The 71,136-nt window shown below is 43.4% G+C and overlaps 3 protein-coding genes across 6 annotated transcripts; all 3 read left to right on the top strand.

The window, feature by feature from the left end:
* The first annotated feature begins 39,689 nt into the window (after positions 1–39,689).
* Positions 39,690–43,281, top strand: LOC124508205 (granzyme B(G,H)-like). Its single transcript, XM_047074623.1, has 5 exons — positions 39,690–39,827; positions 41,404–41,551; positions 42,006–42,141; positions 42,345–42,602; positions 43,085–43,281. Exons 1-5 carry the CDS (start codon positions 39,773–39,775, stop codon positions 43,253–43,255), a joined length of 768 nt encoding a protein of 255 aa, XP_046930579.1. The 5' UTR covers positions 39,690–39,772; the 3' UTR covers positions 43,256–43,281.
* Positions 43,282–51,922: 8,641 nt separating this feature from the next.
* LOC124508204 (mast cell protease 1A-like) lies at positions 51,923–54,743 on the top strand. Its single transcript, XM_047074621.1, has 5 exons — positions 51,923–52,004; positions 53,140–53,290; positions 53,520–53,655; positions 53,850–54,113; positions 54,471–54,743. The coding sequence occupies exons 1-5, from the start codon at positions 51,950–51,952 to the stop codon at positions 54,741–54,743; spliced, it is 879 nt and encodes a 292-aa protein (XP_046930577.1). The 5' UTR covers positions 51,923–51,949.
* A 1,626-nt stretch (positions 54,744–56,369) lies between these two features.
* Positions 56,370–59,664, top strand: LOC124508875 (granzyme H-like). Of its 4 annotated transcripts, none has more exons than XM_047075558.1 (5): positions 56,370–56,627; positions 57,700–57,860; positions 58,367–58,502; positions 58,706–58,963; positions 59,392–59,664. In XM_047075558.1, exons 2-5 carry the CDS (start codon positions 57,760–57,762, stop codon positions 59,545–59,547), a joined length of 651 nt encoding a protein of 216 aa, XP_046931514.1. In that variant the 5' UTR covers positions 56,370–56,627; positions 57,700–57,759; the 3' UTR covers positions 59,548–59,664. The 4 variants fall into 4 exon arrangements, with proteins under 4 accessions (XP_046931514.1, XP_046931515.1, XP_046931512.1 ...); XM_047075556.1 differs by having other exon boundaries at positions 56,371–56,627; positions 57,674–57,860; XM_047075557.1 differs by having other exon boundaries at positions 56,373–56,627; positions 57,713–57,860.
* Positions 59,665–71,136: the final 11,472 nt, after the last annotated feature.

Raw genomic sequence — 71,136 nt, 5'->3', positions numbered from 1 at the left:
TCTCAGGACCTTATCTTGGAAGCAACCATTGCTATAGTTCCTTCCAGAGACTCAGTATGAATTTCCATAGTGCTAAAAGTTTCTCTGCACTTAGCATGAATCAATAGTCCGAGGGAGACACACCTCTTCTCAGATGGATAATTTGTCCTCAAACACAATATGCGTATTTGCAAACATGTAAACACACAGGTCAGTCAAAAGTCTCTAACGGATTGGAAGAAAAACAAGAATGATGGATTTGTCCCTATCTCTAAATAGAAAAAAAAAAAAATCTCAAAGTTTATGGGACTTGAAACACTTACACAAATTATACTTGAATATTAATGACGGAAGAGATCTTTCTGGCTGCATTCTATTTTTTAAAAAGTAGAGTTGTCCTAGGGAAATAAATGCACTAATCCACCAACTTGGGCTCCGCATTCTGTGCGCTTGTATAAAAATACAAAATAGCTACACCTTGTAAACCATTTTTCTCCTGGTCCATTGCTCTGCAGGGGTAATTTGAGTAGGCATTGATGATGATAAACACCACAGTTTAGAAGATGTTAAACCAAGCTTATCAGAGCTCACATAGAGAAACAAATTAGGCAAACTGAAGTAATTTGAGCTAATGAAGTTTGATTCCAAACATCCAGATCAATTAAGCTTCCAGTACTTGCTTGGGTTCCTGCTCTGTAAGGCGGGGAGAGCTGCTGCCTGGAGGGCTGGGCCAAGAGAACTAACTGCAAAGGTATGGAAATAAAGGCGACAGAGCCATTCAGTGCTTCAGGGACCTATTTCGCAGGCCTCATCGTTTGAGGATCACATCACACTGAAATGAAGGGAAAGTGGGCAATGCACCCGGGGGACCCTGCTTATTGACGGTCCCAAGAGTTCCAATATTGCAAAGACCCAGTATTGCGAGAATGGGACCAGCCTTCTGGGTAAAAGCTACCCAATAAGAAAATGGCCATAAGCGAGGCTTCCATGGAAGGATAGGAAGCCCGGGAGCCAGAAGTCAGGAGATCAGGAGGACCTAGTCCTGGTCCTGCCACAAACGAGCTGTGTTTCCCATCTCTAATCTACAGAATGAAAATATTGAGCTAGATAATTTCTTTAATCTCTCACATTCTGGAAGTGTGGGAGTGTGTATCTGTACTCTGTGTGCGCATGCGAGTGAAAGGTTAAGGGTAGGAGGGAAGAACTAGGAAGTAGTTGCCAGCCTGGCCTCCTCCAGAATTTGGAGAAGCACTTCCTTAAAGGCTTTAGCCTCCATTGGTTATGTGTCCAGTACTGTTCAGAAACTAATTCAGTCCCCTATTGGCTGTGGGGATGGCGAGTGGGCGTGCCTCCCTGGCACCTGGGGCACCTGGGAAAACGGAAGCTACGTGTTAACCCCACCCACAAACTCAAGCTGAAGGTGTCAGCGGTTAACATCCGTCCACCTCCATGGATTCCATGTTCCTCACCACTGTGGGCACACGGTGCCCCCATCTTGCTCAGAACTTATGAGAAACGCACAGTAGTCTACTTAAGTGGCCTCCAAACATTTTTGGAGCATACATGCCATATCTGTAAATATTTATTTAGCAATAAAATATGAACTAGTGGTACATGATATAACTGAATACATTATAAAACCTACATAAAATCGAAATTAAAATCACATACGTTTGTAAAAGAGCAGAAATTGACATTTTAATTTTCCTGCCATACTCCCCCTCCCAAGTTTCCCTCCTCTGGGATACAAATACCCCCATTTCAGAAACCACTGCTTTAGCGTATCAGAAGCAGCATGGAGAGTCTTAAATGTGTGGCTTTGGCACACAAACTTTCTAGGCCTCAGTTTTGTTGTCTGTAAAATAATACGTTTCTTCATGTTGTTACCATAATTATCTTCACCAAAGACACTCTCCTTATCACTCCCCTAGCTTATTTATTGTGTGTCTGATTCATTCACTCATGCATTAAGTGATTCATTCTGCAAATATTTATTGAACCCTGTCTATGCTGTTCCCCACCTATGCTGTTGTGTTAATGGGAATACAGCAGGGACAAATGCAGTCAAAGTGTTTGCCCTCATGAAGTTTGTATCCTGGCAGGACAGACAGGATTAAAGATTAAACAAATAAATATATGACATAAAGGCAAGAAGTGTTCAGTATTATGAAGATATTAAAAGAGGCACGTGGCTGGCTCAGTAGGAATATCATGAGACTCTTGATCTCGGGGTCATGGGTTCAAGCCCCACATTGGATGTAGACAGTACTCAAATAAATGAACTTGTTTTTAAAAAATATTAAAAGGCAATATAAAGTGATGTGAATTGGAGCAGAGGCTATTTTAGATTGGATGGAGTGAGGGGGATTTGGATAGGTACCCAATGAAATTATAGTTATCAGAGGAATTAGAAACAGAGCATGCAGTCAGACGAATGATACAAGAAAGGACATGTTCTCAGACAGAAATGAGCTTGGGATGTCCTAGGACAAGTAAGAAGTCAGTGTGACCAGCAGGAGAGACAAGTTCATCAGAGGCCAGACCATCTTGCATCTTGAAGCCATTTTCAGGACTTTGAGTTTTATTTGGAGCATGATGGAGGACAGCAGGAGAGGACTTAGAGCCATGTTGAAGGCCAATTAGCATAACTCCCAGGGGCTCCTGGGTAAACAGATCCTAGTTATACACCATCAAGTTCAGGGGTCACTTGTATCAGGCTGTGTTAGCTGGGGCGGGGGGGGGGGGTTCTACATGAGGGCTGTATTTATGCCTGAATGTATGGTACTTACTGCTCTCTGTGGTGATCTTGTATATTAAATGACCTTGAATGTACCTGGTTCAGATAAGGTTGAGCTTGCCCACAGTCTAGACCATCAGATACTCTGCCAGCCTTGTAGGGTAGATCTGGAAGGAGAGGAGTTTCCAAAAGCTCTGATGTGACCTCCACTCACCCAGACCTTGCTTTCTGCAACTGCTGGCCAGTTGATGAGGCATTTTGGGGTCTAAAAGCTTGCAATTGCCACCTGTCCAGGAAAATGTTGCTAATACATTTGCCATGTGGCCAGAGTGTAAGGACGTCCTTCCTGTAATTTTTTTAGATAAGAAATGTAGTTTGGTTTACACGTGTCTGAGTATCTGAGACTGATTTTCCTGTCCATCTGAGACTAAAATTGACACTTGGCCATGCAGAAACCTAGTGGCTGTGTAGAAACTAGGGTGCTGGAGGGTTTGGAGTATGGCAGTAACAAGTTATAATTTGTATTCTTCAAAGATCCCTCTGGGGCGCCTGGGTGGCTCAGTCAGTTAAGCGTCCAACTTCAGCTCAGGTCATGATCTCATGGTTCATGAGTTCAAGCCCCACATCAGGCTCTGTGCTGACAGCTCAGAGCCTGGAGCCTGCTTCAGATTCTGTGTCTCCCTCTCTCTCTGCCCCGACCCCACTCACGCTCTGTCTCTCTCTCAAAAATAAATTAGCGTTAAAAAAATTTTTTTAAAAAAAAAGATCCCTCTGCCTGCTGTGTGAAGAATTTATTGTAGGCGGGCAAGAAGAAGTAGGGAAACCAGGTAGGGGACTTTTGGGATGATAGTGCTGGTGGCAGTTAGAAGGTGGGATATATATTGAAGGCAGAAGCAGCAGAATCTGCTCTTACATGGCCTATGAGTCAATGACAACTTGTAGGTGAGGGCCTGATCATCTGGGCAGCGATGGTGTTTACTGAGAAGGCAACACATCCAGGTTGGGATGGAGGAGTCAGGAGTCTTGTTTGAGACATAATAAATCTGAGATGCTTACTGGACATCTCTATAGCCATATTGAGCAGACAGTTCACTAATTTTCTGTCACGTGAGTTATCTGTGCATGGTTTGGAGGGAAAATATATCTCCACTTCATATATTTACATTAGGATATGATTTGGTTAGTGACATGGGCAGGCCCACGGCTGAGCAAAAGCTTGCAATGTGATTTCATGGCTTGTGTTGCACTCTCCGGCTCTGCCCTCCACCATAAGCACAACATAATGCAGAAATTGGCTACTAGGTCTAGAATTTGAAGTCATGCTAGTCCAGCCAAGTTAGGCAGAGCCACAGCTGACCCATAACATTTATGTACCATTAACAAGAAACACGTGCTTATTGTAAGGCATTGAGATATTGGAGTGATTTGCTACTGCACCAAGAATTGATAATATAATACCCAAGGGTCATCAGTGTATAGGCAGTGTATTCGAGGCCATAGCACCTAATGTCATCGCTTAGGGAATAAGCATAGATAAAGAAAAATACTGAGTCCTGGGAAAAGGAAACTCCAGGAAAACAGACTGAAAATCCACGGACAAAGATATCCCAAGTTTTTTTAAAAAGTGCTGTATGAAGGGGCACCTGGGTGGCTCAGTCGGTTAAGGATCTGACTTCAGCTCAGGTCTTGATCTCACGGTTCATGAGTTTGAGCCCCACATTGAGCCCTGTGCGGAAAGCTCAGGGCCTGGAGCCTGCTTTGGATTCTGTATCTCCCTCTCTCTCTCTGCTCCTCCCCTGCTCATGCTGTCTCTCAAAAAAATGAATAAACATTTTAAACAATTTTTAAGTGATTTATGAAAAAGAACAAAGTCCGTGATGCCAAAAACAGCTGAGGATACGAGAGAGAAAAAGACACAGAAATTACATTAAATTTAGCAAGAGAGAGAACATTGATGACTTTGACAAAAATGAGCTCAGTGAATCGGTGGGGTGAAAACTGACAAAAATTGGGTAGAATATGAGGTGAGAATGTGGAAGCAAAAAGTACAAATGACATGTTTTAGAAATCTTCCCTAAAGGGGAACAAAGGCATGGAGCAAGCAAGAGGTTTAGGAAATTCTGTTTTGTTTTCCAGATGAGAGATAATACAGAATGTTTACATGTTGATGAGAAAAATCCAGTAGAGAGATATCATTTCGAAGTAATACGATAAACTGATGCCCAGATGAGTGATGAATATTGCCAGATTTTATACTGGAGTTTTTATACTGATAACGTTTAACTATACCATCACCAGGAATCCAAAGAAAAATATTAAAATCTTATGATGCCAATTATTCTCTTCGCCCCCAATTCCCCGAGGATCATAAAGGAGCCACAGACAAGGAATAACAAAATTTTTTTTTTTAATTTTTTTTTCAACGTTTATTTATTTTTGGGACAGAGAGAGACAGAGCATGAACGGGGGAGGGGCAGAGAGAGAGGGAGACACAGAATCGGAAACAGGCTCCAGGCTCCGAGCCATCAGCCCAGAGCCTGACGCGGGGCTCGAACTCACGGACCGCGAGATCGTGACCTGGCTGAAGTCGGACGCTTAACCGACTGCGCCACCCAGGCGCCCCAGGAATAACAAAATATTAAATGCCACTCTACCAATGGTTGTTACAGTGCCTAATACTCCACCTCAAAGTCTTCACAATGGTTGACTAAGACTCCACAGCTCAGGCTTCTCCTTCAAGACTTGGATCCAATTCTTAAGATCTTAACCTCTCTAGCAAACTTCAGGAAGAAAGTCATTTGAGGATAGTGGTCTTGAATCCACTTACACATCCCCATAGAAATGAAGAGAGAGCAAAGGTGAAGGGCCTCTGTTTGTGCTACTTATGTCACAATGTCTTATCCATTACCTATTAAGTCCCAGGTAATGTCTTGAGTTCTAATAATTCACGTTAGTGACCGTTCCTCCCTTCAAGGGACAGCTAGTAAGGACATGGGCAGGTTAGTCATAGAAGGACAAGTTCTCCCCCACTGCATAGGTGGATGATTGTGTTTTCTCCATGGGCAACTCATTCATATTTAACTTGGAAACTCTGAAGACGATGTCCTAATCAAAGGCATGGTCTTCAGAGTAGAAATTTCAGACACTGAGGTACAGGACTGGCAGAAAGACTTGGGGTAATGCTTCTTTCATGGTGATGCTGGCTCGTGCCAAGTTCAGTCTCCTTTGGGACTCTTATACACACAACATGTACAGGTTCTTCACTATAAAACCTCTAGAAAGCTCTCTTCGATTTGCTCTCTCCCTCCCAGGATGCTCAAATGAACATTCTCTTTTCAAATAGCCCATAATTATCAAATCACTTGATTTGTATTGCAGAGAAAGAATAATTTCACCAGAATCCAGTGACCATGAGTTTTGGGAAACTCAAAGGGAATTTCATAATTCAGAATTAATTAGGCAATGAGAGAGAACAGGAGGCATATTTTAGTATATTAATTCATGCCAAGTTCAAACTCATTCCATCTCACTTGCCCAGTGTGAATAATTATGCCATTAATCCATAGCTGGAGGAGAGCTATGGTGACTGCAATATATTTCTAAGCAAATAAAGAAAAATGTCACTTTTCCCCTTCAACTAATTCTCTGAATAGAGCTACATAATAATAATACCTTTATTTGTTTATAGGGCATAATTCTCCAGAGTTCAATAAACCATAGGATAAGCAAAATGCTGAAGAGGAAAAACAAAAAACAAAAAACAGAAGTTTTCCAGCTAATTCTGAAACAAAACATTAGAGGGGGAAAATGACTAAGGAGAGAAGCTGAAATTTTTACAAGAGCTTGGGAAAGGGCTAAAGGGAAGAGGTGATGATGTGGCTTTTTCATCTCCCTCCCCTTCTATGGAACATTCTCCCGGTGGTGACTCTCGGGAGGCTAGCAGTGGGAGTGGGGGGGGGGGGGGGGAAGCGGTGGAGTTTCATAGACGTTTTATCAGCTCTGAACAGGACCCCTGGCTCCAATCATCCTTTGCTGTCAAGATGATGCAGGTCAGCCTGCCCCCTTCCAGATGCCCTTACAGTTCATGTACGGTTTATTGAGAGTACTAGTATTGCGGGGATCAGATCCCAGGATTCTGATTTATGAATTAGGGGAGAGAGAAAAGGCAAGGAAATCTGGGACCTCTCAATCGCCACCTTTCTGGTTTCCTGCCGGCACTGACTGCATGGCGCCCTCTGGTGCCCAGACTGGTTTTCTTACAGTCTCGGCAAGGCAGTCCAGTGCAATTTTTTTTTCCCCCACATGAGGGAGCAACACAGGGAAAATAAAACTATTAGTGGAAGACATAATTTTATTTTATTTTTTTTTTTAATTTTTTTTTCAACGTTTATTTATTTTTGGGACAGAGAGAGACAGAGCATGAACGGGGGAGGGGCAGAGACAGAGGGAGACACAGAATCAGAAACAGGCTCCAGGCTCTGAGCCATCAGCCCAGAGCCTGACGCGGGGCTCGAACTCCCGGACCGCGAGATCGTGACCTGGCTGAAGTCGGACGCTTAACCGACTGCGCCACCCAGGCGCCCCCATAATTTTATTTTAAAATAATAGTTTTACTGAGTTCCAAGAGAAATGTACATTCTTAAAACCTGCATTATGCCATTTATTGAACAGAAGATCAATTGGAATATGAGAAGAGAGTTTTAGTTACTAAAATCGTAACAAGCACACTTGATCCTGCAACCAAGAGGAAGTATCTAGTCATTTATCCCTTGTGCACACACACCGCCCATAAGAGGGCCCTAAGTCTGTCCGTGTGCTTTATCTCATTTCAGCCCCAAATGGCTGGAGATGGCCATCTTGAACCCTGACCTTTCCCCAGTGCTCCAACTGGTCCACCCAGACTCCATATATATGTGCAATAGACATAACACACGCAACTGTGTGCAAAACAGAGCTTTTGATTTGTCTTCTCCCTCCCTTACCTGTTCCTCCCTCCACTCTCCCCTGTTGGCACCACCATCTCTTAGCTACTCAGGCCCAAAGCCCAGGAATCACTTTTGACCCCTCTCTTCCGAACGTTGTAATTCCAAATCACTGGTAATTCCTGTTAGGTCCAGCCTCACGATAATGTTTATAGGCAAGAACTATCCCAACTAGTGGGTGAACATTTGAGGAGTAACAGAATATCATGTACTTTCAAAGGGTCTCCCCACAAATACTTATTAATTACAAAAGGTGAAATAGTAACCTTACTCGTACCACTAATGGGACTGATTGACAGCAAGTGCCTCCTGGTGTCATGCAGGAGTAGGACTCAGCATCGCTTCTGTGATCTCCCTGCCAAAAGTCCATAACATGGATCCAGTCATGAGGAATTATCAAACCCAAATTGAAGGCCATTTTACATAATAATTAGCCTGTACTCTTAAGAATGTCAATGTCGTGAAATATAAAGAATGACTCAGAAGCTGTTCCAGATTAAAGGAAATTAAAGAATGATGGGACAAAATGCTCCATGTGACTTGGATTTTCTGTCATTATACTGAATAGAATTGAAGCAGTTGGAGAAATAGAAGTTCTGTGGATTATATAATAGCACTATAGCAATATTAACTTTATTTATTTATTTTTGAGAGAGAGAAGGAGAGACCGTGAGTGGGGTAGGTGCAGACAGTGAGGGAGACACAGAGTCCGAAGCAGGCTCCAGGCTCTGAGCTGTCAACACAGAGTCTGAGGCGGGGCTCCAACCCACTAAGCTGCAAGATCATGACCTGAGCCCAAAGTCAGACACTTAATCGACCGAGCCAGCCAGGCACCCCTAGCAATATTAACTTCTGATTTTAATAATGGTACTGTGTCTTTAGACAAATTTCTTGCTTTTGGGGGCACCTGGGTGGCTCAGACAGTTGGGTGTCTGACTCTTGATTTTGGCTCCAGTCATGATCCCAGGGTCGTGAGATTGAGCCAGTCGGGCTCTGCACTGACAATGTGGAGCCTGCTTGGGATTCTCTCTTCCCCCCACCTCTCTCTCCGTCCCCCCATGCCCCTCCTCTGCTTGCACTCATATGTGTGCGCTCTCTCTCTCACACACAAAATAAATAAGCATTTTTTAATAAAAATCAATTAAAATGGCCATTCTCCCCCAACTAATTTATAAATTAATTGATTGCAGGCAATTGTGGCAATCTTAACCCGGCTCGTAAACACTGCTGCTCTCCGCGGAGCTGTGTGAGATGTCAAACAGGAAGCCACCACATCCGGTTCTGGACCCTCTTGGGCTTTTTCTGGTACCAACCCAGATGCTTCGAGGCTGTTTGCTTTCCTCACTGCATATGTCCCCCTCCTCCCACCCCGGTCACTCCATAAGCTCCCTTTACATTTCTCTATACTACAGGGACACCCGTCCTCAGCGGTGCCCTCAGGCCTGGATTCCCCTCTGCCTCCCCTCCCCTCACCTACATTCACTCTCTGACCTATAGCAAGACTTTGAGTGGGCTTCACTAGAGCTGATTCAAAAGCAGCGGCAAGAACCCACCCTCAGTGTGCCCAGTGTGGGGAGCAGTGGGAACGGGGGTGGAGGGGAACATTAGCTTCTCTCACCTCAAAATGAGATGAGTTTCTTAGAACTAACCTCCATATTCTGGTCACTCATGAGGGGGCTTCTGATAAGTGATTTGGCAGATGTCCTCTCTACCACCCACTTCTGTGGTCACGCACACCGCACAGAGATGAGCAATCCTTTCCAGGCACACTCTCTGCTCCACAGCCTTGTGATTGGGCCCCACACATGTAGTTCTGGTCCGTGATTTCCTGTATTTTGCTGGCTTCTAATATAGAACTTTCAGGCTCCAAGTACCTCACCCATGTCCTCATCTTTCCCCTCCTGCTACATATTTCCCCAGAAGCCCCTAAAAGGAAGTGCATCACAAGTGCTCACAAACAAGGTCTTTGCCAATCCACAGAGCTGCAATTGCCCTCTTCCTTGGCACTGACGTCCTCTTCCCTGTCGAGCAGGACACAGCCTGCAAAGCTACACCAACACACCGCAGCACTGTCTGTAGTGTCACCTCTGAGCCATCGCCTCTTCTAATGTCCCATGAATGAACGCAGGCCATGGAGACCAAAGGATGCTGTGTTTTCTTTGAAGTTCTAAAAGCACCCAACCTAACCGTGTCTCATGCCTCGGTGGTGTCAACACCTCTTCCCTCTTTCCTGGTTCTAGTCTTAGGATTTGACATTCCGGCAGCACAGCAATTCTGCTCCAGCCTCATTGTCTCTCCGAGAGTTTTAGGGAAAAGAATGCTTTCATTTTGTGCCCTTGACCTCTCTCTTCCACAAGCTGAGCTGGGGCGCACACCCTGGGCTGTCTCCCTGTCTTCCTCTCTCTCCTTGCATTACCCCTTCTCCTTTTTTTTTTTAAGTTTATTTATTTTGAGAGAAAGAACGTGCGCACACACTCACGCAAGCAGGGAAGGGGCAGAGAGAGAGAGAGAGAGAGAGAGAGAGAGAGAATCCCAAGCAGGCTCTCTGCCCCAAAATCTTGAGATCATGACCTCAGCCAAAACAAGAGTCGGTCACTTAACCGACTGAGCCACCCAAGTGCCCCTACCCCTTCTCCTTTGACCCAAGACTGATGCTCCACTATGAAGCTTTCAGTAAAAGGGATGGCTTTTGTCCCTCTTCTGGTTTCTAGAGAAGTAGAACACCTTGTTAGCTGGGCCCAGGGGTAGAACCTTTCTAGCCTCCATTAGATAAAATTTGAATCTCACTCCTTCACACGTTCGTCTGCTTCCACTTTCATTTCCCCTCTGAAACCCTAACTCCTCTCAGCTGTCTCCCTCAGGCCCCAGTATGGCTTCTCAAGAGGCTTTCTACAGCGTCTATGCTTTCAGTCTTCCATTCAACAATTACAGGAGCATTTACCAAGCAGCATCACTTTTACAAACCCACCCAATTTGAGTGTGACCAAAAAACGTTCAGTCATGCATGAAGGCAAAATTGCAGGGATAAGGATATCTATAGCAGGTGTGTTAATAACACAGTGAAAAAATGCAACTAATATAACTGTTGTGAAATAAATAGCTGGTTGAATACACAATGGTATATCTACGCAATGGAAAATTGGGCAAGAGTTATAATTATTGGTGTATAAAGGTGATTCTCAAACTGTTAAAGAACAGCCTGCATCAGAATTAGCCAAGGGCTTGTTAAAAATACAGAGTTCTGGGGGCACCTGGGTGGCTCAGTCAGTTAAGCGTCTGACTCAATTTCAGCTCAGGTCATGGTCTCACGATTCATGAGATCAAGCCCCACATCAGTCTTTATGCTGATAGAGCAGAATCTGCTTGGGATTCTCTCTCTCCCTCTCTCTCTCTCTCTCTCTCTCTCTCTCTCTCTCTCTCTCTCTGTGTCCCTCCCCCGTTTACGTGCTCTCTCTCTCTCTCAAAATAAATAAATAAATAAACATTAAAAAAGTATAGAGTTCTGGGCATAGATCCAGACTACAGAATCAGAATCTCTGGGAGTATGACTTGGAATCTTTATTTTAACAGGCTTCTCCAATGACACTTAATGCATATAATATTTAAAAACTTACATCTGTGGAAGTCTAGTTAACCATGAAGGAAAATGGTCATGATATACTGTCAGATGAAAATCATAGGTTATAGAAAAGATCTATAATATAGTCCTATTTTTTAAAACAAATAGTGTAGATAGATAACACTGAAAGGATATTTGCCAAAATATTAACAGGACTTAGTGGTAAGTTTATAGACGATTTTTATTTTACTCTTTTTATGTGTTTGCTTGTTGTGTGCAGTTTCTGCATTTCCAAAATAAGCACGTATTTCATGAGTACTTAGCAAATGATAAAAGCTGTTTCGTTTTCACAGAACTATACAGGAGTTAAACTGTGTAAACCTTTTTTTAACTTGTACTTTCACCTTGGATTTAAGAAAGCACATGTGAGGCAGCTTGCAAAATTTTACACCACATGACAAAATTTCGAAATGAAGAATCAGAAACAAAGGGGAAATTCTGGCATTAATACAAAATGAACCCAGGATTAAGGTCAGTTTCCAATACACCACCATAAACTTTAGTATTGTTTCTGAAGCTGAGCTGCAGGTTTGGCACTTCCTGATGTTTGATGGTAACTGAGCAGACAAGGGCAGTTAGGAAAGGGGAGGAGTGAGGGATTACAGCAAAGTTTTAACTTGGATGACTATGTGGATGATAGTGCCCTTAACCAAGACAACAGATTCATGACAGCCTTGACTAGATTTCTGTATAACAACTGCCCACTGGGAAAGAGTGCAAGAAAACAAGCATGGAAGAGAAAGCTCCCTCTGCTACAATTGCTGGCCACCCAGCTAAGTGACTGCCCCACACACCAGGCTTGCAGCCTGAGACTCAAATTCTGGTCTCAATAAAAAGTCAGGGACATTAAGGGACATCTGGGTGGCTCAGTCGGTTAAGTGTCTGACTCTTGATTTTGGCTCAGGTCGTGATCTCACGATTCATGAGTTCCAACCCCACATTGGTCTCCACACTGACAGTGCGGGAAACTGCTTGGGATCTCTCTCTCCCTCTCTCTCTGCCCCTCCTTTGCTCACTTTCTCTGTCTCTCTTGAAAATAAATAAATAAACTTAAAAAAAATTTTTTAAGTCAAGGATGTTATAAAAAATGAACAGAGGAGGGGAATAAACACGTCTCCAAAGAAAATATACAAATGGCGAACTAGCACCTGAAAAGATGTTCCATGCCATTACTCGTTAGGAAAATGCAAATCAAAACCACAACCTCACACCCACTAGGCTGGCTACAATTTTTTTAAAGTGTGGGGATGGGGGTGGGCAAGGATATGAAGAAATTAGAACTTTGTATGTTGCCGTGGGAATGCAAAGAGTAAGACGTAAATGTCAAATGGTGTGGCCCGTGCAGAAAAGAGTTTGGTGGTTGCTCAAAAAGTCATACAGAACTACCCTATGACCCAGCAATTCCACTGCCAGGTATATATCAAGAAATTGAAAACTAGAACTCACATAAATGCTTGTACATGAATGTTCATAGCAGCACTACGCACAATAGCCACAAAGTGGAAACAACCCAAATGTCCAGCAGCTGATGAATGGATAAACAAAATGTGGTCCATCCATATAATGGAATATTATTTGGCCTCTAAAAAGGACTAAAGCACTGATGCTACAACATGGGTGAACCTTGAAAACGTTCTGCTGACATAAAGAAGCCAGACACAAAACGTCACATATTGCATGACTCCGTTTACATTAAACATATGGAATAGGCAAGTCCATAGAGATAAAATGTAAACTAGTGTTTTCCAGGGCCTGAGGGGAGGGGAAACGGAGAGTGACTGCTTAATGGGTGTATGTCTTTTGGGGGTGATGCAAACATCTTGGAACTAGATAGAAGTGATGATCACACAACACTGTGAATGCACTAAATGTCATTAAATTGTACAATTTAAAATGGCTCATGGGGGGCGCCTGGGTGGCGCAGTCGGTTAAGCGTCCGACTTCAGCCAGGTCACGATCTCGCGGTCTGTGAGTTCGAGCCCCGCGTCGGGCTCTGGGCTGATGGCTCAGAGCCTGGAGCCTGTTTCCGATTCTGTGTCTCCCTCTTTCTCTGCCCCTCCCCCGTTCATGCTCTGTCTCTCTCTGTCCCAAAAATAAATAAACGTTGAAAAAAAAAAAAAAAATTTAAAAAAAAAATAAAATGGCTCATGGTTGGGGCACCTGGGTGGCTCAGTCGATTAAGCATCTGACTTTAGCTCAGGTTGTAATCTCACCGCTCATGAGTTCCAGCCCCACATCGGGCTCTGTGCTGACAGCTCGGAGCCTGCTTCCGATTCTGTGTCTCCAAGTCTCTCTGCCCCTCCCTCACTTGTCTTCTCTCTCTCTCTCTCTCTCTCTCTCTCTCTCTGTCTCTCTCTCTCTCCCCTCCCTTCTCTCTCAAAATTAAATAAACATTTTAAAAATTGATAAAAAAATAAAATAAAATGGCTCATGGTTAATTTTATGTTAAGTGACTTTTGCCCCAATTAAAAAAATGGGGGGAGGGCAAGTTTCAGGGTCATGTAGGAATCATTTGTGAAAGTTAAATCTGAGAATGCTGGGGCTTTCAAAAAGATTCTGGAGAGGAAGTGGAAATAATTAGTCCACTTTGGGACCCCTGAGTCTGATAGGTCCATGGGGCATTTAGGTGAAGGTACTAGAAATCAGTTTGGATTACCAGTCTCAGCTGGGGAGAGAAGACTGGGCTGGAGCTCTAGATTTGAGGGTCAACAGGCTGGAGGTAGAAATTGATATATGTGAATTCTCCCCGGAACCCCTAGTAGAAATGGAGTGGAAAATAGGCCCCAGTGGAAGAAATTCCTTCGTTGTCTCTGATTGACTCCCCTTTGAAAGGTTTCCTCATCAGTGTGGGCTTTGTATTCATTCGTTGTTTTTAATGAAGGAAGAAGGTTGTATGCAAACTTTCTCGATGCAGAAAAGCCTTGGCACGGGGCACCTGGGTGGCGCAGTTGGTTAAGAGTGCGACTCTTGATCTCAGCTCAGGTCTTGATCTCAGCTTCATGAGTTCAGTCCCTGCATTGGGCTCCATGCTGGGTGTGGAACCTACCTTAAAAAAAATAATAATAAAAGCCTTGGCTCTGATGGGAGTGGAAATCTCTATCATGGCAAAATGGTAAAAAATGTGACTTATGTTTGACACATTATCAGAACAAGTCACCACAGGCCCTTATCTTCCTTCTCTCTGTACCAAGAAAAGTGTGAGAGGACTCCCTTGCCCTTTCCAGCATGTGGTCCCACGTGTTTGCGGTAGGCTTGTTGGAGCCTTGCGGTAGGCTTGGTGTGTCACAAGAAGAGATGTGGTGCTGTGACTGGCAAAGCCAGGTCATACTTTCTTCCAAGTCTTTTCTGATTTGGAACAAATTTCAGGGCACAAATGACTTTTTAAATGGCATTTAAAAAAGCAAATATTGTCAGGGGGAATGGAGGGATGGGTGAAATAGGTAATGGGGATTAAGAAGTGCGCTTGCTGTGATGAGCACCAGGTGTTGTATGGAACTGTTGAATCACTATATTGTACACCTGAAACCAATATAACACTGTGTTAGCCAACTGGAATGGAAATAAAAACTTAAATAGGGGCACCTGGGTGGCTCAGTCAGTTAAGCGTCTGACTTTGCTTCAGGTCATAATCTCACAGTCCATGAGTTCCAGCCCTGCGTTGGGCTCTGGGCCGACACCCCAGAGCCTAGAGCCCGCTTCAGATTCCATGTCCCTCTTTCGCTCTGCCCTTCCCCCGCTCATGCTCTGTCTCTCTCTCTCTCAAGAATAAATAAACATTTAAAATTTTTTTAAATAAAAACTTAAATAAAAAGAACGGATAAAAATGCAAAAAAAATTTTTAAACCACAAAAAAGAAAATATGGCAAATTTGTTAACTGTTCAACCTAGATAAGGGATGTATAGACATTTATTGTACCATTTTCTCCATTATTATATGTTGAAAATATTTATAGCAATTTCAGACAGAATCTTTAACATTACAGTGATGTGGATTTCACACAAGTTTATTAAGCATAAGATGTGTTCCAGGCACTAAGCTAGGAAGTCTCATACGTAACTAGTGCCTGCATGATGGACCATTTTGATGAAATTTTCTGTTCCAGATAAATGCCCTAAGCTGTAGGTTACAATAAATAATGTTATGGTGCAGGAAGGTGGTTAACAATGATCCCTTGGGTCAATAAGAGGTCAAGATGAAATTTGACTTGTACAAGGTTTGAAATAGAAGGCATTCCCTAACCCCAAAGTTATAAACTTAACTTCTCTGTATCTCCCAGAATAACATTTTGGAAAGTTCAATCACATAGCTTATTTTCTCATAGAGAGGAGCCGATTCCCCCACCTATAAGTAGAACTTTCCAGAGCAGGCTGTTCTGCTTGTCTACGCTCTGCCATGTGTTCCCAGGGCAGCCCCATCTGTCGGATGCTGGTTCTTAGGCAGGTCCTACTGACAGCACAATGCACGTCGACTTCCTGACAGTGCCTTTGAAGTGGTGGGAAAAAGCCACATTACTGTGGGCTGTTGTAGCATGGGTCTGGGTAGACCACTCCTCCTCTTAAACCAAGCACAAACTCTAGATTGAGAAGAAAATCCAAAAGAGATAGAAGGCTCACAGCTTTCCCTCATCTACTCTTAGGTGTAAGACCAAACCTCTTGGACACAGATAATGAAATTATTATTCTGAAATTCCTATATTAGGTTGAAGCTCTGATCCCGAATAGTCATGAGGTATCATTGTCACTCCTACTTCCCCTATAAGAAAAAGGAGGCCAAGAAAAGCTAAACGTCAAGATTTAATGGTATGCCAAGTTAAGCCTCCAACTCTAATTTCTGCATAGAATTTGAATTTTGATCTTAATTTAATTTCAATCTTAGTATTATGGAAGGAAAACTTTGATGAGTTTCTTTTTCATTGAAATATAATTGATATATAATTAGTTTCACTTGTATCACATAATGATTCACTGTATGTATATGCTGTGAAATGATCACCACAATAAGGCTAGTTAACATCCATCGCCACACATAGTTACAAATTTTTGTCTTGTAATGAGAACTTGTAAGATCTGCTCTCTTAGCAACTTTCAAATACGTAATACAACATTATTAACTATAGCTACCGTGCTATGTATTATATCCCAGGATGTACTTATAACTGGAAATTTGTTTTTTGACCATCTTCACCCATTTCACCCCCCCCCACCCCCAACCCTGCCTCTGGCAAACATCAATCGGTTCTCTATGAGTTCAAGGTTTGGGTGGGGGTTTGGGGGGTGGGGGGTAGGGAGTGCAAATTCCACCTATAAGTGAGCTCATATGGTATTTGTCTTTCTGTGACGTATTTCATTTAGAATAATGGTCTCAAAGTCCATCCATGATGTTACAAATGGCAAGTTTTCTTCTTTTTTTTTCTGTCTGAATAACATTCCATTATATATATTTTTTATCCAATTATCCATCCATCCATACATGTATGTATGTATTTTCTTTATCCAATCATCCATCAGTGGGTACTTAGGTTGCTTCCATGTCTTGGCTATTGTAAACAATTAACATGGATGCGTGTTTATCTTTTCTAGTTAGTGTTTTTATTTCCTTCAGATAAATACCCAGAGGTGAAATTGCCAAATTGTATGATAGTTCTATTTTTAATTTTTTGAGAGGACTCCATAGTGTTTTCTGCAGTGGCTGCACCAGTTTACACTCCCACCAACAGTGCACAAAGGTTCCCTTTTCTCCACATTCTTACCAACACTTGTTACTTCTTATCTTTAATAATAGCTATGCTAGCAGGTGTGAGGTGATATCTCATTGTGGTTTTGATTTGCATTTCCTTGATGACTAGTGATATTAAGCACCTTTTCATTGAAGATAAATAGCTGCCCCCCCAAAAGGATTAAGGGAGGAAATAAGAATTATCCAAAAATTTCTGAAGGGCTGGCATATAGATGGGGACGTCATAGGTTTGGCAGGTGTAAAATAGCGCAACACTACTTTTTGACTTACAGTGAAGTTATAAAGTTCACCAGCATCTTCCCAGGTAGGACTGCATCACTACATTTTTCCCGGTTGGTACCACAAAATTGTCTGGAAAAAGTACCCACCATGTGCCAAGTTCTGGGCATGGTGTTTTACATACCTTATCTCATTTAATCATTTTAGGAGTCCTGCGTACTGACATTTTTAACATATAAGAAACAGTTCAAAGAGTTTAAATAACTTGGCTTAAGTCACAAAATTAGTAAATGATCAAACCAATAATCAAACTTGGATCAAAACATATCTCTTGTCGAAACAGCATGTTGTTTCGGGGGTTAGATTGCTATGGAATTCAGGAATTCATGTCTTTTAACTTTGTTTATGGTTTCTTTTGGTGTGCAGATTTTTTTTTCACTTAAACAGATATATTAGTATTTTTCTTTATGGTCTGTGCTTTTTGCGTCTTGTTAAGTCAATTTGTCTACTTTAAGGTTATAAATGTATTCTGTATTTTCTTTTAGACTTATAAAAATCTGTTTCTTACATTCATATCTCTATATTTAATTTCCAGTTTAATTTCTATTTTTTTCTAATTTTCTCTAATTTGATGATGGTATGAATTAGTGACGTCATTTAACTTTTCCCCATGAGTAACTAATTGTCCAGCACCATTGATGAGAATCCATCTTTACTCCAGTAATTTATCATGCCTCTGTCATGTATTGAGTCTAAATGTGAGGAGGTCTCTTTCTTTTTTTTTTTCCATGTTTATTTATTTATTTTGAGAGAGAGAGCACACATACACACACACACATAAGCGGGTGACAGGCAGAGAGGGATGGAGAGAGAGAATCCCAAGTAGGCTCCATGCTGTCAGCTCAGAGCCCAAGGCGAGGCTCAACACAAACCATGAGATCATGACTTGAGCCAAGATCAAGAGTCAGATGCTTAACCGACTGAGCCACCCAGGTGCCCCAATGTGGTCTCTTTCTGAACATTCTACTCTCTTCCATTGGTCTTCTCTTCTTTTAATCTCTGTGTAAACACTGCATTGTATTAATAATTATAGCCTTGTAATAAATATTAATATTTGCTTCATTAAGCCCCCATCTCATTCTTCTCCAATTTTTTTCTTGGTTATTTGAACTTTTAAAGACAACTTATTATGTTGCTTGAAAAACTCTACTGGGCTTTTGATGAAAACAATATTGCAACAGTTAATTTTTGGGAGAAGCGACACCTTTAGGAATAGTAAGTCTTCTTATCTAAGGACATAGTATGATTCACCATTTTTTTTTAAATAATCTTCTCCAAGGATGTGGAGAAACGGGAACCCTCTTGAACTGTTGGTGGGAATGCAAATTGGTGCAGCCACTCTGGAAAACAGTATGGAGGTTCCTCAGAAAATTAAAAATAGACCTACCCTATGACCCAGCAATAGCACTGCTAGGAATTTACCTAAGGGATACAGGAGTACTGATGCATAGGGGCACTTCTACCCTAATGTTTATAGCAGCACTCTCAACAATAGCCAAATTATGGAAACAGCCTAAATGTCCTGATGAATGGATAAAGAAATTGTGGTTTATATACACAATGGAGTACTACAGGGCAATGAGAAAGAACGAAATATGGCCCTTTGTAGCAACGTGGATGGAACTGGAGAGTATGATGCCAAGTGAAATAAGCCATACAGAGAAAGACAGATACCATATGTTTTCACTCTTATGTGGATCCTGAGAAACTTAACAGAAACCCCTGGGGGAGGGGAAGGAAAAAAAAAAAAAAAAGAGGTTAGAGTGGGAGAGAGCCAAAGCATAAGAGACTCTTAAAAACTGAGAACAAACTGAGGGTTGATGGGGGGTGGGAGGGAGGGGAGGGTGGGTGATGGGTATTGAGGAGGGCACCTTTTGGGATGAGCACTGGGTGTTGTATGGAAACCAAGTTGACAATAAACTTCATATATTGAAAAAATAAATAAAATAAAATAAAATAAAATAAAATAAAATAAAATATAATATAATAAAATAATCTTCTCCATAAAAGCCTCACCCCACCCCCCTATTATTTACCTCTCTATACCTTAGTGACTTTTTTCCTATTGCAAATAAATTTCTTTTTAAAAAATTGTCTGGAACTCAATTGGTTTTTCTATATTTATCTTGCACCCAGAAACACCGCTGAACTCTCTTATTAGTTGTAGATCCTATTAGATTATTCAATGATTTTTTCCCTAAGAAGTATTGCATTGATTTAAGCATGTTTAATCACTCAAAATTATCAATGTACAAAGTTTAAAAACTCCATGGGGCACCTGGGTGGCTCCATTGGTTAAGCATCCAACTCTGGGCTTTGGCTCAGGTCATGATCTCATGGTTCGTGACTTCGAGCCCTGCATCAGGCTCACTGCTGTCGGCACAGAGCACGCTTCAAATCCTCTGTGCTCACTCTCTGCCCCTGGTCTGCTCTCTCAAAAATAAATAAACATTTTTTAAATTTTTAAAAAAAAATAAAACAAAAATAAAAACTCCAGAATTTGAAATATATCACCTCTTATCTTCTATAAACTGATGTAATTTTGGTTTGAGCTGGGGTCACACACAGGTCATGTCATAGTCCATGGTCTGAAACATGTCCATGGCCTGGGGGCTAGAGAGTACCCTCTCTCATCATGGGCCATTAGTGTAGTCAGTTTTCTGCTGCTGAATCTGTTTTCTCTGCACATCTCCCATCCTGTGGTTCTCTACCACATCTGTGCTTGTGAGGTGACTCCCTCTGAAAAGTGTAATGAGAAGGTAAATCCAACCGAGTGCTTCATGAAAGCATCAGCAGCTGTTGCACAGGTAGAAAATGCACACTGGAAACAAGCTACTGTCCTGGAGAGAAAAGGAGAGAGCAGACCAGTAAAAAGGAGGGAGAAGAGAGGGGAGAGAAGTTTTCACTCACACCATCTCACAGCCGTATGCCATAAGTGATACTCCCTCTCCAAACATGAAAGGAAGGGACAAAGAATAAAGAGAAGATGCCCTTTTAAAACCTCTCCTAGAAACCCTGCTCAGTGACTTCCTTGGGCTAGAATTGTATCACACTTAAATCCCTATGTGCAAAGGAGTCTGGGATGGTGGGTATATTTAACTGGGTGCCATTACCACTCTGAGTAAAATGGGAGTTGGTTAGTGAGGAAGAAGGAGAGATGGCTACTGGACAGGCAACCAGCAATGTCAGCCTCCATTTCAAAAATGAGGACACAAAGCCTTAGAGCCTTCTTCACAAATGTTAGCCAGGAAATGTTGGGGCTGTCTGAAGAGATCTTTTTTTTTTTAAGTTCATTTATTTATTTTGAGAGAGAGAGAGAGAGCACGAGCAGGGGAGGGGCAAACAGAGAGGGAGAGAGAGAGAATCCCAAGCAGGCTCCAAGCTGCACAGAGCCAGACAAGGCTCAGACTCACAAACCATAAGATCATGACCAGAGTTGGGTGTTTAACCAACTGAGCCACCCAGGGGCCCCCGAAGAGATCTTAAAATCCCTGAAGAGAATACAGACTTAATGAATAAAATTCATCTGCTAAGGGGGAGGCAGAAGCGGCTTTGGAGGCCGAGGTGGTGGCAGAGGAGGCTGAGATGGATGTGGTGGCAGAGGCCAGGGAGGCTTTGGAGGGCCAGGAGGCTTCCAAGAAGGCTGAGGAGGAGCAGGAGCCCGCAAGCCACAAGGAAAGACGAAGTTTGAATAGTTTCTCCCATCCTTCTATCTTTTCCCCCTTCCACTTGAAAGAAAAGGACTCTGTAAAAACAGACTTTTTACTCTGTTACCTGATCAATGATGGAGCCTTCTGAGGACCTTCCAAAACAGTCCTGTGGTCTACTTGGAAATTCGTATAGATAACATTTCAAGGGAGATACCGTGTTGGTTTTGATTGGATATCCATATACACTTTTTAAAGAGGTCAGTGATACAGCTAATCCTTGTCTGTCACTTTTGAATTTATATTGTTTCTTCCCATGTACAAAACTATTTTCTTCCTACGGGAAAAAAAAAAAAATTCGTCTGCTAAGGCAGACTCTGTAGTGGCCTCTGTAGTGATACCGCGTGCCTGAGATTTGCAACCTGTATATAATGGGACACTGCTAGAGCTTAGAGCCAAAAGGGACATTTTGATGGGGTTGCTTTGTCACTAGGACGAGACTCATGCAACTAGACCCGAGCTTTACGGAAGAAATCTACCCACCCCACCCAGTCCTCAGGTGGTGGCAGCTGAAGAGTTAGCACGAAAAGCCACAAACCTGTCATTTTACTTCTTCACCCTACTGTTCTATAAACATCTATGGTCTTACAGGGTCTCCCCAGCCAATGACAGGGAGCCTGCTCTGGGGCCACCAAGAAGTTTTTGTCTTCAGTTAGAGGCGAGATCTTTGGACTGCTTGCCAAGTGTCCGTACACACTTGGAACTCATGCAGCAGGGAGATTCTCTCTGAGAATCTTGAGATGTAGGCCCGAGCAGTGGCAGGTTTCCATGACCCCACCACCTCAGCTCTTTTCTCCTTTATTCCTTCACTTGATGCTTCTCCGTCCTAGGCTAGCCTGGCCACCTGTGGGGGTCCAGGTGCAGTATACACCATTCTTTCTGAGACTTTTCTCTCCCAATTTAACTCAGAAAGTTGTTCAAGGATACTACTAATGCCACAAAGTCACTTAAGACTACTCCCCCTCACCACCACCCATAGGAAGTACAAGATGTAAATTTTGAAACTTTCTAATACTTGAGCTGACATGGGGAAGCCAAATCTCAGAACACGTGAGAAACCATCCCTAAGGGAAGGGCTTTTATACGATACAGAAGGAGGTGGAATGTCCAGGTCTGGGCAATTTTTTTTTTTTTGAAAGAGAGTGAGCAAGAGCATGAGCAGGGGAGGGGCAGAGGAAGACGGAGAGAGAGAGAAAGAGAGAAAATCCCAAGCAGGCTCCACACCCTGCATGGAGGCCAATGAGGGCCGTGATCTCATAACTGTGAGATCGTGACCTGAGCTGAAATCAAGAGTCGGAGACTTAACTGACCGAGCCACCCAAGCACTCCTGGACAATTCTTTCATTCAAAAAGAATGTATTAAGTACTTTCTCTGTGTGTGGCATTGTACAAAGCACTGGGAATCAGTGCAAAGAAGAGGGACGTAATGAGAGAAGAGGCTGGGCTAGTGATCCAAGACCTTGTCAACTAGGCATTAAATTTAGGCCTCATCCTCCAGTTGGAGGGGCCCAAGAGAAGGGTCAGTTCTCCCTCATAAGAGAGCTGAACTCAGATACACCAGGACTTAGAAATCTGAGTAGGGAGATATCCGTCTACACTGTAGATATCAATGTGTACAACAGATTTCAGCAAAGCGCCTTGTTGTAACCCAGCCTGCACATCATGATAAGTTTCAGAAGGAAGCAAACAATCTTAAGAAAGCAAGAAGAGCTGAAAAGATCATCCAGAGAAGCCAGGCTTTCCAGAAAGACTGCCCAGGGCAGGGGCTGCTCTGCACACCAGGTGCCTGCCCTCAGAGGTAGGAGGAAAATGAGAACTCAGCCTCTCCCTTGTGTAGGTTCCAATGTTTCACTGGTCCCTGATATATTTTTCTTCCCCCTGGTGTCTCCATTGTCAGAAGCAGATAATGGAAGAAAATCAAGAGCTTTGGTTCCCAGCCAATGCCACGGGTGGTTCAGGTTTAGAAACAACAGGGCAAGTCTGGACTCATCTGAGTTAAATTGTGAGCAGTGTGAGTTGCTGAAACAATATGGGGAGCAGAAGAGAGCTGGCTGTTCTTCCTTAAAACTTTTTAAAAATGGTTGATCCTTGGGGCGCCTGGGTGGTGCAGTCGGTTAAGCGTCCGACTTCAGCCAGGTCACGATCTCGTGGTCCGGGAGTTCGAGCCCCGCATCGGGCTCTGGGCTGACGGCTCAGAGCCTGGAGCCTGTTTCCGATTCTGTGTCTCCCTCTCTCTCTGCCCCTCCCCCGTTCATGCTCTGTTTCTCTCTGTCCCAAAAATAAATAAACGTTGAAAAAAAAATTTTTTTAATAATAATAATAAAAAATAAATAAAAATGGTTGATCCTATACCAGCCTCTGCAACCTTGCAATTATTCAACATTTTTTTAATTAATTGTATTTTTTTAAAGAAATATGTTTACCTGGTGCAAAATTTAAGTTCCAAAAGTATGAAAAAGTAAAAATCCTCCTCTCACCTCTGACTCCTAGGCATCCTGTTTCCCTCTCTAAAAGAAACAGATCAGTGATGTATTTTTGAGATTTATCTGTATTGGTACATGTAAGTATAGCCTATTCACAGTAATCGATGCAAAATAACAAACTCTGTGTATCCATTCTTAGAAAATTTAGGTTGTTTCCAATTTTTGCTTTAAAAATAAGGTCACAGTGAACACTCTTTACTGTCCCTCTATGTTCATACGTGCAAGAATTTCTCCAGAGTAGATCCTTAAAGTGGAATGGCTGGGTCATAGAGTATATGTACCTTCACTCGTCTTTGGTCTTGCCCAATTGCTTCACAAAGTTATTGTTCCAGTGTTTTAGTGTTGTAAAGCTTAATCCTTTTTGTCAGTCTATTCAAGGTGAAATGGGAAATCATGAGGGTTTTTATTACCACTTCCCTGACCACTGGTGAGGCTCATTATTTTTCAAATATTTACTGGCCATTTCAGTTTGCTCTTCTATGAGTTGTCTGTCACATCCTTTGCACATTTACATTTGAGTTGTTTTCTTTAAGAATCTTAAAGATTGCTTTATATATTCTAGATGCCTTTTTCTTTTTTTTTTTTTTTTGATGTTTTTGTTTATTTTTTGAGAGAGAGAGACAGAGAGACAGAATGCTAGTGGGTTAGGGGCAGAGAGAAAGGGAGACACCGAATCCAAAGCAGGCCCCAGGCTCCAAGCTCTCAGCACAGAGCCCGACACGGAGCTCGAACTCACCAGCAGTGAGATCATGACCTGAGCCGAAGTCGGACACTTAACCAACTGAGCCACCCAGGTGCCCCTTCTAGATGCCTTTTTCAACAGATAATTGTAAATATCGTCTCCCAGCCCAGAGTTGTTTTCTATACTATGATGATGCCTTGGTTAAAACAGAAGATTTAAATTTTCAAAGACTCCAGTTAATTTCTGTCTATTGTCTTTGAATTCCACATATCTTCTGGAAATAGAAGACATTAGTTTCTGGCAAAACTCTTCATTATATGTCATAATGTTCAGATAATCCAGAACCTCCAGGTATGTGATCACCTCAAGATAATTACTTAAATGTAATGGAGAACACTTTCCATCCTCAACTGTGTGTTTTCATGGCTGGCAAATATCACCTCCTCAGGAAGGTCTTTCCTGACCCCTATAAAGGTCAGGGTAACCTGTCCTATTCTCTTAAATTTTTTTTTCCTTCAGAGTAACTGCCACCATTCATAATCACACACATGTATGTTTATTTGGCTAATGTATGTCTCGCTCCTCAAAGTTAGAAACTAAATTGGTATTGCTGACCATCTGATCCCCAGTGCTTTGTACAATGCCACACAGAGAGAAAGTACTTAATACATTCTTTTTGAATTTAAGAATTGCCCAGACCTGAACCTTCCACCTCCATCTGTACTATATAAAAACCCTTCCCTTAGGGACTGTTTCTCAAATGTTCTGAGATTTGGCTTCCCCATGTCAGCTCAAGTAGTGGAAAGACTCAGAATCTGCAGGAAACACCATCTCTATCTTTGATCTAAAGCCCACAGTGAACTATTCATGAGGTTCCCGCTGTGGCTACAATGACTGTAAAGAGTCAACGGCTCTTGCAACACAGTAAACCCTAGAAGAATGATCTGTGGTAACAGCAGTTAATTGCAAGTTTGTGGTTATTGACTAATCAAAATGAGTCCCCAGCCTTAGCTCAGGTCCCAGGCATTTTGCACTTTTTCTATGACATGTTTTCAACGGATTATTTTATTTTCATTAAGCCTGGGGCAATGAAAGGGGTATCGAGGTTATATTATGACTGGTTAGGCAATTGGAATGTCTACTTTCCATCTGGATGTCGTAGCACAGGGTTATCACATATAGACCCCATTATATAGCACAATATAATGCTCCCATTGTCTGCCTGTCACAGATTTCCTAAGTATAGCAAGGTGCCCTCCTCTCCTCAGCCTGGCTAGAGTTTGGGTTGGAGGCAAGATGTCAAATAAAAACATTGATGTTGAGTATCAGGTATGTGTTGTACAGTCATTTCATATAATGAAAGGAAAAAGAGCATGGAGATCAAATAGGAAACAGAGAGTCCAGTGACATAGGAATGGAAATGAAAAGATGAAAATCTATTCTTCAGTGACACAAATAGAAAGACATTCCATATTCATGGATTTCAAAAACAAATGTGGTTAAAATATCAATACTACCCAAAGCAACCTACACATGTAATGCAATCCCTATCAAAATACCACCAGCATTTTTCACAGAGCTAGAACAAACAATCCTAAAATTGGTATGGAACCACAAAAGACCCCAAATAGCCAAATCAATCTTAAAGAAGAAAAGTAAAGCTGGAGGCATCACAATTCCAGACTTCAGTTTATCTTATAAAGCTGTCATAATCAAACCAGTATGGTACTGGCACAAAAAAATGAGACACATAGATCAACAGAACAGAATAGAAAATCCAGAAATGAACCCATAATTATGTGGTCACTTAAACTTTGACAAAGCAGGAAAGAACATCTGATAGGAAAAAGACTGAAGTTATACAATTGGTCTCCACTTTTAGAATGTCACGTTCCTAGAAAGGACACTGCATAGTGGAAAGGTAATGACATGCAGGAAGAAGGCTACATGTCACGCCACGTGAAAGTAATCCACAAAAGGCAAAGAGGACCAGGTCAAATGCCAGAAATGAAAAAACCTATAGAGACACCGAGAAAGTAAGAGATGAAGTCTTTGTCGCATGGATTAAGAAAAACGCCAAAATGCAATTGAAGACAATTAATCCATTCTAAAAGATTCCTCCACACCCGATTTCCTGGAAATCTCAACAAGCTCCTGGAAAGTCATTCTCTTTTCTATCACTGATTCTTCAGCAATCTTTTGAGTATCTACCAAGTAATTTATGAACTATCACTTTATTTCTCATTACCCTTTTCCTTATGACTCCACATTCATCCCATGCCTTAAAGCCCACATCTCTGTGTTTCGTATCATTTCTTATCATCCCCACCATTCCTGACTGCATTAAATAAAGTTCTACAGGTGCATTGTGTTCACAGTGCACATTCGGTTACTCTTTGGCTGTTTTTTTGTCATCCTGTCAATCACACAACTGTAAAACAGGAAGAATGAAGTACTGGAAGAGTAAGGGAAGATACAACCAATTTTGAGGCCAGAAGGGTTTTTTGGTGACTTTGTAGGACTGAGCCCCAACTCTTCCTCGATTACTAAAGTATTTACCAGTATAAACATCTCATTTTCCCTATGAGATGTTCTGCCTTCAGCAGGCACAGGATAAGCTTCCTTCCTTCGGTGGGGCTGAGAATCTCGGGCTGCTCTTTTTAAGGCTACAACACTGGCTTTATGCTACCAATAGAAAGTATGTGGGTGACATTCCTGGGCCCCAGAAACTCACTGTGAAAGGGGATAAGAAAAGACCTTCCATCCTAAAACTTGGTTATAAAGAGGGGAGAAAGATCCAAAGACTGCCAGGAGGGGATGCCATAAGGAGGAAAGATTTTAAGGGAAGGCTATCCCGGGAGATTATCTGGTTTGTAATTTATGAAAAGACTCCTTTTGAGTTTCAACTTCCAATCTGAGATACAAGGAAGAAATGCTAAAAATTGTGCTTTCCCACTTTGTCCTATTCTGACTCCTATAGGAAATAGAGCCTGAAGCAAGGATTATGGTAGGAACAATTTATTTGGGAGGTCCAAACCCAGGTCGATCACATTGAGAAAAACACAAGGAGTCAAGGAAAGATACAATGCCATGTGATACGTGGTGTTACCACGGCCAGCCATACATCACAAGTTGCCAAGGCAAGTTGCTCAGCAAGCTCCGTCACCCAGGGGCTTCTCCACAACAATTGCTTACTGGCCCTGGACAGTAAGAACTAAGGCACAAAATTTCCTGGAGACAGGCCCAAGAAGGAGTTATCCACAGGGAATAATATCCCAGAATAAGTGGGAATATCGGTGCTTCCTTCTCAGTTTTTCTTCAAAAATAAATAGATTCCTTGAGCCCAAACTACTACCCCCATGCTATCTCCATACATTTTTTATTCTGGTTGTCCAACACATGGAGAAGCCAAAACTTTTTCTCTGACCAGCCTCATAAGGGATTCTCATTCATTCACTGCCTCTCTCTCTCTCTCTCTGTCTCCGTCTCTCTCTCTCTCCCTCTCTCTCAAAATAAATAAAAATAAAGATAAATAAATGAATGAATGAATATATAAATAAACTAACTTACCACACCTGGACCCACTACCTAGTAGTAATTTTCACTTGCAAATTACTTTTAGGCAGGAGTGGAGCTTGATCTCTGTGCCCTGATGATCTTCCCTGAACAAGAGAACCCCAGGGCCCCAAACACAGGAGCATACACCAGGTCCAGAGAACTTGGATGAGAGGTTAGAAACAGAATCTGTAGGGCTACAAACCTTGCCCTCCTCTGGTCCAATCCCGCTTTCTCTCTCAGATGTACTCTCACATTCTCCCCCTTCAGTCTCCATAGACTTCAATCTCTACAGACTTCCCACTTGAGATCTTTTCCAAATTCAGGCCTCCCAAGGAAAATAGCCAGGAGGAGAATACCAGTATCACACAGTCTGTATGCTACGAAGCCTAGAGAGAAGGACTTTCCTGCATTCTTGTGGGAAAGGCGGAAGCAGCAATTTTCTTACTAGATGAGGAGCTGAGTAAAGGGTTTCTGAGGATTTATGAACACCGTTCATTAGATTAAGGAAATGTCTTTCCATTTTGGTCTGGTAAAAGGATATCTTTGTCATCATGAGTGGATGTTGAATTACATTAACTGCTCTTCTGTTTATTGAAATAACTCTATGACTTTTCTCTTAGATCTGTTTTGTGGCAAATTACATTCATTGATCTTTCTTAAGGTTCAATGAGATCTGTATTCTTTGTGTAAACCTAACCTGCCTGTGGTATATTGACCTTTTTATATATTGTTGGACGAATTTCAAGAGCTCATACTTGGGGCAGAGTTTTTGTGTCTATGAATCATGAATGAGATTGACCTGTAAATTTCCTTTCTTATTCTGTTATTTGTATCGAGGCCTTATAAAGTGAGATGGGTAATGTTCCTTCTTTACCTCTTTTCTGGAAGAGTTTGTATAGATTAAAAGTTTTCCTTCCTTGAATTTTAGTAAAAATTAATAATAAAGCCATCTAGATCAGTTCTCTATGTGGAAAATTGCTGATTGCTAACGCAATTTCTTTACCAGTTTCAGGATTACCTAAATTTGCAATTTCTTCTTGAATAGGGGCTAGGCAGTGATATTTCTATTTTGTCTGAAATTTAAATTTGTTAGCACAAAGATTTTTTATAATATTCTTGGCTTATCTTTTAATGGCCTGCAGCATTTGTAAAAATACTCCCTTTTTAGTTCCTAATATTAAATATTTGCTCCGTCTCTCTTTTATCCTTGATTAGTTTCTCCCAAGGTTTGTCAATTTTATTAACCTTTTCAAATAATTAATCTTTGCTTTATTAAACCTCTCTATTGTATGTTTGCCTGTGATTTCATTAACTTCTGCTTTCTTCCTCATGCTTCATTGATTTTTTCACTTATTAATTTCTAACTTCTTCAGATATACAATTTCAGTTTTTTTGTAATATGTGAGTTTTAAGACTATAAACTTTTCCTCCACTTGCTGTAGCTGCATTCCCCAACTTTTATTAGGAACTGCTATTGTTAAACTGAGGGTTGATGGGGGGTGGGAGGGAAGGGAGGGTGGGTGATGGGTATTGAGGAGGGCACCTTTTGGGATGAGCACTGGGTGTTGTATGGAAACCAATTTGACTATAAATTTCATATATTGGGAAAAAAAGAACTGCTATTGTTATTATTCAATTCAACACAATTTTTAATTTCTTTTTGAATTTTGACTTGTGGGTTATTTAAGAGTATGGGGTTTTTTTCTAATATTATAAGGATTTTTCTAGCTGCCATTTTATTGATTTCTAGATTAATTATGTTGTGGCCAGAAAAAAGTCCCAAGATTTATGTTTTTGGAATTTTTCAAAATTTGCTTTATGGTCAGTATATGACCAATTTTGGAAAATGTTTTCTGCATACTTATAAAGACAATATATTCTGCACTGAGGTGGGTGCAATGTTCCAAATATGTATATTAGGTCCAATTTGTTCTTTGTTTTGTTTAAATCATTCTTACTGATTTGGGGGGGGGGGATGTCTACTTATGCTATCAATTCCTGAGACTATTTATCTCCCCTGAAGTTCTTTGTGTTTTTGTTTTATGTATTTTCTAGCCATAAAATTAGGCACATTAAAATTTTAAATTATTATGTCTTCCTGATGAACTTAACCTATTTATTGATGAACCTGTTGGTGAAACAGCCCTATTTATTTTTACAGATGCTTTTGATTTAAAGTCGATTTTGTCTGGTATGAATACACCTATAATGGTTTTCTGTGGTTACTATCAATGGTGTATTCATTTCCTTTCTTTTCCTTTCAACTTTTTAAACCTGTTTATTGCACAGAAAACATATTTATGTTTTGTTTTCATAGTTGATCTGACATTCTTTGAGTTTTGACTGGAGCATTCTGTATGTTTACCTTTAATATAGTCATTGGTGTACTCTTTTAATATGCTCTTTATTTGTCCCCAACTACTCTATGTTTTTTCCCTCTTCTTTTTTACCTTTTCTAGGATAGATTACTTTTTACCTTTCCTTTTTTCTCTTCTACTAATTTGAAAGAGATACATATTTCAAAATATGTATACATTTTTATTCAAAATATACATATTATAGGGGTGCCTGGGTGGCGCAGTCGGTTAAGCATCCGACTTCAACCAGGTCACGATCTCGCGGTCCGTGAGTTCGAGCCCCGCGTCAGGCTCTGGGCTGATGGCTCAGAGCCTGGAGCCTGTTTCCGATTCTGTCTCCCTCTCTCTCTGCCCCTCCCCCGTTCATGCTCTGTCTCTGTCCCAAAAATAAACGTTGAAAAAAAAAATTTTTTTTAAATATATATACATATTATATTATTTTAGTGATTACATAAAAGTACATTATGTTTCCTTAACTTATCAAAGACTAAATTTAATCAGGCTTACCCTCCTCCCTGAAAATAAAAGAAATTAAGAACTTTAATCTCAATTACCCTCTCCCAACATTTTTGCATTTTAATTCCAGCCTATTTTTTTAAGCACTATTAGAAATTGTGATCATTTTGTATAGAAACTGTTCATTTTCTTTTAATAGTTCCTAGTAACTAGATTAGTTTAGTTTTTTTTTTTCCGTATTGTACTCTAATAACTTCTTCTGATATTTCTTCCAGCTAGTAATGCTTTTTTCTATTGTCTTCTGTCTGTAAGCCAAACCATCCATTTAATTTTTAATTTTGTTATTGCATTTATTATTTTTGCAAGTCCTGTTTATCACTGTTATGACACTTCATATTTTCCTGTTCTCTACAATTATTTTTAAGTTTGCACATGATATGTGCCAGATAATTCCAACATCTCGAGTACTTGCTGACCTGTTCCTGCTAAGTGTTATTTCTGTTGACTCTTCTTCATGGTGTCATGTTTTCTTGTGTTCTTTGGCATTTTGATTATGTGCAGCTCGCCACTTTTAAAAAGATATTGGGGGAGAGTAGAGGATGGAAGGATTTCCAAGGCCTAGAATAAAAATGTCTCCTTCGGCGCCTGGGTGCTCAGGCAGTTAAGCATCCGACTTCAGCTCAGTTCATGATCTCACCCTTAATGGGTTCAAGCCCCTCCTCGGGCTCTGTACTGACAGCTCAGAGACTGGATCCTGCTTCAGATTGTGTGTCTCCTTCTCTCTCTTCCCCTCCCCAGCTCACATTCTGTCTCTCTCTCTCTTTCAAAACTAAACATTAAAAAAAAAAAAGTCTCCTTCGGAGAGGATTCGCGATTGCTTCTGCATGGTACCTGGGGGCATTTCCCTTCAAAACCACCAGAAAATCAAGACCACTGCTTTAGAAACTGTCTGTCCAGTCAATGAGAACCTAGGCTGTAAATCTTCAGGAAGGTTGGCCCTTGGTCACAACTTCTTCTCAGGGTTTGGTTGTTTTTCCCTTTTAGCTGTTTCTCTACTTTATTCAGTACCAAGGCTGTCTTCTCTGGTGGGGATAGATTTCATTCCACTTTACCTTTATGCTAAAGGAGAGCCCATGGGACATCAGACTTGAGTGAGGGAGTTTTCTACTTGATTCTCCATATTGCTTAAGCCCAGGGCTTTGACTTTTATCCTTCTTGCCACAAGAAATCACCAAAACTAGGGCCAAATTGTTCAGATGGCAAATACCTTCAGGGCAAAAATGCTTTGTGTTGCTTTGACTTCTGCTTGCCTTTCTGGGTTTCAGAATTAAATCCAAAATTTAACCTGACAGTTCTCCGCTGTCTTGTCAGTTTCACCAGTGCTTTAAAAAATTTTTCTCCCCTCTTTTTCGTTCAGAGGGTTAGACTAACTAACCTGGCCCACTAAAGCTAAAGATAGAAGTCGGCATATTACTTTTGTATTTATTCAAGTAACCTGATTCATTTTCTCCTGTGAGGGCCATAATTATAATTATTTTCCCAAGCCATTGCCCTATCTTTTTGGCAGTTATTCTTTACCCGACAAAATCACAGAAAATCATTCAACGACTACATTTTAGTGGACTCCTCTCCTGGTAGCATGTAGAAAAACCATTTAATCTCAGTGAGAAATACCCAAATTTGTCATAGGTTGGTTTTCTTCACGCGATGACTCCTATAAGCAGTTAATCCAATCTGGTGTGTAAACTCTTTCCTAATAGCCTCTTCCTGAATTTTAAAAATCCCCTTTGCTACATTTAGGGGAATCCTGTACCACTTAGAGGAAACTATAAATATCCAATGGGGCTTCTCCACTTCAAATTGTTATTTGATAGGCTAGATAATAATGGAAAAAGAAAGGGAAAGACCTGAGAAACCAGCTAAGGGAGATGTTCTGACCCAGCAGATAAGGGACTGAGGCTGGAGCAAGAGAAGGGATGAAAGTCCCCCCAACCATCCCCTGATCCTCACAAGGTGGGTTTACCCTCATGTTCATCCTCCTAAATTGCTAGCACCTGGTGGGAACCCTGGCCCTGTCTAATGGTGTAAAGGCAAGATCCTAGGGATGAGAGGCACAAGGATGAAACAGTACCACACTGTGGTAATGACCATGGCCAGACAAGAACCAGAGAGTGCTTGATGAGCCAGGATCCTAGGTGTCTTTGTCTTTCTTCGTGGGTTTCCCAAGAAAAAAGAGAAACAGTTCAGTGTTCCAATATCATTTTTTAGAATGTTTATATGATATGACACAACCATTCTACCACTGGGAGTAAAAAGCAGAACCCAAAGCACACACACAGAGGCTATAATAAACAATAAACTTTGAGCATAAAGATATTACTCTCAATTTTATTTAATATTGTCAACAATTAGAAATGGCCTATATAACAAAGTAGGGAATCATTAACTATGGTATATCCACATAATGGAGTATGGTATAAACATAAATAGGATTTTTAGGAACCCTATAGAAAACCAGGCTAAAAACATTAACTGGTTATTTGCAGGCTCTCACTCCCAAAAAACAAAAGCATTAATGGACATCTGGGTGGCTCGGTCGGTTGAGCTCCTGACTCTTGTTTTCAGTGCAGGTCATGATTTTCTCATGGTTTGTGAGATCTAGCCTCTCAACGGGCTCTGTGCTAGTTGTGCAGAGCCTGCTTGGAATTCTCTCTCTCCCTCTCTTTCTGTTCCTCCCCTGCTTATGCTCTCCACAAGAAGAATAATCAGTAACTATTCATGACAAGACACCACTGAGAAAATCCTAGAACATGAAGTACCCCCCTGTACCATGAAGTACCCCCCTGTGAAGTCAGAACACATCTCCTTTGGATGAAAAATGGAACACCTCCAGGTCTTCAAGATCCTGAGCTTCCTAGCCTGGAAAAAGAGATCAATAAAACCAGGGACCCAGCAAAGTGCCCTCTGTAACTGACCATTGTCTCTGGGGAAGAGTCCAAATCTCCCTGCATGGAGGCTGCCACAGCCTTAGTAAATATCCATTTCTAGAATGAAATGATTGATTTCTCCTTTATTTATTCGATAATCACTGGGTAGCACCTATGGGCCAAGTCTGCCTCTGTTCCCTCTGCTCACATTGCTCCTCTGCCTTCTGCTTCTTTCTCTCTTCTACCTCTCACCACCTCATCATAACTCCTTGCCATGTTATGACCCAGCCTGACTCTTTTCCATACCTCCTGTGTGGCTGAGCCCCTCACAACCAGTCCCACATCCTCCATAGGCTCAGAGTTCACTCATAGACCATTCACTCACAGCTTTGGCCCCTTTCGGCCAGTCTTTTGATCACCCATGGTAACAAGGCTTCTGGTCTAAGATCCATCTAAGATGGCTATAGCCATCTGTTGAGCAAGAGAAAGCAACTTTGCACTGGAACTTAACAGCATTACTTTTGCTATCAATCAGCAAACAAGAGATACTGAGCACCTATTATGTGCTCATAATAAATGAGAGGCTCAGAAGTGAGCATGGCAGGCACTTTCCATGCCCTCATGAAACTTAAGGCCAAAGGACAATCATCAGAATTTCCCTAAATCTCCTTCCTTGATCAGGTTGGTTGGATTAGACTGCATCTGTGTGGGAAATCCACACAAATGAAAGTCATCTTATTCAAGGTTAATATTTGTCTTACAACATCCAGTTTTCATGTATGTTGTCACATTTGACCCTAGGATTAGAGTTAATAATTCTGGTGTCAGTGGAGACCTACTTCTGGATGCAGGAAGGAAAATATATAACCGGGGCAGCCATTTCTTTATGGTTTACACTTAGGGTATCCTATGGGGTATAAAGTTCAATATAAACTCTGACATGGAGGAGATACCACATTTCCTTATCTTCCTTAAATCATACCAGAGTAGGGAGGCTTTCATGGTGACAGAAAAATGGAGAACAACTTCTAAATTTCAGAGCATCATGGTTACTGCAACACACTGAGTTTTCAAGCCCATGATGACCCTTAAAATTCATTCAGCTCTTAGCTTAGAGACCACACATGTGGTATGAGACTCTTTTTTGACTCTGTGCCTGGTGCAGTCTAGCCAGGCATGCCCAGCAGTCACCCCCTCCCAGGTCTTGATGCCAATCTGGGGTGCTACTTTGGATTTAAATTTAGTCACAATTGTGGATGAATATTCCCCAACCAAATAACACACACCACTAACATGATACTCATCTTCACACAAAGGAAATAACATCCTCTGGGTTCCCATTACCCTTGAAGTCATGTCTTCTCACATGTGGTTACCCACAAAGACCTCTGTAGCAGAATATCTTAAAGATCTTGACTACTTCATAATGAGGGGAAAATAGTTGACTTCACACAGTTTCTGTTTGAACACTAAAAATCCTCCTGAAACAACAATGTACCAAAATCATGGTCAGAAAGAAAAACTGAAGGGATCAAAACAAATAAAAACATACAACTATACACACAGCACATGTAAGTATATCCTAGCCACTAGACCATGAAAGAACTGTAAGCACACATAAATATATATGTCTATATATATACATATATGATGACATTTATAGAGCTGTGGATAAGATCACAGATTTGGAGCCAGATCCCAGCTATATTAATGTGTACACATGTATAAAAGTGTAATTTCTGACAATAAGAACATGAGAGGGAGCTGAATACAAGTTAGTAAAATGAATTCAACAAATTGCAGGTAAAATATAAGATCAGTTGTTTCTATACACCAGCAATGAACAATCAATAAGGAAATTTTAAAAACAGTTCCACTTACAATACCATTCAAAAGAATAAAATACCTAGGACTAAATTTAATTTAGCCAAGGAGGTGAACAAATTATACACTGAAAATTACAACATTGCTGAAAGTAATTAAAGAAGAACTAATTAAATGTAATGGCATCCCATGTTCATGGATTGGAAGGCATATATTGTTAAGACGGTAATACTCCCCAAAGTGATCTACAGAGTCAAAGCAATCTTTGTCAAAATTCCAATGATCTTTTCTGCTGAAATGGGAGAGCCAATTCTAAAACTCAAATGGAATTGCAAGGAGCCCCAAATATTTAAAATATTTAAAGCTAAAATATTTAAAAAGAAAAACTAAGTTGGAGGACTCACACTTCTTGGTTTCAAAACATATTACAAAGATATAGCAATCAAAAATAGTGTGGTAGCAGCATTAAGATATACATATAGATGACTGGACTAGAATTGAGGGTCCAGAAATAAACTCAAACATCTATGGCCAATTGATTTTTGACAACGGTGCCAAGACTATTCAGTGGAGGAAGAATAGTACCTTCAGTGAATGTTGCTGAGACAAACAGATAACTACATGGAAAGAATGTAGTTGAACCCCTACCTCACTCCATACACAATAATCAATTCAAAATGGGTCAACAGCCTAAATATAAGAGTCAAACCATAAACCTCTTAGAAGAAAACATAGGGTAAATCTTCATTACCTCTGACTTCATACTGGATTCTTAGATTTGATACCAAAAGCACAAACAACAAAAGATAAAATAGATTAATTGGATTTCATTAAAAAATTTTAAATTTTTCACACAAAAGAATAGTATCAAGAAAGTGAAAATTAAAAAATGAAAATACAGTCTACAGAATGGAAGGAAATATTTGCAAATTACATCTGATAGAAGTTTAGTATCTAGAATATATAAAGAACTCTTATAACTCAACAACAAAAGGACAAACAACTCCATTGAGAAATGGGCAAAGGACTTGAACTGACATTCCTCCAAGGAAGATGAACAAATGACCAGCAAGCATAGGTAAAGCTGCTAAACATAATTAGTCATAAGGAAATGTAAATCAAAACCACAAGCTACCACCCCATTCACACTAGGATAGCTATAATAAAAAAATGAAAAATAACAAGTATTGATGAAGATGTGGAGAAATAGTAATGCTTACAAAAAAGCCAGACATTGGGCCACCTGGGTGGCTCAGTCAGTTAAGCATCCGACTTCAGCTCAGGTCATGATCTCATGACTCATGGTCCTGAGCCCCATTTCAGGCTCTCTGCTGTCAGGGCAGAGCCCACTTTAGATCTTCTGTCCCCCTCTCTTTCTGCCCCTCCCCTGCTCATGCTGTTTCTCTCTCTCTCTCTCTCTCAAAAATAAAAAAACATTAAAAAAAATAAGCCAGGTCATATATTACATGATAATTTTTATATGAAATATCCAGAATATGCAAATCCATGGAAACAGAAAGATTGGTGGTCGCTAGTAGACCAGGCAGGGGTGGGGAAGGGAGAATGGAAAGTTATTAAGTACCCATTAAGTTATGAATGGGATGGACGGATGTTTTGGGGTGATGAAAAATTTTGAAACTAGAAACGGTGGTAGTCACACGACATTTTGAATGCACTAAATCCCACTGAATTGTACACTTTAATGAATTATGTTATGTGAATTTCACATAGCACCTCAATTTTTAATTGAGTCATAGCCTCATGTTTAGCATAATCCTTTTTTAATTTTAAAAAATGCAGGTGGGGTGCCTGGGTGGCTCAGTCAGTGAAGAGTCCAACTCTTGATCTCAGCTCAGGTCATGATCTCACAGTTCATGAGAGAGATCAAGCCCCATACTGGGCTCTGCACTATCAGTGTGGAGCCTGCTTGAGATTCTCTCTCTCCTCTCTCTCTCTCTCTCTCTCTCAAAATAAATGAATAAAATTGAAAAAATCTAAAAAAAATAAAAATAAAAAATTTAAATGTAGATATACATGAAAGAAAAGTATATTAGATCATACTTCAAGACATTAAAGATGATTATCAATGAATGATGAGAAATCATATAATTTTAATTGTTTTCTCTTTGCTTAAGTTATTTTTCAAATTTTCCAACAATTTTAGAAAATAATTGCGTGCTAAATTTTTTAACAACTAGGAAAGAGAGACTATAGTGATATTGCTAATAGATTCTTAAGAGCATAAAGAAAATACCTAAGCTATAGGGTTAAGTGAGGATAAAAAAAAAAACTACATTGTATATGTATTTTGATTCCAGGTATTTAAATTTTTTTTTTCAACGTTTATTTATTTTTGGGACAGAGAGAGACAGAGCACGAACGGGGGAGGGGCAGAGAGAGAGGGAGACACAGAATCGGAAACAGGCTCCAGGCTCTGAGCCATCAGCCCAGAGCCTGACGCGGGGCTCGAACTCCCGGACCGCGAGATCGTGACCTGGCTGAAGTCGGACACCCAACCGACTGCGCCACCCAGGCGCCCCTGTTCCAGGTATTTAAAATGCACTGCTTATGGTAACAGTCTATCAGTAAGAGACAGACAAATGAGTGACATTTTTTCTTTCTACTTTCCAAATTTTCTTAATGAACATATATTACCACTATAATCAGAAAGATACTTTTATTTTTTGAATGTCCACTACTGGGCAAGCTAAGTTCAAAAAAAAGTATCTTTGAAAAATATACTTGATTTGATAAGGAGGATATTAACACTGGAATTATATATTTTTATACATAATATTCCTCATAGAAAAATCGTAAAATACAGAAAATGTAGAGATGGAAACTTAAATCACCAGACTCTAACCACTCAGAGATATTTAGTTGTTCTTTTTTTTTTAAGAAAGAGAGAGAGAGAGTGCTGTGAGAGTGCACATGTAGGGGGGATGGGCAGAGGGAAAGAGAATCCCATGTAGGTTCCACGCTCAGCATAGTGCCTAACATGGGGCTTTATCCAACAACCCTGGGATCATGACCTGAACCAAAATCAAGAGTCAGACACTCAACTGACTGAGCCACCCAGATGCCCCTACTTAGTTGTTCTTTAAACAGAATTGGGCTTGGCTGTTTACAAAAAATTGGTCCCTCCCATCCATTATAGTGAGATCAGCAACAGAGTTTGGTTAGCAAATGTGAATCTATTATGTGCCAAGCCTGCTATATCAGGAGTGTGGCTCTCTGGACAGAGGACAGAGAATACTGAAAGGACAACTATTGGTCTTTGATTGCCCAGCACGCTTTCCCACTTCATATGGTATTGGCAATCTAGTAACCTGGACTTCTTTGAACCAACCTGGACTTCTTATGATTTGGGTGGGAATGACCCCAGTCCACCCAAAGTAGGAATGACCTAGGCTTAATCAATTATTCAACATCTAGGTCACAGTGGTTCATTAATTTAAACCAATATGTATTAGGTGCAGGACTTTTGTTAAAAACATTGACAGGAGAAGGGCGCCGTGGTGGCTCAGTCGTTTGGGCAACCAACTTCGGTTCAGGTCATGATCTTGCAGTTTGTGAGTTTGAGCCCCACATCGGGCTCTGTGCTGACAGCTCAGAGCCTGAGGACTGTTTCGGATTCTGTGTCTACCCCCCTCTCTAACCCTCCCCTGCTCACGCTCTGTGTCTCTGTCTCTCAATAATAAATAAACATTAAAAAATAATTTTAAAAAAAACATTGACAGGAGAGATGAGCTTTATCACACTGAGCATTTTTGTAATTTAAAAACAGATGCTAAAAATCCCTAGGAAAGAAGGTGCGATGATGAATGGGTTACTGTATGGATTTAGTAGGTAGTAGTCATGCCCTCTTACCGTCTTGTGTATCCCTCTACCATGGCGCTTACCAGACTGGATCCTGATCACTGCTGTTTCTGTCTCCTCCACCAGACCATCAGCCCTCTGAGGGAAGGAGACACATCTCTAATACGTTTGAGCATACAGACAAGGGTCTACACACACTTCTACTAAAGAAATTATCCTCATGAACTTAGCAGCAGCATGGAAATGAGGCATTGGTGGTCTTATCACTGGGGATTCAGGTTTCTGGACTCTAGTACCTCTACAGGTTGATACCACAACCTTCAGCCCCAACCTGGTACCTTTGGTTTCCTATTCTGGGAGGAACAAGTGGTCAGGTCTGAGTCAACTGGTGTGGGTTCTGATGTGGTCACAGCACGATTCTCACACAACCACCCAGGGAACACCATCAGACAGAGGGAGTGGGGGCAGGGAAGCTTTCGTAGAAAGCCATCGAAGATGAAGCACCACAAAACCAGAGGGGAGTTCAAGGTCAATGAGCCCATCTCCACCCGCTTCCTCTGGTGGGAGCTAAAAGAGAGCACAGAGAAAGCACCAGCATCTCCGACCTGAGCAGCCTTCCTGGGAAGATGCAGCCTCTCCTGCTCCTACTGGTCTTTTTCCTGCCTTCTAGGGCAAAGGCAGGTGAGTGACCACCACAACCCTCAGAGGCCCGACCCCATCCCACCGTGCGTAGAGCTCTCCTGCCCCTTCTGCACACCCCTGATCCATCTATCCACCAGGAACATTCGGAACCCCAGGCTTCATCCTGCCTCACACTCTCAAGTATGATGCTGAATTAGCTACCAGCAGGAATGGCCAGGGCAGAAGGCTGGTCTCCAGAAGAGCCAGGGAAAACTGTCCCCTCCCCAGGCTCTACCTTTGCCATCTGGAAATGGAACATTCCTAGCAGAGGATGAGAACTGGAAGAGAACATAATAAATCCCCCTGCAAAGGGAAGAGTAGGCCTGGCTTCCGAGTGAGATGAGCCAGGTGCTTCCTGAAGCATCTGCTCGGGAGAGAAGCCCGGGGCTCAGCTGCATCCAGAGTTCGTGGGATCACTGTCCCCACAAGATTGCTGTGGCCTTTGCTCTGTCCCAAGTCTCCTCATCCCTTTCTCCAGCTCTGCTTTTCTTCCCAGCGTGTTAGTGGCTCTCCTCTTTCATTTATTTGGGTCCTTTCCTTTTTCTTTTTTATCAAACTGGCTAGTGGTTTATCAATTTTGTTAATTCTTTCAAAGAACCAGCTTCTGGTTTCATTGATCAGTTCTACTGGGGTTTTTTTTTGTTTCAATAGCATTGATTTCTGTTCTGATCTTTATTGTTTCCTGTCTTCTGCTGGTTTGGGGTTTTATTTGTTGTTCTTTTTCCAGCTCTTTAAGGCGTAAGGTTAGGTTGTGTATCTGAGATCTTTCTTCCTTCTTTAAGAAGGCCTGGGTTGCTATATACTCTCCTCTTATGACCGCCTTTGCTGCATCCCAGAGGTTTTGGGTTGTGTTGTTATCATTTTCATTGGCTTCCATGAGCTTTTTAATTTCCTCTTTAACTTCTTGGTTAACGCATTCATTCTTTAGTAGGATGTTCTTCAGTCTCCAAGTATTTGTTACCTTTCCAAATTTTTTCTTGTGGTTGATTTCAAGTTTCATAGCATTGTGTTCTGAAAATATGCACGGTATGATCTCAATCTTTTTGTACTTGTTGAAGGCTGTGGCTCTCCTTTTTCAAAGATGAGCTTGGAAGACCTAAACTTCCCTGCTTTCCAGAATCCTACCAGCAGTAGCCCTACCGACCCTCCTCCAAGAGGCTCACTGGGGAGCCACGCCTTCAGGCAGCCAACCAACACTTACTAGGCACCTGCTCCATGTCATGCTCTAGCAAATAGACTATGTCAGACAACATCTAGATCCCTAAACTTAAGTCCTAGCCACTGGAAAAGCAGCAACATCCTAGACTTCACAGGATGACAGGGGCCTTAGAAACTCAGTTGAAACAAAGCAAAGTCAGGAAAGGAGTTTTCAGGAGCCTCTAGAACTTGGCTATCCCAAAGACAGGTATGCTCACCTCCAATTATATGTAGAAGATAGATTCACAGACCAAGACTACTACCCATCCCCTTCCCAGAGGAGGAAGTTGAGGCCCCCTCCATGGCCCTCCCAGATCCAGGCCACGCCTGCTCTGTGGATTCAGTGGGTGCACGGGAGCAGAACAGATTTTTCCTTCAGGGGAGATCATCGGGGGACATGAGGCCAAGCCCCACTCCCGGCCCTACATGGCACATCTGTGGATCCAGAATAGGGAGGTGTGCAGTAAGTGTGGTGGGTTCCTGATACAAGAGAAGTTCGTGCTGACAGCCGCTCACTGCTGGGGAAGGTGAGGAGCAGCAGCCAGCACAGCCCTGAAAAGCCCAGCGGGGAGCCCTGCCTTCTGCAATGGGAGCTCCCAGGGCTCCAAGGAAGACGGGAGTCAGGAGGGCTCCTGAAAGGGAGTGAGGGAGGGCCGTACGTTGTGGGGAGAGGGGAGGCCGGAGCTAGGGGCATTGCTGAAGAGCTGGGGCCTGCATTGACCTCTGAATGCAAAGTCATGCAATTTCACGTTTCTCTGGGGAACTGTCCCCTGAGAACCACCGGCATGGTCAGCAACGGCTCCAGAATCCTACCTCAGCTACTGAGAAGCAGAAGGCACAGACAGCTCAAACCTGGGCCCTTCTGTTGCCTCAGTTTCCCCTCGGCTCCAATCCTGCCCACCCAGCTGCCACCTGCCCTCATGGATCCTGGGCTAGGTCCTGTGACCCCACACCCCCACGCCCCACTCTGCTCTCGTGCAGCTCCATCAACGTCACCCTGGGGGCCCACAACATCAAGAAGCAGGAGAAGACCCAGCAGATCATCCCCGTGAGAAGAGCCATCCCCCACCCAGACTATAATCCAAAGAACTACTCCAACGACATCATGTTACTGCAGGTAAGGAGACCTCCCCACTGCCCTCGCTCTCCTGGGTCCACATTGTCTCCTCTCCCACTGGGACCTGTCCCCTCCTTCATACCTGGCCTGGCCACTTGACCAGTCTCAGTGGCTCAGGGGAGAAGGAAGACAGGGCAGCCACATAGAGTACCTGGGCCCAGAGACCACTGACTGAGCTGGCCCCTGTTGCTTCTTTCCATCAGCTGGTGAAAAAGGCCAAGCTGACTGCAGCTGTGAGGCCCCTGGGCCTGCCCAAAGGCAAGGACCGGGTGAGGCCGGGACAGGTGTGCAGTGTGGCCGGCTGGGGACGGGTGGCCACGGGAAGATACCCAGACACACTGCAGGAGGTAGAGCTGATCGTGCAGGAGGATCAGGAGTGCAAATCCCGCTTCCCCAATTATTACAACCACAAAACTCAGCTCTGCGTGGGAGACCCAAAGGAAAAGAAGTCTTCCTTTCAGGTGAGCGATGGATCCAAACGCAGTGCTCCTCCAGAAGGAGGGATTGGCAGCACTCTGCCCCGTGCCAGGGCACCGATGTTAGAAAATTGTGCGCCCTGGGCGTGCAGTGGTGAGAAAAACAGGGGGCTCCTCATAGCTGGCACCCACCTGGGGTACTGGGCTCCTCCTCCATGCTGAGGAGCAGCCCCGCCCACCTGCTTTGGGGGAGGGGGGCCTAAAGAGGAGAGTGAAGCCAGCAGTCCCTAGCAGAGGATCTGGGACCAGGGGAGGAGAGGGAGCTGCCACCTGGGGTGAAGTGAAGCAGGGAACATGTCCAGGCCTGCCCTGACCTCAGACTTCCTGACTTCCCGTGAAGGCCACGCAAAGCACCCTTCTCAAAGGGGCTGGGGAGGGCGGCGTGGGGGGTGAGGTTGAGGAGTGGGCACAGGGAGGGCAGGGACAGCAGGAGAGCTGGCTCACTCCTTCCCCATCTCCGTCCACAGGGGGACTCTGGGGGCCCTCTCCTGTGTAACAATGTGGCTCAGGGCATCGTCTCCTATGGACTAAAAGATAGGGCATCTCCACGGGCCTACACTAAAGTCACAAGTTTCCTGCCCTGGATAAAGAAAACGATGAGAGGCCTCTTCCTGCAGGAACCAGACTATTTGCTCTGAAGCTGATCTAGAATCACACTGGGGAGGGTGGGAGGGAAGGTACCAGCTGTCAAATAAATGTCTCTCAACTGAGTGTGAAGGGCTGGTTTCTTGTGTGTGTTTACCGACCCTCTTTGCCTGGCATCCACTCTGTGCTTAGAAGGCCAGTGACACAATTCTGCTGTTTTCTGCTTGCTCTTCTTCCTCCTCCCCCCACCTCCCCCCTCAACCCCATGAAAAGTTCCTTCCAGCTCCCTCTCACCCACACCTGTCTCCCCAGAGCCTGCCCTTCTGCCAGGGCTGAAGCTGGGCACCATCAGGAGAAAGCATGAACCTCTCTGGTCCTGGAGCTCAGGGTGAAGTTCTTACCTCTTTCCCCTGTGTTCTCTGGCAGGGAGGAAGGATAACAACATGGGTCCTAGAAACCACGCTTGCCCAGTCTTGGGCTGTGGCCCAAGGACATAGTCCCCCACTGGGAAGTGGAAGGACATTTCTCTCCCACAAACAAGGATGCTGGCACAGAGTGGGGCTGGGTCCCTTGAGTAGCTCTTGATCCTCATCTCGACTGAGTTCCCTTCCCTGACCTCTTCTGAGCTCAGGGGCCAGCTCAGCCTCTAGTCTCCTGGCTGCCCCTTCTTCTCCATACCTCAGAGTGCTCCAAACCCCTGGGAGTGTTCAGTGGCCACAACTCCTGCCCCCTCCAGACAACACTGATCTGAGCCAGCCCCTTCCTCATATTCCTTCCACCTAGAACACCCAGAGTTCCAACAGGGCCTCGCCACTGAGATGTCAGCCCAGTCCACGCCCTCACAGAGAGGGGCATCAGAGGCCCCTGCCCTGTGAGGGCACCAGACAGGGTCCATGGAAGACAGGGCTGGCAGGTGGCTCTCCAGAACCCTTGGCCCCATCGATCACCTGGGAAGGGCCAGCTCAACTCCTCACATCCAGCCCAATGTCGCCCCATGTGCTCAGGGTCCACTGGCTGTCTAGTCACTCCATAGCCTAAGTCCCTCTCCACCTGTCCCTCTTGTCACTGCCAGCCTCTAGGCTGAGACTCCCTGCTGGCTACCCTGGGCTATATCAGTCTTTTGAGTTTGAAAGGGCTCTTCGCTGCAGTAGGACTGGAAAGCACAATATTTTCCATCAACCAATAAACAAATGCTGATTGAGCACTTACTAAGTGTCAGGCATTGATTGGGGACATGAAGGAAACATAATGCAGGCTCTATCATTTGAGCCCAGGTGAATCCGACACTGTTGAATTTCACCCGAATCATCTAACCCCTTCTCCCTCCTTCACACCTGTCCACACGGCCTATATCTCTATGGGAAGTCCACCTGAATCAAGAATTTGTACTTTTTTATTATTGCTGGTCACAGTCTGTATAAATATTATCACATGTGACTCTAGAACAGCAGTGCATAGATTTGGAAATGACTTTAGTCATTTAGCGTCTAGACATGAAGTTACCAAACTCTGTTTACTGTAACACCCTCTATACCTAGGGGACATTTGCTTCAAAAGCAGCAGGTATGAATGTCATTGCATAGATTCAAATGGTAGAAAAAAACCACATTATATATTTGCCCAAAGGCAATTTAAGCTTAAGTTAAACACCCATCCAGTTGGACGGGCCAGTAACGATCCCAGTCATGACTGCAAGACCCTTCCTGTGCAGACTCAAACTAGAATCAGGGAGGCTCACGTGGTCTGGAAAAATGGAGAACCACCACTGCCCTTTAGGCCCATGGTTACGTAGTTGCATCCACAGACCCCAAGACTGCCTAGACTTTTCCACATTTGGTAGTTTGTGGCTTGGAGGCCACGATATAGAGGCTTAGATGTGATTTTTTGCTGAACGAGGATCTCCCTATGCTGGGCTTACCTCACCAGACACCAGCAAGAGCCATACCACCAAGGTCTTACCACTAGTGTGGGCACTGCCTGGGAGCTGGGCCTAAGGTCCCAGCTCTGGGCTGATGGTTTAGCCTGCACCAAAAAACCTGCACCAAAAATACACAACACCATCCTCTTTTGTGACATGGGGTAAACACTCTGGGATCACGTAACCCTCAAAGGCATGCCCTTTCACATCTTATGCACAAAGCCTGAAGCAACACAATCTTTTAACGACCTCGAGTACTTTTGCAAGGGAAGAGCGATGAGATCATACAGCTTCTGATTTGGAGCTAAAAAAAAACCCCTGCATCGAACGCATACTAAGGACCTGGTTCCTTGATTAACAGAGACAAAAAGAGGGGCGCCTGGGTGGCACTATCAGTTAAGTGTCTGACTCTTGATCTCTGCGCAGGTCATGACCTCACGATTCGTGGGTTCATGAGTTTGAGTCCCACATCGTGCTCTGCATGGATGGTACAGAGCCAGCTCGGGATTCTGTTTCTCCTTCTCTATGCCCCTCCCCCACTTGTTCTCTCTCTCTCTCTCTCTCTCTCTCTCTCTCTCTCTCTCAAAATAAATAAAGTTAAAGAAAAAAAAGGAAAAGACAAAAAGGAAAATGCAGAAAGCAAAATTAAAAATAGTATTCTTTAAAGTTGCCCAGCCACCTGCATATTCAGTTCACATAGTACAGCTGCTTTGAGGAAATGGTTCTGTGGTTTAAAACAAGCTTGAGAACACTTGCTGTAGTCTCTCATCCTCCCTCAAGAGATGAGGGAGAGACAAAGTACCAGAAACAGATCATAACTGACTAAAGGGACCAGAGTTAGGACAGAACCTGGACTGAACCCAGGCCTCCTGACAGCCAGGCCAGGAAGAAGCCTTACACGACGGGGGTGCCTGGGTGGCTCAGTTGGTTAAGAGTCCAGTTCTTGATTCTGGCTCGGGTCATGACTTCAGGTTCATGAGATCGAGCCCCAAGTTGGGCTCTGCACTGACAGCATGGAGCCTGCTTGGGATTCTCTCTCTCTCTCTCTCTCTCTCTCTCAAAATAAATAAACATCTTTTTTAATTTTTCTAAAAAGAAGCCTGACATGTTTTCTAATGCCCAGTCTGTGATGAATTATCAGCAACCCTGAACAAAAGATGAGCTTCTGCTCAGACACCTCCCTGGAGAAAAAGCCTCTAGGCTCCTGTGGCAGCCATTCCTTGACAAGTATTCAAAACATCTGCCTTGGTAAAGCTGCAGTCTATTCATGGGCACATTCGGATGCAAGTAGGTGAGCACCTTAACATGCCAATTCCTTCAAATCTCCTTTGTCTGGGGAAATATCCCTCAACCCCCAACTCAGAGGAAACAATTCTTCCCTTGCTTAAAATCTCTGTGATGAAAATTAAGAAATAAAACAAAATAAATTAACTCTGTAAAGACCTCAAGGAAGTGCCCCTCATCCCCAAGATCTCCTTTCACTTCACTACCCTTCTTTCCCCACACACCCACCAGAAGAGTCAGGCCCCAGTGTGACTGGAGAGAGAAATGCAAAGCCAGCTTCTGGTGGGGGATAGGCCTGAGGAATGCCAAACCTTGCTCATTTGTTTCAGGGATGGGCATTGGGATGGCTCGGCCTTCCATTACCACACTTTGTGGACTTAGAGAACTTACAGCTTTATTACCAATCTGTATCGCACACAACACTGCTTTTGACCACCCAACATATTTCACCACAAGATAAGGGCAGCCATGGCTTCCTTTTCATCACAGGCCTATTGCTGGATGGCATTTCTCATCCCCAGAGTCAGGAACTTCAGTGAGTCTCAGGTAGGACAAGGAAAGCCACATCTAAGCACATAATAGTCAAATTGGTATCTGATAAAGATCAAAAAATGAAAGTAGAGGGGAAAAGAAGATACACTACTTTACAGGAAACAAGAAGCATAACAACGAGCTTCTTCCAGATAATAATAGAAGTTAGAAGACAGTCAAATAACATTTTTTAAACAGTTGAAGGGAAAAAAAAGAAACAGGCAACGTATTTCTAGAATTCAACCTGGAACTCTAGATCCAGTGAAAATATCATTAAAAGTACGGGCAAAATGACTGTTATTCAACATAGTATTGGAAGGCTTAGCCTCAGCAATCAGACAACACAAAGAAATAAAAGGCACCCAAATCGGCCAGGAGGAGGTCAAACTTTCACTCTTTGCAGATGACATGGTACTCTATATGGAAAACCCTAAAGATTCCACCAAAAAACTGCTAGAACTGATCCATGAGTTCAGCAAAGTCGCAGGAAATAAAACCAATGCACATAAATCGCTTGCATTCTTATACACCAACAATGAAGCAACAGAAAGAGAAATCAAGGAATCCATCCCAATTACAACTGCACCAAAAACCATGAAGTACCTAGGAATATATCTAACCAAAGAGGTGAAAAATCTATACATTGAAAACTACAGAAAGCTTATGAAAGAACTTGAAGAAGACACAAAGAAATGGAAAAAGATTCCATGCTCCTGGATAGGAAGAACAAATATTGTTAAAATGTCGATACTACCCAAAGCAATCTACATATTCAATGCAATCCCTATCAAAATAACACCAGCATTCTTTACAGAGCTAGAACAAACAATCCTAAACTTTGTGTGGAACCAGAAAAGACCCTGAATAGCCAAAGCAATCTTGAAAAAGAACCAAAGTGGGAGGCTTCACAGTCCTGGGCTTCAAGCTGTATTCCGAAGCTGTAATCATCAAGATAGTATGGTACTGGCACAAGAACCGACATTCAGATCGATGGAACAGAATAGAGATCCCAGAAATGGACCCACAAACGTATGGCCAACTCATCTTTGACAGAGCAGGAAAGAATACCCAATGGAATAAAGACAATCTCTTCAGCAAGTGGTGCTGGGAAAACTGGACAGTGACATGCAGGAGAATGAACCTGGACCACTTTCTTACACCAGACACAAAAATGAACTCAAAGTGGATGAAAGACCTCAATGTAAGACAGGAAGCCATCAAAATCCTCGAGGAGAATGCAGGCAAAAACCTCTCTGACCTTGGCCACAGCAACTTCTTTATCAACACGTCTCCGGGGGCAAGGGAAACAAAAGCAAAAATGAACTATTGGGACCTCATCAAAATAAAAAGCTTCTGCACAGTGAAGGAAATGATCAGCAAAAGTAAAAGGCAACCGACAGAATGGGAGAAGATATTTGCAAACGACATATCAGATAAAGGGTCAGTATCCAATACCCATGAAGAACTTATCAAACTCAACACCAATCCAGTGAAACAAACAATCAATGAAACAAAAACAAACAATCCAGTGAAGAAATTGGCAAAAGACATGAATAGACACTTCTCCAAAGAAGACATCCAGACGGCCAACCGACACATGAAAAAAATGCTCAACATCACTCATCATCAGGGAAATACAAATCAAAACCACAATGAGATACCACCTCACACCTGTCAGAATGGCTAACATTAACAACTCAGGCAACGACAGACGTTGGCAAGGATGTGGAGAAAGGATCTCTTTTGCACTGCTGGTGGGAATGCAAGCTGGTGCGGCCACTCTGGAAAACAGTATGGAAATTCCCCAAAAAGTTAAATATAGAACCACCCTACAACCCAGCAATTGCACTACTAGGTTATTTATCCAAGGGATACAGGTATGTTGTTTCAAAGAGGCACATGCATCCCAATGTTTATAGCAGCACTATCAACAATAGCCAAGGTGTGGAAGGAGCCCAAATGTCCACCGACGGAGGAATGGATAAAGAAGATGTGGTACATATACACAACGGAGTTATTACTCGGCAATCAAAAAGAATGAAATCTTGCCATTTGCAACTACACAGATGGAACTAGAGGGTATTATGCTAAGCGAAAGTAGTCAGTCAGAGAAAGACGAACATCATATGACTTCACTCATATGAGGACTTTAAGACACAAAACAGATGAACGTAAGGGAAAGGAAGCAAAAATAATATAAAAACAGGGAGTGGGAAAAAACATGAGAGAGTCTTAAATACGGAAAACAAACAGAGGGTTGCTAGAGGGGTTGTGGGAGGGGGGAGGGACTAAATGGGTAAGGGGCATTAAAGAGTCTACTCCTGAAATCATTGTTGCACTACACGCTAACTAACTTGGACATAAATTAAAAAAATAAATTAAATTTTAAAAATTTTAAAAAAATAAAGTAAAGGCAAAATGAAGACATTTTCAGGAAAACAATGGTAAGAGAACTGTTGCCATCAGAACTGCTTTGCAAAGAGCACTAAAAGAAGTTCTTTAGGCTAAAGGGAAATGATCCCGTTGAAAGCAGGAAGGGAAAAAGAGAAATAAAAGTGGGAAATGTGACTAAATATAAAAGCTTTTATGTAAATTTCTTTTAAAGATTATTGATTACTTTAGGCAAGAATGCTTTAGGGATTATGGCATATTGTAAAATGTATGACAAAAATAACTCAAATGGTGGGAGGGCAGTTAAACGGAGAGACATCGTTCTTATGTGCAGTGGCATAACATCAATTCAAAGTAGAGACTGTGATACGTGAGGAGTCGTATTGTAATCCTAGGGTAAATAAGATAAAATATACAGGTATAAATAAAAGCCAACAAAGAGGACAAAATGGAACACAACAAAAGAGGGCAGAAAAAGAAGAACAAAAAAACAAAGACTAAGTCACACCAATACAAATCACTATCAATAAGATATTCTTCAACCAACCCTATCAGCAGCTCCGTTAAACATAAAGAGAGATTGAATACTCTAATTAAAGGGCAGAGATTGTTAGTCTAGCTAAGAAATGCCAGACCGAATTTTGTACTAGTTACAAGAGATACATTTTAAATATACAGGCATAGATAAGATGAAAGTAAAATTATAGACAAAAAAATATACACCTTGCTACACAAATTTAAAAAAAAAAAAAAGCCTTGCCCTTGGCATATGCTGTTTCCCTTTTAAAGGCAACCCCTTCCTGCCAATGCAAACCTCACTAAACCCAACTGCTCTGATGAATTGCGCCAGACTGCCCCCTCAGTGGAGGCCCCTGTCTGCCTCCTTGAGCTCTGATACCACCTACTAGGCCAGTCCCTGATGTGAATGTCCCCCTCACAGCACTTAGGTGTCTACTTCCCGAGCTGGGCTGCCCTCCTCACCTCACGTTTATTCTGCCATCCCAAGCTGGACTGCCCAGTGCAGGGCATCCAAGCCCATGAGGGATAAGGGGGAGGGTGTCCGCATAGGAAGCCTGGTGTGGCCACCTTCCCCACCTCGCAGGGGCTTGAAAGCCGTCTTTTGGTTCACTCTGGCTCCCCACCAGCCAGAGTCACTGTTGACTTTATTGCTTCTCAAGAGAACTGGGATCAACATGTTTAGAAGCAACAATATTTTCAATTCCGTGACTCCCTTCTTGTTATCCATTATGGAGAGACCATCAGAAGAACTTATTGAGCAAATACTACAAGGATATGAGAATATAGGTCTCCAGACAGTGGTGTGAGGGTCCTGTTCTAGCTCCCTGGCACTCATTGCCACTTCACACACTATCAGGAATTCGTTTCAGAGACCCAGCTCTCTTCCATCCTCAATACACTTGGTTTCGACAGAGCAGGCCCCAATCTGTCCAAAGGCTATAACCTCGACTTACAACCTGAAACCAATCAGTGGTTTCAAGTCCTCTGACCAACTCCACCTGCCCCTAAAGTCGTGTGGCAGATTGTCCTTTACTATGACTGACATTGTATGTCTCCCATCCCGCAGGCTCTTCTGACATGACTGAAACACTCCTCCCCCTCAGAAGTGGGTTCTATGCCCCTTCCTTTTTAATATGGGTGGAGGCTTTTGATTGCCCCAAGAAGCTGAATTTAGTAGAATGGATGCCGTATGACTTCGAAGTCTGGTAAAGAAAGAACACAGCTTCTGCCTGGCTTGATTTGGGAGACATCCTCCCTCTGGGAAAGCCAACCATCACGTTGCAAGGAAGACTAAACAAGCCCATGCAAAGACTACATGAGAGGACCTCATGGAGAGGAGCTGACATGCCAGTAGACAACCAGCACCAACCACTGGCACCTTCAGGTGCCAACTGAGCCTTCAGGTGATCCCAGCCTCCAACCTTCAAGCCTCTCCTGACACCAAGGGGAGCAAAGGGGAGCTCTCCATGCTAAACCCTGACCAACTTGCAGATTCATGGAAAAAATAAATGGTGGTGGTGGTTGTGGTCGTGGTGGTGGTGTCACTGCTGTTGTTTTAAACCACTCAGTTCTTTAGTAACTGGACCAAGCCCTCTTCAACATGACTCCCACAGCATTCATTCTGTCCATCTCTCTAGCCATGGCCTTTACCATCCTTATCAGGTCACCGATGATTTTGTCTCCTCCACCAGAAGCAGGGAATCTCACCCCCAATACCCCTGAGTCTCACTCGAAAGGGGCCTCCGTAAAAGATCGTCCTGATGGGCTAAAGAGAGCCAAGGAAGAGGAAACATCTTGGATCTATCATCATGAAGCTCAGATTTCTGCAGCTCAGGGACTTGCTGCTCTCTGATGGGACATTTTTAACCACCCCATCTCTAGCCTGTGGTTCCTGTTTTCAGCTGGTGTGGTCAAGAGCTACGGATACCAATAGGGTGACTGATAAGTTATTTCACTCAGTCCAGGACTTGATCAGACAGCAGTAGGAGGCACTCAGAGGGAGGAGCCTTATGTGATGAATACCACAACACCAGAGAAGAACACCAGGGAGAGGACACTAGGACGAGGCACCAGCAGCTCCGACCTAGGCAGCCTTCTTGAGAAGATGCAGCCGCTCCTGCTCTTGCTGACCTTTCTTCTGGCCTCCAAGGCTGAAGCGGGTGAGTGACTGTCCCCACCAGCAGAAGCCCAGCCCCATCCCACCGTGGCACAGCCCTGCCTACATGCTACACTCAGGCACATCCAAGCCCTGCTGAGTGTTCATCCCGCATCAGATCTGCCCACCTCACTCAGAGACGGGCAGATCTGAAGCGGGATGAACACTCAGCAGGAATGGCAGGGCAGGGGGCTGATCCCCAGGAGGGCCCGTGGGTACCATCCCCTTCCCAGGTCCTAACCTAGTCATATGGAAATTGGGTTCTTTTGCAAAGGCATCTGAAAGAAGGTTGGAAGGTAGGAATGAGAAATGAGTAATGCCTCAGGAAAGGGCAGCTTGGAGAAGGGGACCGGCTTCTGTAGTCAAAGTAACGCCCGCTAACTTTCTAACCCAAGGTGTTAAAATCTACCCTCAACCTTCACTCGTTTCTCCAAGCTTTGGCATTCTTATGCTGTCCATGAAAGAAGTCGAGGACCCAGTTGATCTCACAGTTGGTGGCGTCCTGGTCCCCATAACACTTACGTTGGACCATTTTTGTTTCAAGTTCCCTCTGGTAATTTGTCAGTCACAATGGGCACAATGGCTTTGGCAGGCCCCGTATTCCCTGCTACTTAGAACCATGACCAGCCCTCATCGAGAGGCTCATCGAGAACCATTGTTTCAGGCGGCCAAGACATTTACTGAGACCTACTACGTGCAGGGCTCTGGCAAAGATCAAACGCAACCCACAATACAACATGAGCATTTTGAGCTCATGTTCCAAACATGACAAACGAGGAGCAGTTCATTAAGGTCTGGGAAACAAAAGGGGAGAGAGGACGTAGGCACATTCAGGGAAAGGATTTTCCAGGATCCATGGGGATTTCACTGCTTGCTCCAAATGCAAATTCTGTCTGCCACCCTATGTGTCTGCAGCAGGAAATAAGGAACAAGGGCTCCTCTGCTCTTTGTCAGAGGGAAGATGTGAGTCTCACGGGTCATGTAGCAAGCCAGGAAGGCTGCCCAAGGAAGCCTTCTGGGTTGGTGCTGGCTACTAGGGACTGCGCTCTCCACCACCCCGACTCCCACCTGCCGCAGTTTCTCTGCATCCAGCCTTTGGCTTCATGAGCACAGCAGGCAGGGTAGAATTTTTCTTTCAGGGAAAATAATCGGGGGCCATGAAGCCAACCCTCATTCTCGTCCCTACATGGCATTTCTCCGGATCTACAAACCAGACAAAACCTGGAAACAGTGCGGGGGTTTCCTTGTACGTGAGGACTTTGTACTAACAGCAGCTCACTGCTGGGGAAGGTAAAAAGGGACGCCTGGAATCCCGCCCTTCTGTGACACCTCTCAGGTGTTAACTGTGAAGTTAACTTCCGCCCAGCCTGGGCTGCCAAGAAGCAGAGGGCACGGAGATGCTCAGCCCCAGGGCCCCATTGCCTATAATTACTCTCCAATTCCTGTCCTGTCCTGTTCCTTCCACGGCTTTGAGGCTGTACCTCCTGTCACCCCACTCCCCACCCTGCTCTGTGTGCAGCCTCATGACTGTGACGCTGGGGGCCCACAACATCAAGAAGAAGGAGAGGACCCAGCAGACCATCCCTGTGAGAGAAATCATCCGCCCCTCAGGCTACACTTCTGAAACCTTCCTCAATGACATCATGTTACTGCAGGTAGGGCCCTCGCTCCACTGGTTCTTGTGCACTTTATTCCTGGGGGCTTTGCATTCCCTGGGACCTCATTCTTCTCCCTCCTTCCCAGTATGACCTTCCACTTGACCCGGGGCTGTGAAGATGGCAATGCCATGACTGTCCCGGGGCTCTTTGTGACTATCGGTAGATTACAATACCTTTCCTCCGGCACTCAGCTGTCAAGAAAGGCCCGCCTGGATGCCAGCGTGAGGCCCATCAAGCTGCCCAAAAGGAATGTGAGGGTGAGACCAGGGACGGTGTGCAGTGTGGCTGGCTGGGGACAATTCAGAATGGACAGCTCCTCTGGGGCAGAGAAACTGCATGAGGTAGAGCTTGAAATCCAGAAGGATGAGCAATGCATGTCACACTACAATCACCTGTATAACCCCGCCACCCAGATGTGTGTGGGGAACCCAAGAAGGAAGAAGTCTGCCCTTCAGGTGAGATCCCCAGTACTGTCCATGCCCAGCCCTGGGACAGCCGCGCTTTGAGAAGAGGCAGTGAGAACTAGCCATATCCCTGTCTTCAGCCTTTTCATCCAAACCCATCTCTGGCCCTGTGTCTGTAGCAGGGGTGAGAGACTGTCCCACAGCTCCTTATGGGCAGAGGTTTTCTGAGGGAGAAGAGGGAAGGGAGTGTAAGGACCAGGCTGGAACCCCAGGACCAGGTGAGGCCACAGGCCTACCCTGGCCCTGATCTCACCCACAGCCCCCTAACAGAGACCACCTATCCCCAGGGACAGCAGGGAGGCAGGACCAAAGAAGGGTTGGCTCAGCCTTTCCTCCCTCTGCCCACAGGGAGACTCCGGAGGCCCCCTTGTGTGCAACAATGTGGCCCAGGGCATTGTCTCCTGTGTAAAACACTGTGGGACACCTCCACTTGTCTACACCAGGATTTCAGGCTTTATGCACTGGATAGAAAAAATAATGAGACACTTCAGCCCACCGGGACCAGACTCAGACGCCTCCAGGATCAATCCATCCACCTTCTCTGGGGCAGAGGCCAGAACTGCACTGGGCAAAGGGGGTGGAGAGGAGGCCGCCAGGGACTTAATAAACTTCCATCTCTAGTGGAAATTAGATTCCTCCCTTATTCACCAAAACAACATTCATTCGTTATGGCGACCATTGGTTCACATTCTCTAGAATAAAAAGTTTTGCTGCACTGAGACCCGGCTTCTTCCAAATACACCTCCCAGAGCCACAGCCCCCTGCCAGGCTGACTGTTAGCTCTGTCGGGAAAAGGGAGACACTGTCCCGGGAAAAATGACCCTCTTCTAGAGCACCCTTCTGTCTCATCCATATTGCCCTCTACCTCCTCCCACACCTACACTCCCACCCCATCCTACCTCAATATGGCAACATAAAGAAATCCATTTGGAAGGAGGACCACCTCGGAAGCTCTGAGATAGGGGGCCACTTCTCCACCCTAAGAGAAATGGGAGAGAAGATTCTGGAGAGCTGTAGCTCTCCCCATGCAGCACTCCCTCCCCAAATCAGGGTGGCAGCTTGGAGCCTGAGAAGTTTCAAGAGGACCCTTCGGTACTCCCAGCCTAGCCCGAGTGCCTGTCACAGCCTTGCCATGGTCGCACCCTCTGGTGTGCTGCAACCCATCTTCCATGGGCTTGAATGACCTTCAGGTGCTCTTCCATCTTGGTCTAATCCAGCCTCTTCCCACCTCACACTGATTCGCATGTGTGTGCATGCGTGCGTGCGTGTGTGTGTGTGTGTGTACGTGTGTGTCTCCAAAGGAAAATTATAATAAAAAGTTGTGTTTCAAAGGTATCCTATTATTTCAAAGGTGTCCTAGAGCTTACAGCTTATCAAGTAAACTTTTTCTCCCATTTTTCAACCATCACTAAGTCTCATATAAAAACACCCACCTTAGGGGCTCCTGGGTGGCTCAGTCAGTTAAGTGGGCGACTTGGGCTCAGGTCACGATATCATTGCTCATGAGTTTGAGCCCCACATCAGGCTCTGTGCTGACAGCCTGCTGTGGATAATGTGTCTCCCTCTCTATCTGCCCCTTCCCCATTCAGGCTCTGTCTCTCTCCATCAAAAATAAATAAACATAAAAAAAAATTAAAAACACCCACCTCAGGGGTACCTGGGTGGCTCAGGTGGTTAAGCATCTGACCCTTCATTTCGGCTCAGGTCAGGATCTCACAGTCCTGATCCTTGCTGACAGCCCAAAGCCTGCCTGGATCTCTCTCTCTCTCTCTCTCTCTCTCTCTCTCTCTCTCTCTCTCTCTCTCCCTCACTCTCTGCCCCTCCTCCACTCACTCTCTCTCCCTCTCAAAAGAAGTTAACATTTAAGCAAACAATAACAAAAAAATAAAATGAAACCCCCACCTAAGTGAAGGCAGCCTGAAAAGAAGCGGTTTGCTGAATGTCTGCCATTGATGAGTGTGCTTAGACTGAGGGGAAAGGTACACTCAGCGCAGATTCTTGGTCTGCCCCTGGTGACCATCAGCATCTCAAGCTCAGGAGCCATGCCTCTCATGTCCCCACACCCAGCTAGCTCAGTTATTATTCACGGTTTCCTCAGAATGGAAAAAGAGCCAAGAGCCAGGAAATAAAGACATTTTTGTCTCGATTTAGTCACCGAGTGGCTTCTGAGGTACCAGCCCTTCTGCGGGCTGCAGTCCCAGCCATCACTTTCTTGTTATTTCTTCTCACGTTCACCTCGTGACTCAGCAGTGGGAGTGCAAGTGTGGAGGCAGTACCGTTGTCACCCAGCCCAAGAAAACCACTTTGTATGACGACGCCCAGCTCTACAGGAACACAAGTCGAGGAGGCCTAGACGGTCAGTGAGCCACCTGTCCTTCATTCCCCTCGGGGCTTCACTTCTGGAAGGAAGAAAGACAGGCTGCTCTGACCTGGGCAGAACTTCAGGGAAGATGCAACCACTTCTGCTTTTGCTGGCCCTTCTGCTGCCCCTTGAGGCCAGGACAGGTGAGTGACCAGCCCCATTCCAGAGGCCTGAGCCCATCCCACAAAGCCCCCTGTAAGTCCTGACCCTTCTGCCCAGTGTGGCCCTGGATTGTCCTCCTTTGAGCCCAGGAATTTTCTGAGCCCCAGCTCCTATCTCAAACCAAGACTGACAGGTCTGATGCTCGACAGACACACTCAACAAGGATGGCCAGCAGGAAGGGTACTCCCTAGAAGGTTTGGTAGGGGTTAGCCTCTCTCTTATGGCTTGGAAAGTGGGTTGTTTGTAGAAAGACATTTGGTAGGAGATATGAAACTACAAAAGACAGGCATTGAAATTGCTCGCTCCAACCCAGGAAAGGTAAGCTCAGACCAACCAGCTGCAGTAGAGGGTGTTGTCCCTGGACTCAGCTTTAAAAGCCAATTAAATTTCTCAGTGCTCTCCACCTGCTCCATCCTGCCCATGGAGGGTGATCTCAGCAGCAGCTAGATGACTGTACCCCTACCTCAGTCCCAGGCCCGTGTAACCCATTGTCAGTGCCACCCACCCCTGCCTTCCTAGGCCCTTGGCTGCTCCACTGTCTTTGCCGATGCCCTCCCTGATTCCTGCGGCCTTGAATCCCACCAGCCCTATCTCTCCATCCAACCTCAGCCAAATGCTAATTGAAAGCTGTTCATTCATGCAACTTAAAAACGTCTACTGACACCTTAGGATGTGCGAGGCCCTGGAACATGAGGATATTAGAGAATCCAACTCCATAAGGCCATAGGTAGCTTATTAGAAAATGGCACCCATCAGGATGTTAGCAGAGGCTCAGACGGGCCCGGGGGGACTCACTGAGAAAGAAGGCATCAGGGGAGTCCTGTCCACGATCCTCTGAGATTCTACCATCTTGAAGGTAGATCTTACCTCCCCCACACACTTGTCTGAAATAGGATGTGGAGAACAAGCACTGTCCCTTCTCAGGGGGGTTTTGAGGCATGAGGTTCAGGAAAGGTCCTCCGGCTACAAGGAGAACCTGAGAAGACCATCAGTCACCGCCTTCTTACTCTTTCCCTCCTGACCACAGCTGTCCCCAGTCACCCCATCCACCAGCCTTTTCTTTCAGAGGAGATCATCGGGGGCCATGAGGCCAAGCCCCACTCTCGGCCCTACATGGTATTTGTTCAGTTTCTCGTCGGGAACAGCAAGAAGAGGTGCGGCGGTACCCTTGTGAACGAGGACTTTGTTCTGACGGCTGCTCACTGCTTGGGAAGGTGAGGGGCAAAGACCCCTAGGGGGACCCCTGCCCTTCCCCCCCAGGGCTGCAGCCCAGGGGGCCATCCGAGGCTCCTGGTCACTCAAGCCTATGAGAGCTCATCAAAGGAGCCAGCTGAGAGTGTGGCTGGGGCAGAGAAAGGCTGACACATAGGACAGGTGAGCTTTGGAGTCGGTGGATCAGATGTGAGAGTAAGCGGCACAGTGGAGAAGAGATGGACCACACCAGGCAAACAAAGCAGCAGTGGAGGACGGAAGCATGCCCTAGCACCAAAATGCAAACTCACAGTGATTTCATGACATTACTTGAGAGCAAAAGAGAGCTCCCAGAGCTCCTACCCTCAGTGTCATTGAAAAAAAGAGAATCCAGGAGCCATCTGTCACCTCTCTGTGCCCCTTGGCTCCAGTCCTGCCCACCCCGGTTGTCACCTGCCCTTCCTGGTTCCTGGGCAGAGCTGTGTCCTGTGACCCCACACCCCCACGCCCCACTCTGCTCTCCGCACAGCTCCATCAACATCACCCTGGGGGCCCACAACATCAAGAAGCAGGAGAAGACCCAGCAGATCATCCCCGTGAGAAGAGCCATCCCCCACCCAGACTATAATCCAAAGAACTACTCCAACGACATCATGTTACTGCAGGTAAGGAGACCTCCCCACTGCCCTCGCTCTCCTGGGTCCAAATTGTCTCCTCTCCCACTGGGACCTGTCCCCTCCTTCATACCTGGCCTGGCCACCTGACCAGTCTCAGTGGCTCAGGGGAGAAGGAAGACAGGGCAGCCGCATAGAGTACCTGGGCCCAGAGACCACTGACTGAGCTGGCCCCTGTTGCTTCTTTCCATCAGCTGGTGAAAAAGGCCAAGCTGACTGCAGCTGTGAGGCCCCTGGGCCTGCCCAAAGGCAAGGACCGGGTGAGGCCGGGACAGGTGTGCAGTGTGGCCGGCTGGGGACGCATGGCCATGGGCACTCTAGCAACCACTCTGCAGGAGGTAGAGCTGATCGTGCAGGAGGATCGGGAGTGCAGATCCCGCTTCCGTGGCTATTACATGGGGGCCACCCAGATCTGTGTAGGAGACCCGAAGAAGATGAAGACCAGCTTCAAGGTCAGGCTTCCAGCATCTACCTAGACAGGCCCCAGGGCTGAGGAACCTAGGGATGTCCGGGGTATGGGAGTGGCTGTGCCTTCATGCCTCAGCCTGAGAGCCTGGGCAGCTGGGTCTACAAATCCAGTCTTCAGTTCCTCACCCCTTCCAGTGGTCCCCTGTTGGGGGAAGAAGGCTTAGTCTTCTCACAGCAGCCTTGTCACCTGTGTTTCCCTGAGGTTTGGAGAGAAATGTTTGGCCGGGGTGGTGCTGGAAAGAACAGTCAGTGCCTGGATGGAGTGCAGGGACCGAGAGAGGGGACAAGGTCTGCCCAGGGCCCAATCTCCCATGCAGCCCCCTGACACAGACCCCCAGCCCCAGGGCAGTGGGGAGGGCAGGACCACCAGGAGTGCGGTCACCAGCCCAGTCCTTCCTCTCTCTGCCCACAGGGGGACTCTGGGGGACCCCTCGTGTGTAACAACGTGGCCCAAGGGACTTTCTCTTATGGAAACGGGAATGGGACACCTCCAGGGGTCTTCGACAAGGTCTCACACTTCCTGCCCTGGATAAAGAGAATAATGAAGCACTTCTCTCAGCAGGCGTGAGGCTAACTGTCCTCTGTGCTTGGCCACCTTTTCTGGGGCAGAGGCAAGAACCCCTTGGGGCTCGGGGGATGGGGAGTGGGCATTGCAGGGTCATAATAAATAGATCTCTAGAGCGAGTATGGCTGCGGTCTTATTTATTCACTGAACCACTTTCAATATGCAGCAACACTTCCCCAGGAAGTTTTCTGCTGTCAATTCCAGGTTTTGCTTTCTCCTTTCTCCCCCAGCCCTTGGTCCTCCCTAAACCCTTTGCTGCATAGTTTCTCATCAGTTTCTCAATAACACCTCTTGGGGGCTTAGCCCTCTGCAAGGGTTCAGCCTAAACTCTGTTATAAAAGGACAATCCTCTCTCCCCAAAAATTATCTTTTGTGGGCCATAAAAATGCCATAACTTCTCTAAGCCAACCACCATCACCAACCCCACAATTTGGTCAGTAGAAAGGGAATAACTCCAGGGGACCATGCCACAAGCATTCCATTTCCTGTTTCCAGGGAGGGTCTTTCTGGGGCAATGGGGGCAGGTTTCTCCTACAGCCAAGACTTTCTGCAGCTTAGGAGGCTGAGATGCAGCCCCAGCCCCACCCAGGTTTCACTTTTCTGCACTGCCCAGGGCCCAGGACTAAATTCAGTTAACCTTCCTCCCTGGCTGACCATCCCACAACAGCCTCCGTTTTCCATCCTGCCACACCTGGAGCTGCCAACCCACCCAATGCCTGTCAGAGGAGCCAGTACCCACCTCCCAAGGAGTAGGACCTGCTGAGTCCCTCAGTCCAAACCAGCATCCCCCAGGAGCTTAGCTACTATAGCCTATGGAGTCACTCACTCAGTAGTTCAGCCCCTTTAAGCCTGGCCTAGTCTCAGGACCCAGACTCCCCCTGCTGGTACCCTGGGTTATGGCAGCTTTGTGAGGCAGACGGCTCCAGGCTGCTGGACTGTAAAGTACCACATTGCCATCCACCAGATCAAATTTGATCTCTTTGTGCCAAGCATATAAGGGGCTCTGTTCCTGCCATTGGGAAACATACAGTGATGAAACATTTCTCCTAAATTCCCCTGGTTTCTTTCCTTCCACCAAGCAGTTCAGTTTGGCATAAATGGATCTGTTTTTAGAATCCACAAGAAAGCTTGTCTCTCTCTCTCTCTTTTTTTTTTTTTTTTTTTAATGTTTATTTTACTTTTGAGAGACAGAGATGAGCTGGCGAGGAGCAGAGATAGGGGGACAGAGGATCCATAGCAGGCTCTGTGCCATCAGCCCAGAGCCCGATATGGGGCTTGAACTCATGAACCATGAGATCATGACCTGAGCCGAAGCCTGACATTCAACCGACTGAGCCACCTAGGTGCCCCAAGAAAACTTGTCTTGAAAATAATTGACATCCCTAAACTTTATCTGTATCGCACATCACAGTTTCACAGGCATGACTTTGTTTGGTTCCAGAAGGGCAATGTGAAGTTGGAAGAAAGTGGGAGACTCACAGGTCCTCAGGTTTGTAATCTATGCACGATAGAGGCCATGCCCAGAAGTGAGGGAGGGAGAGAGGGAGAAGAGGCAGGCTTATTTTTATTTCACACGTAGAAGACATGAACTTTAGTCCACAGACCCATGAAATGCCACATTTCAGGTGGAAGATAGTTCATTGTGACCAGATAACCTTATTTTAGGGTCCCATATCCTTCAAACACCACAACTAGTGAGTTGAATGTGACAGAACAAATTCACGATAGCTGAACAACTGGACAAACACTGAATCAAGTAGGACCCATACCAAAAGGAGAAAGAACTGGGGCACCTGGGTGGCTCAGTCAGTTAAGTGTCCGACTCTTGATTTGGGCTCAAGTCACGATCTCTCAGTAGTGAGATAAGGCCCTGGGTTCAGCACTGGGCATGGAGCCTGCTTAAGATTCTCTCTCTTTCTCGGGGCGCCTGGGTGGCTCAGTCGGTTAAGCGTCCGACTTCAGCTCAGGTCATGATCTCGCAGTCCGTGAGTTCAAGCCCCGCATTGGGCTCTGTGCTGACCACTCAGAGCCTGGAGCCTGTTTCGGATTCTGTGTCTCCCTCTCTCTCTGACCCTCCCCCATTCATGCTCTGTCTCTCTCTGTCTCAAAAATAAATAAACGTTAAAAAAAATTTTTTTAATAAAAATAAAAAAAAGATTCTCTCTCTCTCTCTCTCTCATCTGTCCCTCTCCCCCACACATGCACTCTCTCTCTCTTTCTCTCAAAAAAAGAGAGAGAAAGAAAGAACTTCACTAAAAAGGAAACAAACCACATAGATGTGAAAAACAAAATCCAGTACACTGAAAAAAAAGTGAAAAGCAAATAAAAGCCAATGTTTCACACAAGACTGTCCCTATGTCTGTCTGCCAAGTCTTCCCTGGAGCTCACAGCACAAAGCAATAGCACAGGTGAGATTAAAGCTGAATGCATGTATGGAGGTGAGCAAGAGAACAGTAGAAGGTGATGACCAGGGGACAGCTCTGGGCACAGCAGTAAAAAACAACACTCTGAGGAGAAGCCATCACACCTAAGAAATGTAGAGACCTCAGAAAGTCAGCCATGAAGAGCTCCATGGAGCCCCAGGGTGCAAGGTTGAGCCAAGGGCAGAGTAACCAAGGACATCCACCACCAGGGGCAGAGGTGTGTGACCTTGAAAGACAGAGCCTGATGGGTCAGTTTTTCCCTTACACCTGATAGAAGCACTTGACACAGTATGACATACATTAGGAAGAAAAACTATTACCTTACAATGACGGTAGCATCATGAAGACTGGGCTGCTGTGACGTTCCCTTAAAATTTTGAAGTCAGTTCACACCTATTTCTCTCTCTTGCTTTTGTGATTTTTATTTCTAGAACTTAATCCTATATAAGGTTTAAAGTGTGTGTGTGTGTGTGTGTGCACGTGTGTAGGAAAGTTATTCAAAAGGTGTTCATTAATCACACCATTATTTAATAATGGACCTCAGATTGGAATTACTATTAATGTCCAAAATGGAGAAATGGTAAAATATGGCACATTTATATCATGTATTATGCAGCCATTGACATCTACATTGTCCACCGCTCTAGAAAACTAGGCTAAGGAAACAAAAGAAAGAAAACTAAGCCAAAAACATTAATAGGCAAGTTATTAAAAAAAAAAGTTGATACATGTGTTAGTTAAGACAACCCTAACTACTCTACCAGATAAACTTTAGCATTTCAGTGACTCACACAATGGAAACCTGTTTCTCACTCACCCACAGTCCAAAATGAGTGTTCCTGCTGACTAATGCCCCTTTTTACTCTCAAGTATCCCAGCTGGGACAAAAGTTACATGTGTGCCCATGCTTAAGGAAACCAGGCTCAAGTTCCTAACGATGTCTTCCAAGTCCCTCTTGTTCATCCAAGTGGAACCCAGGTAGAGGTTCGTTATAGGCCGGTCTGAAAGGTACAACACCATCTCCATTCACACCCCATTTGCTACAGTAATCACACAGTCACACCTCACCTCAAGTGAGGCTGGATGACTGGGTTCACCCAGGTCCTCTGCAAGAAAAGGAAATTGTTTTGCTAAACTGCTAGCTCGCCTCTACCACAATTCGTTATAGTGTTTGCTGTTTATAAGGATCATGGGCCCTAAATTTTGTTCTGCCTATAAAACTAATACACACTGATGACAGAAAAAAATGGATAATATAAAGGTGAAAAAAAAAGAGTCATAAAATGATTATTCTGGCTGTTGCTCTTTTTAAACAGAATTAGTATCAAATTGCATACACCACATCATATTCTACTTTTCCACTTACTATTAGGTGGTGCAAAGTGCTCCATGCCACTAAGCAGTCTTCCAAAACATGCTATTTAATGGCCAGATAGTATTTCATTCCATGAATATATCAGAATTAATATTACTGAGCTCCTATTGTTGAATAGTTGGATGGCCTGAGCAATTGGGAAAAGAGTCTCAAGGTATATGTCCACCTCCACCTCTTTCTCACATTTACCCAAGGCCCCAGGGCCAGTCACTCCATCTCACTAGTGTGCTTTTCTTCCAGGAGACACTGAGGTCCTTGAGCCTCTTTTCAAGTCTTCCTCTGCCACATCCAGGGTTTCTGGGTCCTTCTTTCCCTCAAACTACGCTGATGGGGAGATTGTATGCAGATCCCATTGACTTTCCTTTGTCACCTTCTCTTTCCTACTAGACCAAAACAAGGGCCAGTTCTTTGCAAGAAAGTGCCTCACTCCCAGCAGACATGTGTGGTGGGAAGACAATAGTGAAGAAACAGACTTCTCCCAGTGCTGGCACTCCATAAAACAATCACCAGCTCATCAGTAGAAACTTCCCAAGGAGCTTCTAGTCTGTCCTTCTAACTGTGATATTAGGGCAGCCCTAAGAATGTCCGGAACTTCTCAGTAGTACACTGGTCTCCTACAATGCCAAGGGCAACCAGATTGGTTTCTGACCAGAGCAGCATCAAAGGGAGGGAGAGGAAGTGTCCCAGCCTCAGCAGGCAACTGCCTGCCCAGAGCTTTGCATTTTGGCGGTATATGGGGCCCAGGGAGGAGGTGGGAGACATCCTACTTTAATGTCCCAATATCCCAGAGGAGAAAAAAATTGTAACTGACGGAAATGTAATAAAACAGTCAAATGTAGATGTAACCAGCTAGGAGGAATATTGTGAAATGTACCAGAGTCATGTTTGTTCAAATATCACAATTTTTATTAAAAGGGAAAATCAAAACATTAAAAAAAATATGTGCCCCCATTTATTCTCTGACATTCCATTCTCTGTCCAAATGGTCTCTCTAATCCCCAACCACTGGAAAACCGACTTTTAACAAATTTTTATTGCAGGGGCGCCTGGGTGGCTCAGTCGGTTGAGCATCCGACTTCAGCTCAGGTCATGATCTCACAGCTGGTGAGTTCGAGCCCCGCGTCGGGCTCTGTGCTGACAGCTCAGAGCCTGGAGCCTGCTTCGGATTCTGTGTCTCCCTCTCTCTCTGCCCATAACCCACTCGCATTCTGTCTCTGTCTCTCTCAAAAATAAATAAATGTTAAAAAAAATTTTTAATAAAAAAAGAAATTTTTATTGCAAAATATACACACATGAAATATATATACACTTAAGAATGCTGGCCAAATTTCAGAAAGCCCCCATGTGTCTCTTCCTGCTAAAAATACCCTCTCTGCCCTCCAACCCCAGAATTAACTTACTGTTGTGACTTTTGTGATAACCACTTCCCTGCTTTGCATCATGCCCTTACCCCCTATGGACGCATTTCTATCCAAAATAGTTTCATTTTCACAGTGAATGTAATCCTTCAGGGACTTTTCTCTCAACATTACGTCTGTAAGATTTATTTGTGGGACTGCATGTGGTATTAGTTATTTTCATTGATATGCAATATTCCATTATATAACTATACCACGATTTGATGTTTGTGCTGCTGTTGATGAGTCTTACTGCTGTTTCCAGTCTGGGGCTTTCATGAATAATGCTGCTATGACTTTCTTGGACATGTATCTGGTGGAAATGTTCATATGCTTCTCTAGAATATATACTTAGGAAAAGAGCCAACCTGATGACTGTAACCGGTATCTCCCTGTGATTTAAACTGGTTGGTTCTCTGGTATCTACTGAGAGTAACATCTTTTCATACGTGTGTTGGCCACTTGGATGTTTTCTTTTTCGAGATAAAGCTGTTCAAGTCTTTTGCCCATTATTCTATTGAATTGTCTTTTTCTTATTGATTTATAGAAGTTCTTTACATAATTGGAATGTAAGTGCTATGTGTGTTATAAGCATCTTTGACCCCCTCTACCTATTGTCTTTGTTTCCTCTTGATTTTAATGTATCAGTTCATCAATCCTTTTCTTTATGATTAGTGTTTTTATGCATATGATTTAAAATTTTTACCTATCGTGAAGATATTGTTATATTATATTTTCAAATCTTTATTTATGCTCGGATCCATAATCCACTGAAAATGGATTTTTGGATATGGTATGTGATAAAGGTCATGTTTTATTTTGGGGGGTGTCTATGGGACACCATAAAGACATCTATTGTCCTGGCTGTGTTTATCAGGGAGAAACAAGAAAATAGTCTTTCCCCCACTGCTTTGCCATTCAAACTCCATTATAAATCAAGTGTCCATATATCATATGTGTCCATATGTGTATGTCAGTGCCCAAATGTATATGGGATCTCTATTCCCAGACCATCAGTCTATGTTCCTGTGCCCATATCGCTACCACACCATCTTCCTTACTATGGCTTTATTTGCTAAAAGCATGACCTCCCATCTTATTCTTCAAGAGCGTCTTGGTTATTAGCCATTTGTTTTTCCACACATGTTTAGAACTGATTAAGTTGTATGAAATACTTCTTGAGTACAATGAATCTACAGGTCACTTTTAGAGAATTGATATTTTTATAATATTTAGTCTTCCAATCCACAAACATAGAATCTCTCTGTGTTTGGGTTTTGTCAAGTGTTCTTAATGCAATTTTATAATTTTCACCAAAGACATCTTGCACATCTTTAGATTTGTGTTTAGTTATTTGATAATTTTCATGCCATTTAAATATTACCTTCTCTAAAATTTCATTTCCTAACAGTATTGCTATCTATATTGAAATGTGATTAATTTTTAATATTTATTTATTTATTTTGAGAGAGAGAGTGAGGGAGAGGCAGAGAGAGGTAGGCAGACAGAGCAAGAGCCAGATGCAGGGCTCGAACTCACAAACCGTGAGACCATGACCTGAGTGGAAATCAAGAGTCAGACACTTAACCAACTGAGCCACCGAGGCACCCCAGAAATGTGATTAATTTTTAAATTGATTTTGTGTCTAACAAATCTGTTAAACTATCTTATTAATTATGGTAATCTATCTGTCCATTCTTTGGCATTCTCTATGTACACTATCATATCTTCAAACAATGACAGTTTTGTTTCCTTCTTTCCTGTTCCCCATAACTTTCACTTCTATTTCCTGCCTAACTGCACTCGCTAAAATCTCCAGTCTGATGTTGAAGAGAAATGATAATTATGGGTACTCAGGTGTCCTTGTATTGTTTTGCTCTTGAACAAAAAGAATTCAACATTTCACCCCTAAGTATAAGGACTGCTGTGAGATTTTTGTGGATAATTTTTACCGGATTAAAGCCATCATTTCTATTCATAGATTACCAAAATTTTTTTTTAATAATGAGGGTGAATTTTGGCAAATGTTTTCCTTGGTTTGCTTCAAGTGAAGATTCATATGTTTCTTGTTCCATCAATCAATGTGACGTGTTTCAGCAACTGAGTTTTGAATGAAATCCCTCCCCATTCCTAGGAAGGTCATGGTATCTTTTTACTAATTGGTTGATTTGGTTTGCATCAATATTCTGAACTGATACGGCCTGTAATGTTTCTTTCCCATATTGTCTTCATTGGGCTTGGCCTCAACATTTTGCTAGTCTCATAAAGGAGATAGGTGCCATCTACTCTCTAGAAGAAATTGTGTAGTATTCTTTGAATATTTTGTAGAGATTTCCAGTGAAGCCATATGAGTCTATAGCTGCCCTTAATGGAATATTTTTGACAACTGAACGATTTATTTAGTGTTTATAAGAAAATGCAAATTTCTTGAATATGTTTCATTAAGTTAAACTTTCCGCGGATTTGTCAATTTCATGTAGATTTTCAAAATTACATAATGGTTTTCCAATGGCTTATATATAAATATGACTTTTATATACAAATATGCACACATGTATCTCCCAAATACAAACCCTTTCTCAGTTATTGATAATATCTTCTTCCATTCTGTAGCTTTACTTTTCACTATGCTAATAGTGGCTTTAGTGGTCAGAATTTCTGAAATTTTTATATAGATCAATTTATCTATTTTTTTCCTTTGTAATTATAATTTATATTAGGGCTTTTTATGTCCTATTTCAAGGTTTTTTCCCCTACCTTAAGTTTGTAAAAAAATTAATTCTTCTATCTTATCTTCTAAAAGTTTTGGTTTTTAGGGGCACCTGGGTGGCTCAGTCGGTTAAGCCTCCGACTTCAGCTCAGGTCATGATCTCATGGTTTGTGAGTTCAAGCCCCACATTGGGCTCTGTGCAGACAGCTCAGAGCCTGGAGACTGCTTTAGATTGTGTCTCCCTCTCTCTCTGCCCCTCCCCTGTTCGCACTCTCTCTCTCTCTCTCTCAAAAGTAAAATAAAACCTTAAAAAAAATTTTTTTAAAGAAAGGATGTGTTTTTAAAATCTTCCCAAATGACTATGAAGTTGTTTCTTCCTGGAGAGTATTCACTCATTGCTGCTGCTAAGGAGTCAGCCTCAAATCCAGTATTAATTTGAAAGTAATCTTTCTTTCTCTGATTGTTCTTAAGATTTCTGCCATTTCTTGGGGCGCCTGGCTGGCTCAGTCAATGGAGTATGCAACACTTGATCTCAGGGTTGAGAGTTCAAGCCCCACATTGGGCATGGAGCTGACTTAATAAATTAATAAAAAAAATTTTTTTTAAAGATTTCTGCCATTTCTTTAAGACAATGATTTCTAGGTATCAATTTCTTTGTATTATTCTGCTTGAAGTTTTTTTTAACCTCTAGTTGGATATTTTTCATCAACTTTTTAAAAATCTCAGCCACTATCTATTTTCTATGACCTCTTGTTTTTTCTTCTTCCTCTAGAATTCCAAGTAAATATATGTACAATCTTCTAATTCTATTATTTTCTATATTTTTATCTTTAGGTCTGTCTATGTTCCATTCTTAACACTTTTTTCTGAGCCATTTCAGGTTAGTAATTCTCTTTAGCTTTGTCTAATCTGTTATTAAGTTTTTCCACTGTGACTTTAATTTTGGTTATTACATTTTTCACTGTGACTTTAATTTTGGTTATTACATTTTTCACTTTTTCAAATGTTATGTCACTTTTTTTAAGGTTCATGTTCCCTGCAGCTTTTTTAAAGCTTGTTTTTATTTCGGCATAATTGTCTTATTATCTATATTTTATTATTCTAATACACTTATCCCAATAATTAAATTTGTTCTCTGTTCTTATTGTCTATCATTTCCTACTTCTGTTGTCTTATCTCTTTGCTTATCCTCTTGTTTATACTTGACTATATGCTTGTCATTCTACTTGAAAAATAATTTTTAGGTATAAATCAAACCCTGGAATTAAGTGAATTTCCTCTAGATTTGCATTTGATTCCATCAGGCACTTTGGGACACAGTCCATAAACACACCAATGCAAGTTCAAGGTCTGAGATTCCATGAAAGGTCCAAGTAATTCCAATCTTTCATTAAATCACTTGCAAGGATGAGCTCATTACCTCTTCTTTGTTACTTTGAGAGTATAGACTTTTAATGCCCCAGCTCATTGTGAGGAGTGTATCTCGTTGGACCTGGTTGTGTGGGTTTTGGTCTTTGATTTCTACACCCTTCACCTTATGTGGCCATCAAAGCAGAGCTTTGAATTTTGTAGGTTCAGTAAATTCCCTCAGAACAATAGTAGCCACCTAACGCCCATTATTCCTTCCTTTTTAGCGTGATAAACACTCCTGCATTGGCAGTTCTTTGAGGCTTATAAGGTTTGGGATATTTTGAACAGGTTTGCTTGGGGTTGTTTCTCGTGGGAAGGTTGGCATGAAATCCTAGGTCGCTGTTCATGAACTCTTCTGTCCACATTTCTATGTAGATCACTGGGAGCATACATTTTACTCCCCTTTTTCCCTCAGGCTGGTCTTTACCCTTTTCCCCTTTTTAAAAGAGTTAGACTAATGTTTCTTTGTTTGTTTGTTTTTAACTTTATTTTTTTATTTTTTAAAATTTACATCCAGGGGCGCCTGGGTGGCTCAGTCGGTTGGGCGGCCGACTTCGGTTCAGGTCATGATCTTGCAGTCCGTGAGTTCTAGCCCCGCGTCGGGCTCTGTGCTGACAGCTCAGAGCCTGGAGCCTGCTTCATATTCTGTGTCTCCCTCTCTCTGACCCTCCCCTGTTCATGCTCTGTCTCTCCCTGTCTCAGAAATAAATAAACGTTAAAAAATTTTCTAAAAAATAAAAAATAAAAAAAATAAATAAAATTTACATCCAAATTAGTTAGCATATAGCGAAGCAATGATTTCAGGAGTAGATTCCTTAATGCCCTTTACCCATTTAGCCCATCCCTCCCTCCCACAAGCCCTCCAGTAACCCTCTGTTTGTTCTCCATATTTAAGAGTCTCTTATGTTTTGTCCCCCTCCCTGGTTTTATATTATTTTTGTTTCCCTTCCCTATGTCCATCTGTTTTGTCTCTTAAAGTCCTCATATGAGTGAAATCATATGATTTTTGTCTTTCTCTGACTGATTTCACTTAGCATAATACCCTCCAGTTCCATCCACGTAGTTGCAAATGGCAAGATTTCATTCTTTTTGATTGCCGAGTAATACTCCATTGAATATATATACATCTTCTTTATCCATTCATCCATCGGTGGACAGTTGAGCTCTTTGCATACTTTGGCTATTGTTGATAGTGCTGCTATAAACATGGGGGTGCATGTGTCCCTTCGAAACAGCACATCTGTATCCCCTGGATAAATGCCCAGTAGTGTAATTGCTGGGTCATAAAAAACTGAGTCATAGTCATAAAAAAAAAACTATTTTTAGTTTTTTGAGGAACCTCCATACTGTTTTCCAGAGTGGATGCACCAGCTTGCATTCCCATAGACTAATGCTTTTAAAGTGTTGAAAACATTTAAGTAGCAATAAATTAAAATTGTCCCAAAAGCTAAGGCACTAATAAAGCCCTTATAATAGTTTCTCTTTTCTCTACACAGTTCTTTCTAGATGCAGAAAGAAATTTCACAAGGTTGCCATCATTAAGCATGTATCAGAGAAGGATGAAGTTCTTTGCAGCTGTGAAAATCATGTATATTTGTATATAAGGAGAGGATTCTTAATTTTCATAAGACGTTCAAATGGGGCCATCATATCCATAAAAGTTTGAGAATTGTATTAGTTTTTAATTCTGACATTTTTGCAAAAATTATGCTATATTACAATGTTTTTCTGTGCACCCACAGAATCTTCTAAGTATTTTTAAGAGTGTCTGTGTTACTCTGTACTGCCTTCTTCTCAACGTGGACTGCATGTTCTTTATGTATTGTAGGTGGTGCTTTATGTGTTACAGGGAGCACAGCAAGCATCCGTTCCCTTGTTAGAAGCCCCTGGGGGCAAAGAATGGGGATTAAGTTAATTGGACTCATATCATGGCTGAAAAGGATCTTTGCTGTTTTTCAGCCAGGGTGTGACAGCTCTCAACAAAACTAAGTCTCTAGGTCTTTTCTGTGTGCAGGGAGCATTCTGGGACAAAAATGTCCTCACCTTAAGTAGGAAGCAGGAAAACAGAAATTCTCAACTGTGTGATAATTTTCACGGAGAGTTTGTTGGGGCTCAAGTGCCCTGAGAAAGTAATTATCAGTGGCAGAGCCTTGTTCTGCCCTTTTCCTTCCCTGGCAGTGCACTCTACCCACTCAAGAGAGGGAGCTATTTGATCTGCCTCCACAACCTCTAGAAAGAAGTGGGAGTAGCAAAGGTGCCAGCAGGGGGTCCAGGGAC

The sequence above is a fragment of the Lynx rufus genome, unplaced genomic scaffold, assembly GCF_022079265.1.
Source record: "Lynx rufus isolate CCGP_SWC_20201006 ecotype Redwood Valley unplaced genomic scaffold, mLynRuf1.p SCAF_13, whole genome shotgun sequence".
Classification (NCBI taxonomy): Eukaryota; Metazoa; Chordata; class Mammalia; order Carnivora; family Felidae; genus Lynx; species Lynx rufus.
This window is presented reverse-complemented; position numbering and strand designations above follow the sequence as displayed.

Bases quoted from the DNA above. Each gene is read 5' to 3' on its own strand.
- LOC124508205 (XM_047074623.1), top strand. From the start codon at position 39,773: ATGCAGCCTCTCCTGCTCCTACTGGTCTTTTTCCTGCCTTCTAGGGCA. The intron at 42,142-42,344 runs GTAAGGAGACCT...TCTTTCCATCAG, and splicing joins ACGACATCATGTTACTGCAG to CTGGTGAAAAAGGCCAAGCT. The intron at 42,603-43,084 runs GTGAGCGATGGA...CTCCGTCCACAG, and splicing joins AAAAGAAGTCTTCCTTTCAG to GGGGACTCTGGGGGCCCTCT.
- LOC124508204 (XM_047074621.1), top strand. From the start codon at position 51,950: ATGCAGCCGCTCCTGCTCTTGCTGACCTTTCTTCTGGCCTCCAAGGCT. The intron at 52,005-53,139 runs GTGAGTGACTGT...TTTTTCTTTCAG, and splicing joins GGCCTCCAAGGCTGAAGCGG to GGAAAATAATCGGGGGCCAT. The intron at 53,656-53,849 runs GTAGGGCCCTCG...TCCGGCACTCAG, and splicing joins ATGACATCATGTTACTGCAG to CTGTCAAGAAAGGCCCGCCT.
- LOC124508875 (XM_047075556.1), top strand. From the start codon at position 56,573: ATGCAACCACTTCTGCTTTTGCTGGCCCTTCTGCTGCCCCTTGAGGCC. The intron at 58,503-58,705 runs GTAAGGAGACCT...TCTTTCCATCAG, and splicing joins ACGACATCATGTTACTGCAG to CTGGTGAAAAAGGCCAAGCT. The intron at 58,964-59,391 runs GTCAGGCTTCCA...CTCTGCCCACAG, and splicing joins AGATGAAGACCAGCTTCAAG to GGGGACTCTGGGGGACCCCT.